The sequence below is a fragment of the Arvicanthis niloticus genome, chromosome 6 (genome assembly GCF_011762505.2).
Source record: "Arvicanthis niloticus isolate mArvNil1 chromosome 6, mArvNil1.pat.X, whole genome shotgun sequence".
Taxonomy (NCBI): Eukaryota; Metazoa; Chordata; class Mammalia; order Rodentia; family Muridae; genus Arvicanthis; species Arvicanthis niloticus.
This window is the reverse complement of record NC_047663.1, coordinates 90,094,723-90,156,016: the sequence shown is the minus strand read 5'-3', so window position 1 is coordinate 90,156,016 and position 61,294 is coordinate 90,094,723. Positions and strand designations below refer to the sequence as shown.

At 52.4% G+C, this 61,294-nt stretch overlaps 2 protein-coding genes and 1 long non-coding RNA gene across 3 annotated transcripts; 2 read left to right on the top strand and 1 right to left on the bottom strand.

The window, feature by feature from the left end:
* The first annotated feature begins 4,123 nt into the window (after positions 1–4,123).
* Tekt4 (tektin 4) lies at positions 4,124–9,106 on the top strand. Its single transcript, XM_034507425.2, has 6 exons — positions 4,124–4,811; positions 6,203–6,273; positions 6,601–6,744; positions 7,105–7,327; positions 8,033–8,187; positions 8,831–9,106. Exons 1-6 carry the CDS (start codon positions 4,278–4,280, stop codon positions 9,045–9,047), a joined length of 1,344 nt encoding a protein of 447 aa, XP_034363316.1. The 5' UTR covers positions 4,124–4,277; the 3' UTR covers positions 9,048–9,106.
* Positions 9,107–23,682: 14,576 nt separating this feature from the next.
* Sstr5 (somatostatin receptor 5) lies at positions 23,683–31,056 on the bottom strand. Its single transcript, XM_034507460.2, has 2 exons — positions 30,942–31,056; positions 23,683–26,124 (listed from the first exon to the last, which is right to left on the bottom strand). The coding sequence occupies exon 2, from the start codon at positions 26,083–26,085 to the stop codon at positions 24,997–24,999; it is 1,089 nt and encodes a 362-aa protein (XP_034363351.1). The 5' UTR covers positions 26,086–26,124; positions 30,942–31,056; the 3' UTR covers positions 23,683–24,996.
* Positions 31,057–42,073: 11,017 nt separating this feature from the next.
* On the top strand, positions 42,074–50,770 carry LOC143442545 (uncharacterized). The gene is made up of 2 exons (XR_013110794.1): positions 42,074–42,293; positions 48,869–50,770. It is a non-coding gene; the product is annotated as an uncharacterized LOC143442545 (long non-coding RNA).
* The last annotated feature ends 10,524 nt before the right edge of the window (positions 50,771–61,294 follow it).

Sequence of the window (61,294 nt, the reverse complement as noted above, 5' to 3'; positions counted from 1 at the left end):
TTTTCTGAGACAGCCTCTTACTGAACCTGGAGCTTGGTGATTGGCTAAGCTAGCTGTCCAGCAAACCCCAGGAGTCTCCCAGCACCCATCTTCCTAGTTCTGGAATTAGAGATATGTGTAGCCCCACCCGGCTCTTTTCAAAGGTGCTGAAAACTCAGACTTGGGTCCTTGTGTTCGTGTGGCAAGCACTTGACCGACTGAGCCAGTCTTAGGGACATTTAAAGAAATGCTTGTTTTCATACAGCCTGGGTGTTATGGCTGGGAAGGAAGCCTCTCACACAAAAGTGCATTCATGAGGTGGGGACACTGTGGGTGCCAGGCTGAGTAGCTCTGGGTCCTTGAGGTGGACACAGCTGTCTGGACAACTACACACAGCTAACCATCTTCAGGCAGGTAGCCTGAATCACACGTGCCTCATCTCAGAGTTCCCTGTCTGAATCTTGCCTCTCTCTTGCCCAGGGAGGCAGAGTCCCTTGTGTTCACTGCATACGGAAAGGCAAGAATCAAGTGGGAGTGAGTCATTGATCCATCAGCCTCCTGATCCTGCCTTGCCAAGTGGAGAGGCTCATGCCCAGTGCCTATCTCTGAGGCCAGACCACTGGACTCAGCCCTCTGCCAGCATGTGTCCATGCCACATCTTCTTGCTCTGCCTTGTCCTCTAGGGCCTGATGACTGACGAGAAGCAGGGCTTTCACAATAGCCCGGGGAGTTATCAGAGGAGGGGTACACCCCCAATATTCTGCACAGCTCTTTCCTACCTCCTTCCAAACTGCTCTTTGAAGCTTGGACTCCAGGATTCTTCTTCCCGGAAGTCCTTGGCTGGTTCCTCCTTTCTGCTTGATGCCCACTGCAGCGCTGGCTCGGGGATGCCAAAGAGCTTTGGATCCTTCTGTAATTAAAATGTCCCACTGGCCTGGGGAGAGATGTGGCTGTGCCTTCCCCATCCACCCCCTGCTCCTGCTAATGGGTCTGCGCCAGCCAGGATGGCTCCTTGGGTTGTCATTTCACACAGTGACAAGTAGGGATTCTGGCTAGGGTAGGAGGTGGCCAGATGGCAGTCTCTCCTTTGTTGGTCCTATCCTGTCAGCATGACCTTGGGCCCTTCTCCGTCTGGGGCTTGCAGTCTGTGCCTGTCCTGGGTAGAGTCTATGAGGCTATATGGCTTCTCTCCCATTTAGAACCTTGCATGTTGGGGATAGAGCTAGGGAATGTCCTCTGGCCTTGGGGAGCTGCTGGCTAGACTCAAAAGAAAGGGACCCTTTTGCCCATATCCATCCCATTAAGGATGTCTAGAGTTTGTAAAGAAATTTGTGCAGGGGACAGCTGTGCTCTTGGTCAGTCCTGCTGCCTTTCTGTTTCCTAGGCATCCTGCAGGGCTGTCCAGTGTGGAGGGACACAGGCAATGTGTCATGGAGCTGACCCTCCAGCCCTACCATAGCTGTGCTATGGGAGCTTTCAGATGCCCCCAGACTCAATTCCCCCACTGTACCTGCAATGTGGGAAGCAGGCCAACATGAGAGAGGACCCCCCACTTCTGCTCCATTACAGTCTTGCAGTGCACCACCACTGCGTCCGCACGCCCCATTCAGTCTGTCTGTGCTCACTGTGGCTTTGCCTACCTGTTCCCCACGTAGCCCCAGCTTTGAGTAGACTTGTGATGGCCTCATCAGCCCCATGGAAATCTTGTGCAATAACTGGTGTTGCTCCCCCAGAGGGTTGGGGTTGGGGAGAGGCTGGCACACTGTCACCTTCAGAAGACAAATGCCTCTTTCTCTGGACCAAAGGTCAGACTAGAGGCTGTGGATGTTGGGGACAAAGGCTCAACCCATCCCTGAGGGTGTCTGGTGAGTCTTGACCCTTCAAGCTGGGGACTAAGGCCGAAGCTCTACCTTGGAGTCTATCCCAACACAGGGGAGCCTACATTGAGACATAGAAGCAACACCTACCTGCCGTGCCCAGTACTTGAATACTGCAGGTGAAGATCGAGTAGAGTCACTGGGCCCAGGCTAGGTTTCTTCCTTTGCAGTCCCTGGCTCTGTATGTCAGGGATGAATCTAAGGAGAAACCATGGTTGTGCTCTGGGTGGCTCTGCACATGCTACCATGTGGGGAAACTGAGGTACAGAGGAGATAGAGGTCCACACTGACCCCCAAAGGTGGCTTCTAGCTCTTGCGGAACAATGGGAACTCTTGCTTGGTCTGGTTATGAATTCTCAGGCTTCTGCCCACAAAATATACATGTTTCACACACACACATCTACTGGTGGACATGCCAGGGTCCACTGTCAGATTGACAGGGAGCATGGAGTCAGGGGCTAACTGCTCGGGGATCAGCTCCAGGGAGGGTGTCAGGAATGCATAGCCTGGGCAGAAGCAAGGGGATGAAACCAAGCTTGTGTGCCAAACAGAGAGCCTGAGGTTCTTGAGGCCAGAAATGGGATAGGACAACGGTGAGGGAAGAGGCTGAGGGGCTGCGGCTGTAGACGCTGTGCTGGCTAAGGGTGTGGATTTCTTTCAGAGAGGACCCTGTTTGTGGGGAGCCTCCAGGGAAGCCCAGGTGGGAGGGGAGTTAGGTAGGTCACTCGGACCAGAACAGTTGGGAAATAGGTGTCTGGCACATTTTGCAGTCAATATCGCCCTCTGTTGGTCACATTGACAATCAGTTTAGACTGGGGTTTCTTATGGGTTGGATGGCAGGGTTTCCTGTCCACTTAGCGTCCGGGGAACAACTGCCTAGAGAGAACGTGTCTCCTCTTTCTTGAGCAGAGCAGGACACTTGACTCCAGATACATCCAGTGGGTGAATCCCCTCAGGACACTGGATCAAATCCCCTGGAGGCTCTGTGTCTACATCCATCTATGGGATACAGGAAGAAGAAGACGGGGTGGCCCTGACACCGTGGCCCTGGGAACAGATGAGGTCAGGATCCCTGTGGATATTCCTGTAGGTTCAGCTCCCAAAGTGAGTCCTGGTGGCTGAGGTAGGGTGGATGTTTGTTCCTCTGGGCCTGTATGAGGGGTTCAGACCACATGTGCAATGGGACCAAGTTGTGGGATCATGGGGTGGCTTGGTATGGTGCTGGTAGCATTGAGAACGAGAGGCACTTCTCAGGCTGAGGAATCTGCTCATGGCCGTCTGCTTCCCGCAGCTCACCAAGGGGTCTTTAAGTAGGCAGAGCCTCTTCCATCCTGCTCCAGCAGAGCAAAGCCAAAGTTCAGGACCAGGCCATGGAGGAAAATCTCAGGAAAGGAGCGGAGGAGCCAGGGAGGACAGGGTGTCAGGGACTTAAGGACCCTTCGCTACCCCAGCCCTGGGGTCCAAGGGTCCTCTAGTGAGTGAGTCCTGAGCCTCTGAGGCTTGGGCCACAGTGTGGTGAAGAGCTGAGAGTTGAGGATTGCCTGGCCCCTGTGTGTGTGCTTGTGTGTGCGTGCACATGCACGTTTGCATGCGTGTGTCTGTGCATGTGCATGTGTGTGCATGTGTGTGTGTGTGTGCATGTGCGTGTGTGTGTGTGTGCACGTGCGTGGACATTCATGTGTGTGTGTACACGCGTGCCCGTGTGTGTGCATATGGGTGTATGGGTATTTGTGTGCATATGGAGGCCAGAGGAAACCTTAGGGGACATTTCTCAAGCACTATCCATCTCAGGATCTTGTCTGTTTTTGTTGTTGTTGGGTGTTTTGTTTGAGATGGGGGTCCCACTGTCTAGCTCAGACCAGGCTGGAACTCACTATGTAGACCAGGCTATCCTTGAAATCAGAGAACTCTACTTGTCTCTGCCTCCTGAGTGCTGGGATTAGAAGTATTTGACACTATGCCTGGCCAATCTTATTTTCTGAGACAAGGTCTTTCACTCATCAAACACGGTTGGCCTGGTTGGCCTGTGAACTCCACAAATGAACTGTTTTTGCCTTCCCAGTGCAGGGATTACAAGCATGTGCCAACACACACACACACACACACACACACACACACACACACACACACACACGTTTTGGGAATCAAACTCAGGTTCTTGTAAGGCAAACACTTTTACCCATTTAAGCTTATCTTCCCAACCACTGCTTGGCCCTTTAAGAGGGCAGTTCTGCTCCTCCCCCTTGAGCGACCCTGTTGCTCAGCAACAGGAGGCAGTTAGTGTATACAATGTTCCTTAGGCAACCAGGAACCTTGCTTGGGACAGAGTGACCAGTACTGCTCCACTGATCGTGCCTGGACGATTGCCCAGTGACCCTCTTCATTCCGCCTCCCTTCCTGCTCAGCTAGGCAGTGGGCATCATGGCACAAACCGAGGTGCTCCTGACCAAGGAGCCAGCCCCGCAGTCAATAGATGTCTGTGAGCTGCCCCGCAAAGAATATGATGTGGCTTGCAATACAGGTGCCTACACGTCCTCGGGTCTGGCCACTGCTGGCTTCCGCACAGCCAAATACCTGATGGACGAGTGGTTTCAGAACTCTTACGCCCGCTACCACCAGGCCTTTGCAGACCGGGACTACTCTGAGCGGCAGCGACATGAGAGCAGGCAGCTGGCAGCCGAGACTGGGGCACTGGCCCAGCGCACGCAACTTGACTCCACACGAAAGGTGGGAGAGCGCCTGGAGGACATGCATTGCTGGAAGTCAGAACTGCAGAGAGAGATAGACGAGCTGTCTTCTGAGACGGACCTGATGATAGCCCAGAAGCTGCGGCTACAGCGCGCCTTGGATGCCACCTCCGTGCCCTTCTCCATTGCTACTGACAATCTACAGTGCCGAGAACGCCGGCAGCACCCAGATCTTGTCCGGGACTACGTGGAGGTGGAGCTACTGAAGGTGCAGCTGGTGGCGCAGAGTGGGAGGCCGGCTCTTGCAGGCATATAGATAACACAGGGCCTCAGGGATCACACAGTGCTGTGCCCCTTTGCCCATACAGGACCCCTGATCCTTCAGACACGTAGGGTTTTTATCACGTCTAAGTAACCTTCTCTCTTTTGGGGTTCCTTCCAGCCCACAAAATTTCAAAGATTAACATGTTTGTTTGTTTTCCAAGACAGAGTTTCTTTGTGTAACTCTGGCTGTCCTGGAACTTACGCTGTAGACCAAAGCAGGCCTCAAACTAGGAGATCCATCTGCCTCTGCCTCTCAAGTGCTGGGATTAAAGGTGTGAGCCACAGTCTTCTGACTGAGGTTGTTTCATTTTGTTTTTGGCTAAGCCAAAGGTTCCCCCTATTCCACCACGCATGCCCCTTGCTGCTCCATTGGCATTCGGGGTAGAAAACCAGGCCAGCCAGTACTGCAGGTATGGAGGCCAAGACATCTGCTCTTTCTCCCCAGAGCCCCAGCTTCAGTTTTCTTCCTAGTATTCACTTATAATCCCAGCACTGGGGAAACTGAGGAAGGAGGACCATGAGTTCCAGGCCAGCCTGGACTGCATGTGAGACTCTTAAACACCAAAACCCAAACCAAACCCAAACCAAACCCTACTACCTCCTCCTCCCTTCATTAGATACCTTTCCCTCGAACCCCAGCATAGTCTGCTTTGGGGGTACCTTGTGTGATTATGGGGTTATTCGGCCTGGGTGCCACACAACTGGGAATCCTTCAGAGCTGGAGCCTCCTGTGGTGGGTTTAGGTTTATGAACAATGATGAATGATGGGGCTGGGGCCTCAGGGAACTCCTGCCCCACCCCCAGGGCCTTGCCCACTGCTGCCAGTGGGTGCAGAGATGGGAGAGGGACCAAGGACACCAGACACTGGAGATCATGGCCCATGTGGGCTTGCACATGGAAGAATTTCTGGCACCCAGAAAATGTTGGGGTCAGAGGAAACTTAGAGTTTCCTACCTATTCTTGGTGGGAAGTGGGCAGTAGACAGAGGGCATCTTATGGGCTTGAGTTCCTCAGAGGCGGTCTAGGGCCTGATATAAGGCTCCCCAGTATACCGTGGGAGTGTTGGGGATGACCCCAGAGTGTGGACAGCTGTCTTAGGTAACCCAACAGCCTTAGACACCCTTAGAGGAAACATCCACTTACAACATGCTAAAACTATCCAGAATGAACCTCGCACCCGAGGGCTGAGCTTACACTCCTTTTCTGGGGTTGGGGGTGAGGGATTAAGGCAAAAGTCAATGGTGGTGAGGCCCAGGCCTTGGCTCTTGCTGAGTCCCTAAGTTCCTCTCCAGGAGAGGGGCAGGGTTGTTCAGAGAGGACCGGTCTCATCTCCAGGAAACTGAACTTATCAGGAACATCCAGGAACTCCTGAAGAGGACGATGGGACAAGCCGTGGGACAGATACGGTGCGTCACAGCAGCCCTTGAGGGACCTGAGAGGTGGACATCCCTGAACTCTGCCCCCAAGGCTGGTCTGAGGCGGGAGGCAGGACAGATAGGGACCTGATGCTGTCTGTGGCTCAGATGTCAGAAGGCTTCTGAATCTCAGCCAGATGAACGCAGGGACGGCTCGGCTGGGCATAAACAACTATCTGCACTTTTGCTCTGAAACCTGGGCACTGCTGGCCATGGAAAGCTGTTGGAGCACAAACTGGAGAGCCCTGAAGCTGGAACGGGGCCTGCTTCCTAGTGCTCCCTGCCACATAGTGAACCTCAAACCTCTTCTTCCCCCAGGCTGAACCGGGAACATAAGGAGTCATGTGAGATGAACTGGTCAGACAAAGTAGAAGTCTACAACATTGATGATATGTGCTCCCGATACACCAATGAGAGCACCCAGGTGCAGTTCTATCCGCATTCCAGCAAGTTCGAGGAGAGGTAGGTTTCTAGGCACTGTACTGTTTGCCCCTGCTGCTCTCTTGGCTCAACTTCCAAAATCTGAGGAAGGACTCTTGCCCCTCGAGGACCTAGCCCAGCTCTCCTGGGGAAGCTCTGTCTGCCACTGGGGTGGACTAACTGGAAGCCCCTTACTTAAGTGCCTGGCACCCACAATTCACACAGGCCTGGTGCCTTGTGTGGAGCTTGGAAAGCGTTTCTGGTCGCAGCCAGCAGAGGGCAAGCAACCTCCACTAGAGGCCTGGGAGAACCTCCGGATATCTGTGTGAGGGGGAAATACGGGGTACACTGGGGATCGCCGACAGTGCTACACCCTGACCAAGCCTCAACTTCCACCCTCAGTGCCTCCACACCCGAGACGTGGGCCAAGTTCACTCAGGACATCCTGCTTCGAGCCGAGCGCGAGCGGCTAGCCTCGGTTAACCTGCGGAAGTTAATTGACTGCATCCTGCGGGATACCGCTGAGGACTTGCGGTTGCAGTGCGATGCAGTGAACACGGCTTTCTCAAGCCGCTGTGAAGAGCTGGACGACGCGCGCCAAAAGTTGCAGTACCACCTGCAAAAGGTGGGACCACAGTGCTCACCCGCTTTTGGACACGCCCACCTGTTTGAGTACGCCCAGGACATGCCTACCATGCTTAGGGCACACCTACTCACATCTGTGCTCATCTCCTTCCCTTCCTGCCCTCGCCCTCGGAACGCGGAACACGGAACGCGCACTGGGGCCCCGTTCAAGCCACACCCATCCCTTGCCTAGAACTTGGGTTCCTTTAACCACAGGGACCAGGGTTGCTATCCACCCGATGCTCAAGTCATGACCTTGCTTCAAGGGTCCTTTTATGACCAGCTCACCTGGAAGCAGACATCCATACACGTCTGTAGAATCCCTGATTTGATGTAAAAGCAGTTTTGGGGAGTGGTCTGCTGGCACAGCCACTGCAGAAGGCTGACCAGCAGGAGCTGCGTGCTGTGGGGGTATGGGGCATAGAGTGGCTATGGGGTCCTGCTTCTAAGCTCCCATTGTGACCATCTAGCCTTTAAGACCTGCCTTTTGTGACCAGCATTAGAGAACAAACAGACTGCCCTGACTCATGAGACCCCCTGAGAGCCTTCTACAGGGCTGCCCCTGGACACAGGCCAAGGACTCAGTCAAGGCTGGGAGATGAGGGAGCAACTGGTTTTGCCCTTCTCACATGCTGGGTTAGGACAGGCAGGTGTCCTGTTTGCTCCAGGCTTGCGTCCGCCTCAGGCTCACACACTGCCCTTACAGATCCTGAGGGAGATCACGGACCAGGAACACCAGATTGCAGCCTTGAAGCAGGCCATCAAGGACAAGGAGGCCCCTCTACGTGTGGCCCAGACTCGCCTTTACCAGAGGTCATACCGGCCCAATGTTGAGTTGTGCCGCGACAATGCCCAGTTCAGGTACTGCTTGCTGTTTGAGCAGCCCTGGGTGTCTGGGGTCCTCCTCGAGACCCTTTAGTCTTCCTCAGCACTTGAGGCTACCATGAGCCCCTCCCACAGGATCAGTCCTACATATGAGCAGACAACAGGGCTTGTGGGGAGGACACTGGAAGGGTTTTGAGTGTCAGGAACAATACAGGATCCTGTGACACTCTGGCATGCTATGCCTTCCTGGAAGGAGCTTAGAGTCTGGAAACCTAGATTTCTGAGACCACAGGACAGGGAGGCCAGGCAGGGCCACCACCCACTTCTTAACTCTGATGTAATCCTGTGTTCTGTGTACCTCCTATAGGCATAATGAGTTATGCCTTTTACTTTTCTGATCTATCCAGTTTCAGTATGCCCGTCTAAGCATAAGTGTCTGTCTTCCTCCTCCTTCCTCGACTGTAATTTTATTCTAGAAATCAAAGTTTCAAGGGTTAGCTACAGTTCAGGATGTCATTGCTTATTTTCGCCACAAGGTGGCAGCTTGGTGTCAGGTGTCTTTTTAATTCATGCAAGTTCCCAGGAATTTTTGCAACACTAGCCACTTTGGGGTTGTCCTCTGTAGTGTCACCGCCCTTTCCTTTGTCTTCCCCCTAGCTTACCATTCCTTCCCCTGCAGGTTGCTGAGCGAGGTGGAGGAGCTGAACATGTCCCTTAAAGCGCTAAAGGAGAAGCTTCAGGATGCGGAGCAGGCGCTGCGGAATTTGGAGGACTCACGCATGAGTCTGGAGAAGGACATCGCAGTCAAGACCAACAGCCTCTTCATCGACCGCCAGAAGTGTATGACCCATCGCAACCGCTACCCCAGTGTCCTCCAGCTGGCTGGCTACCAGTGACTGGGGCTGGCACCTGGCCTCACTGCCTCATTCAAATAAAGAGCGCTTCTTTAGTTTTCTACCTAGAGTGGCGTGGTGTAGGGTGAAGAGGCAGGTGGCTGTTTGTTGTCCACCAGCCTATCATCCTCCACACTTCAGGGGAAATTGTCTGTCCAGGTTGGGCCAGGTACTTCCCCCACAGCCCCTCTTAGAGCCCCACCAAGCCTGGTTTCTCCTATCTCACCAGCAGTTTGAGGGACTTGTGTATGTTAGGGATAGTGCATTGCTCTCTCTCTCCCTCTTATCTTCCAGGCCTGAGGCTTGGCTCATATTCTTTTGATTAGGCCATTTGCTCCCCACAATGATCCTCCTGCAGTCAGCCCCACTCAGAGAAATTATCCCCACCCCAGTCACACCCAATTCCCCCCCCAACTCAGCACCTCTCACAGGCCAATGCTCCCAGGATGGAGCCAGGAGGGGCGTTTAAATCCTGTGACTGGGGCCAGGGGTAGAGGGTTCTTGTTTCTTGTCCTGGACTGTTGGGGGAAGAGAGGAGAGTTACATGCCACCACCACAAGCTACCCACACATAGACAGACACCTGACCCCCATTCTGGCCCCTGCTCCCCACATCTGTTGATACCTGCTCCAGGAGAAATTGCCACACATCCCCCATGCTCCCTGCGGATCAACATCTGGAGAGAGGAGGTTTTGCAGACATCAGAGTGTTCCTGGAAATCCAAGCCTGGAGAGGGACATGGGACAGCTGTATGGGGGCAGCTGAGGACAGGCAGGGCTTCCTGGAGGTAGTAGCTTGGATTTCACAGTAGAGATCACGGCACTAGTCCTGGACCAGGGGTGAATGTAGCCATATTGGGCTGATGGGGCCAGGTGGTTTCTCATCTACTCTGGAGTTTACCTGGACCAGGCTCCTCAATTTCCTGAACACGTTGTCCTTGGTTCCCTCTGGGAAGATGCGTGTGCAATGGGGTCTTATCAGGGAGGGCTTCCTGGGGAGGTGCACATTCCCTGAGAGGGGCCCAGGTCAGACAGAAAGCTCAGCCTATGACCCTGCCACCAGCACCCACCTGACAGACAACCTTAGTCCTGGGCCTTGCTACCATAGCCTTTATCCTTTCTCTTCAGCCCCTGCAGTCAGGGGTTGGTGAGACATCAGGTCCTCCCTGCATTGCACTATTCAGAGGACATGTCACCACGGAAACCATGCCACTTGTCACAGTTGGTCACCACAGCGACAGCCAGAAAGCTGCTCATGCTCTCTGGGGTGCCATTAAAAATGTGCCCTGGGTATTGCCACCATAGGGCCCGGCAATACCCAGGACACCTGTGGAACCTGCACCCCGATACCTTATAAATGAGAGGCTAGGAGCAGAGGCTGAAGGGTACTCAAGCTGCCCAGGGGCTCCAGAGCTGGGGTGTGGTGGGTGGGGGCCTCAGAACCCTGACTCCTTGCCTTGGAGTGGTATAGTGGGTTCTGTCCCAGGTCTGGGTAGAAGTGCTTCCCAGCCAGCCTGGGGAACAGTAGCCAGGAGCTTCCCTGCAGCTGTGGGTGGTGGTGAGGCCTCCTTGCTGTGCCCACTTGTGCACTCTCTTTCCCTTTCCCCATCCTCAGCAGCCACTTGCCCCCAGGCCTCTCCCAGGGAAGTGGAAACCATCTAGGAAGAGGACCAATCTAGGAGCTTCCTGGGCGAGCTTCCCTCTCAGTCTCCATTGAGGCCTTTCTGTTTCCTCCAGCCCATCAGCAGAGCAGGCCTCCTCTGACTTCCCAAGGATGGAGGTCAAATGGTAGAATGGTGCACAGGCTAGGGTCAGGGCAGCTGGGGGCTCTTTTAAGTATGCAGTGTGTTTAAGTGTTGCCCCACCATGGTGAGCCCTGCCATTTTATAACTGGAGAAAGCAACACGAGGAGGGCCCATGGCCCCTCATTTTCACACCCCAAATAGCTAGGAGATAGTCCCCCAACCCATGGCCTCAGACACCTGGGCCCTGGCAGGTGAGCCTTGCCCCCCCAGGGCCTAATTTCTTCAGGTGAAGCTGGTAACCATAAGGTCATGAGGAAGCTTCTGCCTCCTTAAGACCATCCAGACACAAGCAGTCATTTCGTTACTGGAGAACCCTGTAGCTTGCTCCAGGAGAATCCCCCTGACTCCATGTCCCAGGCAGAGATGACAGAGCAAGGATTTAAGCTACTGCAGCAAGCAGGAGGGTCAGTGGCTGCCCTGGGATGTCCTCTGGACCTTCTGCCACATGACCTTTCATGCGGATACTCTGGACACTCCAGAGGTGCAGGCACTGACAGACCAAAGAGAGAGGGATCTGGCCAAGTCCAGCTTAGTGAGCCAGTGAATTTATTGGGTTACTTATGGGTGCCTGTGGATACCCTAAGGCAGCTATACCATCTGCAGTTTCCTTGGGCAGCGTATGGGCAGCAGCACCACTAAAGAGTCGCACCAGCAGCATGGATGACTCACAAAATCTAAAGACCCCCCAATAGCACTCCAGGCAACCTCTATCTCCTCCCGAGGATGTAAAGGCTCCATGATGATCTCTGAGACTTCCCCCTCTGGAGAGTGAGTCCATAGGCTGGATCTCAAGAGTCTCAGGCTGAGTGATCACAGCTACTCTGATTCAAGATGGCAGTGGTCATGTCCAACCTAGGAGACTGACATGTAATACCCTCTGCTAACTCTGGGCCAATGGATTAAAGTTGAAAGAGGAAACAGAGAGACAAATGTGGTAATCTTGTTTGAACTTTTCCTGGGGGTACAGAGGACAAACACTGTCTCCCCCCCAACCCCTGCTCTGCTGCGCCACCCCCAAAGGGCACAAACAACAGACCAAAGTACGATTCCACCCAGTTCTATCATGTCCAGGCAGTGAGTCTATAAAATAGCTTTACCAACAGAACATGGATGAGGGGTTAGTTACAGACACCTGGGCATACCATTACCCCAACAGCTGCATCACTGAGCCATCTCATCCCAGCACGAATGCCGCCTCACACCACCCCATCCCTGAGGTGACCCTGACATTTTATATACTCTAACTTCTGAGCCATGGAGACTGCACGAAGTTGGCATGGAGGGGTAGGAAGGAAGGGCTGAGGTCATTGGTGAGGAGTGTGGAACCCTCCCCCCTTTCCTTTGATGAGAGAAGGTCAGCAGTCAGCAGCTCTGACCATGAAGGTCATACACAAGTGCTCACGGCTTCTCTGTTGACAATGCTAAGAACTGTTATGGCTGGGGAGAGGATTCCATAGCAGGCAGGCACTGATCCATTGGAGAAGAAGTAGAAAAGGGGGGCCATGGTCAGCTTCCCTGGCCCCATGCTATCACCAAGGTACCCCAGTGTCTCAGAGTCAACCCTTTGCTGAGCCTGGATACCGGCTGCTCCGGCTTACCTAGATTGCCCTTCAAACTTCCCTCCACCCACCTAGGTCTCCTTGCCTTTTGAGCCGCCTGTCTGGATCACATGGTCACTTTCTTGGAGACCAAGAATTGATCCTACAACCATAACTATGGATCTATTAACCATTCTTCCTTGAATTGGCTGGCCTTGACTGGCTGCATGTGGCCTCAGACCCCTCCACCTGTCTCCTATCCTACACGAAGTCTGTGCCCTGAACTGGGGGCCTGGATAATAGAGCCCTAAACTTCTGATGCTCACCAAGTTATCTCTGCTAAGTTACCCCAGCACTTCTTGGACTGCTGATCACCTCTTGGGGGGGGGAGGGGAGAGGTATGGAAAAGGGAAAAAGGGAAGAGAGGAGAAGGGGAAGGGGAAGGCGGAGGGGGAGGGTATGACTCATAGAGTGTTAGGTTGCTGAGTCCCCAGTGCCTGGGCACCTCAGCTGCCCCCTCTGGCACCAGCTTCCCAGTGCTGCACTGTAGAGAACATGACTTTGCAGGCTTCTGGGGCTAGGGACAGCAAAGGGTGTACATAGTTTTTTCATGGCACAGCAGGACACCTACCACTGGGGGCCATGACACCCTGTCGTCACGGTGATGCTGGTGGCTGCTCTCAGCCGGAGCTATTTCTGGCCTGAGACTTGCTGTCCTGTCCACTGAGTCACCCTGAATGCTGACCCCTCTGCTCAGCAGCCACAGACACATAAATCTGCCTGGCCAGTCTCCTGGCCAGAGAGACAGCCCTGCCCCCCGCCCCCAACCCCAACCCCAGCAGATAGAGACTGCTCCCTGGCTTTCACTCCTGGAAAGGCCCTTCTCCCACACACCTTACTCACTGGGAGAGTCCCAGGTTACCCCATCAGAGGGCGTATCTTCTTTAGGGATCACTGAGAGTGTCAGACAGAGACTCTAGGGGCTAGCCCTTGCTGGAACCAGTAGTACCCCTCACTAATGTCACTGTCTTTTCTGCTATAGGGGCTGTACTTGGTCCTGCTGAGCTGCCATGAAAGACCATTTATTTCAGAGACCAATGCTCAGACCTAGGATGCCATCTTTCCTAGGAGACCACAGAGAGGCCCCATATGGCACTAGCTACTTACTTCTTTCAAGGAGAATGCTCTACTGTCTTCATGAGCCAGGTTAAGCAGAGATGCTCCGGGGGTGGGGGGGAGGGTTGAAAGAAGGTGATTCAGTCACTATGCGTCTGTCTTCACACCTCCCCCCCACTGAGTCACCATAGCCGATAATGGGTGACAGCAGCTGCCCCCAGAGGGGCCTCTGTGTCCACTGGGTGCAGAGCTGGTGTGAACTGTCATCAGTAGCCAGAAGCCATGGCTGCCCTTAGTCTTCCATCCGTGCTCACCTGCAGCTAGCACTCAAGAGTGCTCAAAGATGCACATTCTGGGTCTCTTCCTCACTTCCAGCTCTCCTTTCCTGGCCAGCAGAGTGGATGGTCTAAAGAGGAGCTGGGAATGTGGCTAGACTCCAGCTGTACCAAGCTACAGCAGGAGACTAGGCTAACCCTGCACACTAGCTATGTGCCTCCCCCAACACACAGCCTGGCTCAGGAACATTCAGCCCTTGGGATAATGTGTGCTCTGTTCAGGGACTGAGCAGGAATAAGGGGGTCCTGTGTGGGTTGACCTTGGATCACCAGGGATTGTTGGAAGACACCCATAAGTCACTCCTAATAGGGGTAGCTCAGGGGTTCAAACCTCCGCCTAGATGATTGGGGTATCATTATGGGGGATATCACACAAGAAAAAGGATATCACACAGAAAGACTGGATGTTACTCTGCAGACCTCCTTCTGCCCACAGCGAGACACTGTGACCAGTGAGTCAGTGGCCCAGCTTGTTGGGTGCAGCATGGATCCCCTATGCCAGCTTTCTCACCAAGCTCTATCTTGTGGGACTCACTATCCAAGACAAGTAGCAAGCTCAATTTCCTGTAGCAGAGGGTATAGCAGGAGGTACTCGACACAGTGCAGAGGAGAACCCCAGAGCCCTTGTCAGGCTGTGAGGAGCCTGATGCAGGTGGCGTATGGCAGGCTGGGTGGTGGCTGGAGCACCTCTTGCTGTATTCTGCCCAGCTCTGTGGAGCCAGCCTCAACCTATTGATCTTGGATAGACCCAGGAAGCCACAGACACCAGGCAGCATGAAAGGTAATGGGGAAAGAGCCATATCCAGAGCTGACCTGAAAGCAGCATTACTCTGAGAGAGTAACAGGAAGTGGTAGGTGATCTGGGGAGGGGGTGTCTTCATGCCACCTTGGGCAAGTTGGTTCAGGCTCCTCTCTGCCTGGCAGTGAGTTGATTCTGCCAGAAATATCTGTTGTGTGGGACCCAGTACAGCGACACCAGAGATTCGGAGCTCCAAACTGCACACCTCACCTACTGCACTGTACAGAGGTGTCCCCAGCTCCTGCAGCAGCCACCTGCACTGTGGCTCACAACGAACCCCATTCCATACCTGGCATTCCAGAGTCAGTATGTGAATGCCAGCTCTCAGTAGTGTATGAGTCAGGTCTATTCTTGTGGGGACAGTGGCAGATGAATGTAAGTAGTACAAAGAGCTGTGGCACTGGGCGTGTGGCTGGTGGCTGAAAGGCCTCTCAGTACTGCTGTGGATGGCTGTGCCCTGGGAATGACACTGCTAGAGCCCACTCGAGTGCTCAGGAGCTGTACTCCTCCCTCAGGATTATAGGGAGTTAACTGTTTCTGAAAAGGGGTGGGCAATAAAGTCCTGCTCTTTCTTCAAGATTGCAGATAGGTACTGGGGGTCAGGACTTATAAAGCTCCACCCTTCCTCTTAAATTTTTTGGGCAGTTAACAATTAGTAGTGGTACTCAGAGGCCCTGCCTCTCCCTAAGGATACAAGACATTTGTCAACTGCTAGAGAGACATTTTCTTGAGTGATGTAGCTGCCCATGAGTTGCCCGTGTGTCAGTGAATAACTCCAGTTAAACCCTTTGGTTTAGCAAGCTAGACTTTAGTAGAATTATTTATTTGGTTTGTGATTGATGCCCTACCTGGGGCACAAAAAGATATTTTTTTTCATCTCTCTAGGAGAAGTTCATATGACAGGAATGTGGGGATGCCCTGTGCCACCTAGGAGAGGAGCTCGGCTCTGCCTATGATGGGCTGTGCCAGGACCCGTTGTGCAGCCCACATTCCTGTTCAAGGCATGGACTGGGCTGGGCAAGTGAGGGGGGGTCAAAGGACTCTTGGGGGGGGGACCCAGAGGCTGACTGTGGAAAGTTGAGGAGACAGGAGGTGGCAAGGGTAGTGGGGGGATTTGGCATGAGGCAGTGGCAACCTCATGTTAATCTTGGGGTGAACCCAGAGCTGAGAAATGAGAGGTTGGAGGGGGCTCATGAAGTCTCCCATCTGGAAAGGGGTGGGTATGGAGGAAGATTTGGACATAGGGCCCAGAACTTGAGGTTAGACTCCAAGGAGTCACTTTGCCCTTAGACATGTGAAAGTCACCTTGTCTGTACCCCTCTTCCTTTGTGTAAAACCTATGTGGCTGTGGCAAGATGTGTCTCAAGCTCCATCTGCCCTCAGGTTGGAGTGACTGAGGCTGTCCATCTCCTATACCTGTCCTTAGCCAACCCCAGCCGGCCCCTGTGACCTGTGTCTTCTCTCACACTCTGGCCTCCTCCTAGGGCATCTCTAGGAGTTTCATTTGGCACTCCAAGGCTAGCCAAGTTGGCTGGGATCCAGGAAGCCTACACCGCTGCAGTCAGGGATACGGAAGCATGGCAGAAGGTGTCAACTGGTGGTCCAAGGGCTCTTCTCTCCCTGTTGTGCAGGGTTATTGGTGCTGGACAGTCATGGGGCTCCAGGTGCCTAAAGTCCCTCAGGCTTTGCCTAGGAGGCCATTGGCCTATGATCCCTAACTCTATTCCTTCTTGCATCCCCAGTGACCAATAGGCAAGTGTCACCATGATCCCTCAGGATTACCATGATGAGCCAAGGTTGAAAGCCATGCCAGGAGATATCTTCACCTGCCCGCCTAAATAAAATGACAGACAGGTCCTGGGATGAGTGACAGGTGAGATATAATGAACACTATATCATCAGTAAATTGTCACCTGCAGTAAGAGCTCACCAAGAAGCTGACTGCGGAAGCTGAGTGGCCTCTCAGTTCAGACTCATGTTTGTGTCTCAAAGTGTCCTCCAAGTCCTCTGGTCTGGGGATGAGCTGTGACAGGAAAGATCGCAGAGCAAAGAAGTCCCAGAGTAAAAACACAGTCCTTGAGAAGGTAACCATCTTTGACAGCTCTTTCTTTTTTCTTTTTTGTTTTTTCAAGACAGGTTTTCTCTGTGTAGCCCTAGCTGTTCTGGAACTCACTCTGTAGACCAGGCTGCCCTTGAACTCAGAAATCCACCTGCCTCTGCCTCCCAAGTGCTGGGAAAGGCGTGCGCCACCACCACCCGGCTAACTCTGACAGCTCTTACTGGTGTTTGTGCTAAGACATAATGGTGAGAACTGGAAGGCAGAAGTTCAGCCAAGGGAAGATCATCCACAGAGACAGAGCTCAATTCCAGTTGACTGTTTAAACTTGCCCACTTGGTTGTGATTACATGCTTGTATGCTCCTGGCTTGATAATGCTATCTCTATTTTTTCTCTTATTTGGAAGCCTCATTGAGGGAACAGGCACTCTGGTCTGCTAGGATATTCTCTATTGGGAACTCCAGCTGGCTTCTTAAACAACTCAATTTCTGCTGAATGTTTTAAGCACCCAAGTTGATGATGTTTTGCTACCATCTATATCTGTCTTTTCTAGCTATTCTTATTTTTTTCTTTTTGCTTTATTTGAGACATCATTTCTCTGTGTAGCCCTGGCTGTCCTGGAACTCATTCTGTAGACCAGGGTGGCCTCGAACTCAGAGATTTGCCTGCCTCTGCCTCCTGAGTGTTGTGATTAAAGGCGTGCGCCACCACTGCCCAGCTAGTTTTTCTTCTACTTGGCTTGCTATGTACTCTATAAACTAACTAATTCAAAATGGCAAATGTGGCTATTGTAGATTAGTCTCTGGATCATATGAAACTCAGAGCTGGCCAGCTGAGGGATCAGAGGAAGGGAGGGACAATGCACCAGTGGACATGACTCTATTCCATGGCTTCACACAATACCAGTCTCTCCTGACCATCTCCCTTACATAGTCCCACAGCTGCCCCAGCCTAACTCTTGAGAATTTCCCATTTCCTTACTCAGAGATGTCCATTCCAAGTGGACATAGGGTATCCTTGCCCAGCTCCTGAAAAGAAAGATGACCCTAACTTAGGAGGTCACCAAGACCAAGACAGGCCTGCAAGCGCTTAAGCATAAAGGTCCAGAAAGATTTACAGTGGATGGGGCAGGTGTCCAGACTGTCCTCATCTCGGGAACCCAGCCCCACTCAGGATGCTGAGGCTGATGAAGCTGGAGTTATACTTTGACCCTTGGTTTGTGTATACTCAAGCTAGACTAGGCAGACACACCCAGGGTGCTGGGCAACGAGGAGGTATGTCAGGAACTGCCGTCAAGTGCTGGTGGGGAATGCAGTACAGGAAGGGTTCCCTGTAGAGATAAAGGTACCCACACAGGAAGGAGAATGCCCAATGGGGAGTCCTCCCAGGTCCTGGCATCCTCTCCTCTCCCCAGATGCTGAGGTCCACCCTGGGTAGCAGAGAAGCCTGAGGCAGGTACCTGACTGCATCCAGGATGAATGATTAGCACTGGCAGGAGCCTGCTGGACTCCAGTGCTGGGCACAGTGCTCTCTACCTTGTTCTGAGGTATGAGGTTCATCCCAGCTGCATCCATACAGAGCTGCTTTCTGTCCGGTTCACATGTGCAGTGGGGTACAAAGAGCCCCTGTTGGGGCCTCTACAATCAGGCCTGTTCTGTAGATCCAGGGAGCCCCATTACCTTTTGACAGTCTTAAAGTGAACTTCAAGGCTGGTACTTCAAGGCTGTCAGGAAGCCTGGGCCAGAGGCTTTCAGGTGACTCAGAAGGGCAGAGGGGTTGGCACCTGTCCTTGGTGCAGGCCTTGGCCTCTTGCCATTGAGATGAAGGATTATGTGGGAAGAGTAGCCAGGGTCTATGGAGTGGTGACAAAGGCCAGAGGATGCGTGTTGTCCTAGGATGCTGTCTTTGCAGCCTTTGCAAGAGACTCCCAGACAACAGTACCCCCACTCAGCCATGAACTGGCACGTCAGATCTACAGAGCAGATGCTCTCATTTGCAGATGGATGCAGGAAAGACTCCTCTACCCAAGGAGCCCAGGCTGGAGAGACAAGAAAGCCACAGCCAGGCCTGTTTCTAGGTGGCCTATTTGAGGGACAGAACTGGGCTCAGAGAGAGGCTGCGTCACCCTGATACAAATCCTGCCCTAACGTGGGCAGGACTGAACAGGAGAAGAGGAAGGCCTCAGCTCTTAGAAGGCAACAAAAGATGACTGATAAACTCTAGTGTATGTGGGAGCCAGGTTCTCAGGGTAACACAGGACTAAGTGTTGGCTCAAACTGTTGGGGATGTACCTGCACCTCCCCCCCCCCCTTACATAGTGTCTTCCTCTCCATCCCAGCCCATTTATCTTGTAAAGATGCCCAGAGCTAGAAGGGGATGTAAGGTGTAAGGAGAGTCAGGATTCGATTTTCTGCACAGTGATAAAAGACTGTGGGACACAGCCGACCCTGGCAGAGTGATAAGCACACCCTGTGAAAGAGTCCAAAATGGAAAATCAATGGCACCCTGGCCGGTGCCCTGAGCAATTAGAGATTACAGTTAGAGGGAATTTATGGCAGCAGCCCGGACCGCCAGCTGTGCAGATCCAGAGTTAATCAGGAACATGTTGGCTCCACTCCATGTGACAAAACTAATAAAAAAAATATAGACGGGCTGGTAGGGCTGTTCAGTGGTTAAGGGTGCATGCTGCTCTTTCAGACTTTGGCTCTCAAAGCCCACGGTTGGTAGCCCACACCCACCTGTAATTCCACTCCGGAGGATCTGGCGGCATCTCTGGCCTCCATGGGCACCTGCAACTCCTATGCATTTATCCACATGCATACTCATATGCCTACACAGAATTAAAAATAAGCAAAAATCAATCTTCTAAGAAGAGAAATAGTCAGGTGTGCCGGTGAACATCTTTAAAGCCAGCATTTGGGAGGCAGACAGATCTCTGTGAGTTTGAGGCCAGCCAGGGAGGGAGGAAGGAAGAGAATCCAGGTGCACAGACATTCTGGTGATGTTCCTGCCAAGGAAGCTTTGTCTTGTGTTTGACTTCAAGCTGAGTGGATTCCCATCAAAAACAAAATCCTGAATCATTAGCTGAAACTCACACATGACAGTTCCTACTTGGTGGCAATCATCTGAGAAGCGTTTAACACGCAACTTGGAAAGCCTCTGCCTCCATTCAGTCCCTCAAGGAGTCTGTGTTTATGGGTGGCCACCCAGTCCCCTCCTGAGCCCTGGTTGTAGGACTCCATTCTTGACCTCATGGCTATGCTTCTCCTGGGCATCTAGAGCGAGTGGGACCACAAAGCATCATCCTATCTCCACTTCCTCTCCCTCCTCCTTTTGCCCCTCCATTTCATCTTTCCTTTTTGAGATAGCATCTCTTTCTGTATCTGAGATTGGCCTCAAAATTGTGATTCTCAAGGCTAGGGAGATGACTTAGTGGTTAGGTGAGCTTGCTGTTCTTGCACAAGACCTGAGTTCTGTTCCCAAAGCCCATGTCAGGGGCCTGCACCACCTGCAGCTCCAGGTCCAGTTTGGATGCTCTCTTGCATCCACTGGCATCTGCACACATGTGGTGTGTGCCAGTGCATGAGTGCGTGAGACCACATTTACCAACAATGACACACACACACACACACACACACACACACACACACACGGAGGTGGAAAGGGAGAGGGAGAGCAAGACAGAGAGAGGGACAGGCACAGGGATAGAGAGACAGATGGGCAAATAATACAATTAAAAATTAATTAAATTGTTTTGATTCTCCTGCCTCAGCCTCCCATGTGCTGGAATTACAGGATGAGTCACCCTGCCTGGTTAGACCACCATGTTTCTAAGCTTCACCCTCATCGTCAGGGGCATCAAAGTTTCTTTTCTTTTTATGACTGAGGAATATTCTGCCGTATGGGTAGAATTCATCTGTTCATTTGAGGGATATCTAGCTGCTGGATATAATGAGAAATACTGTTACAAATATTGGGTAAAAAATACATTTTTTTTAACTGTGTAAAAATAGCATTGATGGGGAAGAATGAACAGACTAGAAGATTTTGGAGGTAGCTTTCTGATATTTATATATATATATATGCATATATATGCATGTTTTTCTGATATATAGTATATATGTATATGTACATATATATACAGAGAGAGACAGAGAGACAGAGAGACAGAGAGACAGACAGACAGACAGACAGACAGACAGACAGACAGAGAGAAGGTCTCATGTAACCCAGACTGGCTTTGAATACACCATGTAGTTGAGGCTGGCCTTGAACACACCATATGCTTGAGGCTGGCCTTGAGCTCCTGGCTCCTGCTTCTCCTTCTACTATCACCCAATTGCTAGGATTATAGGTCTATGCAAGCACATCTGGTTTATAAATGATGACACAGCCCACATGCCCACCAAGCTTGAAGCATGCCTCAGATGCAGTAGAACACTCTTGAGGATGTGCTGACACCTGTCATGGATGAACCTTGGGGACATTATGCTAGTGTGATAAGCTGGAGATGGAACAATGATTGCATGTACATAAGGTTCTTGGTGAAGGGGCCATGGAGGGAGTACAGCTGGACAGGCAGGAGGAGCACCCCTGACATGTTCTAGGAAACTTGGTGTAACTACTTGGGGCTAAATTAGGAGCACAGACACAGACTTCCGAGGTAATAGGCCTGGCAATTGGCTTCTTCCCAGAAACTTTAGGCTGTGTGTGTGTGTGTGTGTGTGTGTGTGTGTGTGTGTGTGTGTGAGAGAGAGAGAGAGAGAGAGAGAGAGAGAGAGAGAGAGAGAGAGAGAGATCTAGATGGTGATGGACTCTTTTAGCTCTGCCTGACTGTGGAGAGCGGGGATCAGGAAGTAGAGAGGGTGGAGGCCACCGTCCCTGGCTGCTCCTGCATGGGACTTCTCTCTTGTATTCTCTTCTGGATCTGATGATTCTGTCCCTGTCTTCTGTCTCAGCAAACACAAGCTCCCATTGTTTCCAGAAACATTACGTGTCCTTCCATGAAACCTTCCTGTTGTCACTCCCATGGAGAGGCCCATTTCCCACCACAGAGGACAGGATCCCAGGAAACATGGAAGATAGACCCTGATGGAGGGGGAGCAGAACTGAATGGTCATCACCAGCCCTCCTCCCTTGAGAACTTTCAGTGCCTCCTAATTAGTAGGAGACAATGGTGTCTCCAGGCACCTGGGCCAGCGGCAGCCTGGCATCTTTACTCACTGACAGTCCTTCCCCAGGACACCTGACAGTGCTGCCTAATGGAAACAGCCGTCCTCATGTCCAGAATCCGCCCTGGGAACCCTGACATTACTCCTGCTGACAGGTTGTGGGGAGAGGAGCCGCTGTGACATGGTTCTACTAAGGGGACTGTTTCATTGTTAGCACCCATTTCCAGCCTGCACCCCACCCAGCCAGGCAAACAGACATCTCCTGTCCCCCTCGCCATCCTCAGCCCTGCCCCACAGGCTGGATTTCCTGGCCAAGGTCGCTCTGCCACTAGAACCTAGTGTCCAATAAAACCCACAGATGCAGACAGAGCCATAAAGTAGATCAGCAGATCGCCACAGTGGCCCCAGGATGTTTGCTTTGTGCCATCCTTACAACTCTCTGTGGCTCCAGTGAAGGACATCTCAGCTCTCATAGTGTCCAGGGCCCATGGCTCTCCTGGACACCCTTCAGACGTTTAATACAGGTGCCTCTGGGTCCTGTCTCCTGCTGGGGCCTGGTCTCCTCTGACCATCCATACCAGCCAAGTTTGGGCTGCATAGAACCTTCCAGAATAGTCCACATATTTCTCAATCCTGGGTCTTTCCATACCTTGCTCCCAAGTCAGGAACCAGTCTGGTGTTACTACCCCAGCCCTTACTAGGCACCATCTTGGAAGCTCCATCTCCCTCACCCAGCTTGCCCACGTCACATCCTGCCTTGTTCCTGGTAGCCTAGCATCTGTACACTATGCACACCCTGGCTCTTGCCTCCTGTTGTGTCACTGAAGCTCATCCTCACTTGGTCCATGATGAGACCTTTGAGGCAGAGTTGGGGTTGCACGTATTCCTCTTTCCTGCCACAACCTGTCTCTGACACCCCTGCCTATTCTGGCAGAGGGTGAGCTTGCCTGTGCTTCTTGATTTCTGAGACCTCACACTTCTGGTTCTTGCTGCCAGAACACACTTTCAGCCTCCCTGGAGGGAGCAGATGACTGACTGAGCTGGCCCATGGGTCAGTATGGCAGAGACACCAAGGAGGCTTGAGAAGGGGAGTTGTGTACCAATAGTTTCGGTCTGGGGGCACGGATAGTATGCACTTAACCAGGACAGGGGAATGAGAAAAGGTCACTGCAGCCCTGTTGGGGTGTGAGGATGGAGTGGAGGGCAGGCTTTCTTTAGGCTGGATTCTGGATGTTGCTGCCTGCCATCTGGGGCTTCAGGCTGGCAAGATGGAGAACACTTGTATAGAGGTATAAGGGAAGCTTTTAGCACCAAGGATAATCTAAGAAGCACCCTCCATTCATCCCTAGCTCCAACTTCATGGGACATGTTGGTCCCTTAGCTCCCTGCAGGAGGGTGATGGCTGACTGCCACATCTGTACCCCTGAGGGCACTCTTGCCTGGTTAGGGACACCCTTTGTCAAAACTATTGGCAGAGATCTGAGCCCTCTGCTAATTCTCCTGGGCCATTTGGTATGGGTTCTCTTTGCAACATGATCCCAGGAGGCCTGATGGTGGGCAGAGGTTGGGTGTTAAAGTGGCTTCAGTTTCCTCTGGACACACTCCTCTTCAGGATGCCGACATGGTAGGTAGGGTGGATTTTGTCATCAGCTCCTGAGAACTGAGGACAGAACCACCAGCTAGAATTGCCCTTCACCTGCTTCACCTGGGGTCAGTTCTCTGGGAGCTGGTGACATTGTACCTTGTGGGTACCTTGTGGAGGCTCTCTGTTTTAAGCTGGCTTCACTTGGTTCCATGGACAATATTTGCTTTGGAAAAAACCTGACAGTTTATTTTCTAATTTATTCAGAGGCAGGTTGTTGAACACAAGTGCCCTCACTATGAGGGATGAGCTTACAGGGTTGGCATCTGCCTGGGGAGGGGTCACATTTGAGACACAGCAGCTCCTACAGCCTTCTCTCTGCCCGGTCCTGCTGGCCTGGCCTCTGCACCCTCCCAGGGAGCCAGGCATGTCAGGCAGAAGAATAGTGGGATTAACTTCTTTCCCTAGCCCTGGGGACACCATGGAGAAACGTGGACATGGGGGCTGTGAGCACATTCTGGGTCTGGAGTAGAGAGCTGTTGGAAGTGGCTGAGGCGGGATCACAGATTCCCCGGGGACTTGGGCCTCTCTGGCCTTGGCATTTGCACTCTCTCACACGGTACATCTTTCCAGGCTCTGCTGTTTGTGCTGGGAGCAGTTCCTGCCTGCTACCTGCTCGCCCTGCTCCCTCTCCAGGGACAGAGCCCCAGCAACCTGCCTTAAAGAAATGGAGGGCTGTTAAGTCCCCTGTTCGTCCTCATAGTCTCTAACCCTCAGGGGAGCCTCAGGAGAACCCAGGCCTTTTCCCAGGGCCATCCTAACTGGACCACTCTGAAGAGACGGGATCCTGTGTGTCCATTTCTTTTCCCACTCTTCACCATGTGTCTGCCCCCCCACCCACTCCCACTGTAAAGGCCAAGGCCTCAGTTTCCTTGTGCTGGAGAAAGATGGGGAGCAACCAGAATTGGGCCCCAGAGTTTCATCTCTGCTGTCCCAGAGCCAGTGCAGCCTTTGTTACAACTGTTGCCTCAAAGTACGTGCAGCTGCAGGATCACAGAGGTTGGGGCTGGACACACATGGATATCTTGCATTTGTTTCCCATGCTGACCAGAACAGGAACGGTGGCTGGGGGCCAGCAGGCCAACACAGCTTCAGGGTGGGTAGTCACCAGCACACACCAATAGTCTACAAGAGAATCACCTCTTGGCTCCCTCCTGGAAAACTGCTTCTCGGCCCGAGAGGCTGACAAAAATTATGCCGCAGTAGTGGTGAAGGTGCCTGAATATTTCCAGGGGCAAAATCCAGCCCTTCCTCCCTGCCAAGCCTGTCACGTGGTCTCAGAGCCTGGACTGGCAGAACGTTTTGGTGAGAGATGGTCAGTCATCACAGGACACCGGCTGTGCTGTGTCTATCCATGGCTTAGCCACAGAAGCTGTCTTCACACTGACACCAAGAGGAGTCCAACTTGTAGGCTTGGGGGCGAGTGCATCTCAGCAAGCTCTCACATCCCAGAAGACCTGGCAGGACCCCTGGGGGTGTTACTAGGGCACTCAAAGCCTGCTGGTCTGCATGAGCCCGTTGGCCTCACAGCTGCGTGTGGGCAGCGTGACCTGTGGCCGCCCACCCTTGTCTGGCCGTGGCTCTACGACATCTGCATCCTCCATACCGTATCCCCTACGTAGGCACAGAACCTTCCGGAAGCTCTGGCGGAAGTTATCAGAGAGAAAGCCATAGAGAAGGGGGTTGGCGCAGCTGTTGGCATAAGACAGGACCACCACAAAGAAGTAGAGGCCGGCAGATGTGGGTTCCTCAGGCAGCGTGAAGGCCAGGTTGATGATGTTGACAATGAAGAAAGGTAGCCAGCAGCCCACAAACACCAGCACCACTACCACCACCATGCGAGTCACTTTGCGTTCCGAGCGCCTCCGCCGCGAGGAGCCCACGCGCATGCCTGCCGCCTTCACCTTCACCACAATGAGCAGGTAGCACAAGCAGATGACCAGCAGGGGCCCAAAGAAGCCCAGCACGGACGTGTAGGTGATGAAAGCTGCCCCCCACAGTCCCACAGGCTCCGGCCAGCTCAGGTTGCAGGTGCCCCAGCCCTCCTGAACATCCGCGAAGACCAAGAGTGGCAGAGACATGAGCAACGAGAAGACCCAGACGGCAGCACTGGCCAGCTTGGCTACCCGTGGGCGACGCCACCGGGCAGAGCGCAGAGGGTGGACCACAGCCAGGTAGCGGTCAACACTCATGACCATCAGGCAGAAGATACTGGTGAACTGGTTGATGCCATCCAGCGTCATGACCAGGCGGCACAAGAAGGAGCCAAAGGGCCAGTAGGAGACAGCATTCTGCGTAGCCAGGAAGGGAAGCCCCAACATAAACAACACGTCAGCCACGGCCAGGTTCAGGATATACACATTCGTAACTGTCTTCATCTTGGCGTGCCGCAGCACCACATAGATGACCAGTGTATTTCCACCCAGTCCCACGGTGCACACCAGCAAGTAGAGCACAGGTACCAACACTGCCCGGGCTCCCATTGGTGATACAGGGCCCACCAGCGACCAGTTATGGTTACTGCTGGAAGCAGCTGAGGCATTCCAGCTAGGTGTGGCAGCCAGAGAGAGGGGCTCCATGCTGTCAGTTTCAGGCCAAGTTCCAGACCACGTGTGTCTCTGCAAGAGAAGAGAGTGTCACTAGTGGGCACATTCAGGCATTCCTTCCTCTAGCCGTCCCCAGCCCACCTGCTCGACGGTGATGGGTAAACACCATTAGTCACGTTCAACTTGGCCGGGAATCACATTAAGCAAATTGTTTGGAAAACAAACTAGACAGGAAGAAGAAGCCACTGCGGGGACAAGAGGGTAGGTGGCTTGGTGAGCCACGAGGGGCATTATCTGTCGATACAGATCCTACAGTGGCTGCCCGATGACCCACAACCCACGACTTCCCTGGCTTGGCCTCTGCTCTGGTATCTAGCACTCTCTCTAAAACCTCTCAGAGTCCTGAGGGCAGCATTTCAGGAGTGAGCTCAGAAGGTATCACCTCCCCAGGGGTCTCCAGACTATGAGAAGTAGCTGACAGAGAAGGATGGAGAGGAAGAGATACCATGGCCTTGGTAAGCCCACCATATTCAACACATGTAGCATCCCAGACCTGTTCTGCCAGTAAGTCCAAGGCTGGACTCTCTCTTGGGGGGGGGGCTTCCCTTTAAGAGAGTCTAGGGAATGCTGTCCCCAGTAGACAGTTTCTACCCCCTACAGAGCCTGAGGCTCTCAGAAGCAGCAATGACTCCAGAGATCCCTGTGTGACATAGTGGCTGGCCCACTTTTCACCCCTGAGGATACTGGTTGATGCGTACTGCCTGCCCAGGGCGAAGGTCTGTCTCCTGCTCAGTAGTCGCAGCTATCCTTAAACCCCAGGCTTAGTGCACAGTGCTCAACTGGAAGGTGCCTAAAGCAAGGGGGTAAACACATGGAACAGACTTAGCAACCAGTGGGAAGACACCAGGCTGTGGCATAGCACAGGAGGGGGCACACAGCCCACCACGTGGCAGAGCTGGGGGCAGCGGACTGAGTCCTGGGAAAAAGAGTGCAGATGCAGGGCGGGTGCATGGGCTTTGCAGAGGAGGTAGAGAGGCAGGCGTGGAAGGACAGCCTGACAGATGAGTGGCAGGTGCCCACACTCGCTCACATGCTTTGTGTTTCTTTGCGCTTGAAATCTTTCATAAAAACAAAGATGCCCAAGAAAAAATAAGTGCCTCCATCACTTGGGAAGGAGATGGGCAGGATGGGTGCCTATGGTTGAGCAGTCATCATGGAACTGAAGGACACAGGCTGTGGATAGGCCGTGGAGAGGCAGGTGTCCTCAGCCTGAGGCAGGCTGCACTCAGGAACCCAGGCCTGATCTGCAGTGGCCTGAGCCATAGCAGACATGGGACATTCTAATAGCTGTCAGGGAAGGACCTAGTCCTGGGTGACCAGGATCATGCAGAAACAATTACAGCTTGATGAACAAGGAAAGGCTGGCCAGAAGACGGATCCTAGAGTGAACCGCAGCATTGAGGAAATGAAAAGGTCTCTCCCCCGAGAAAGCCAACGCACCAGAGTTTCCAAGCTCTCAAGGTTCATGGATGCTAAGGAATATGACCTGGAAAGCCAAGGGGAAAGGGACAGGCAGTGGATTGGCCAGAAATCGGTGAAATAAAATAAGTTGACTTAACTAGTGTTTCTTGGACATGTTCCAGCAAGCGCAAGATCTTTGAGTAAAGCACGGATAAAATATTATGAGGAGTGAAGGGTAGACAGAGCAGCCCCTGTCCCACCCACACACAAACCTTTTAAGTCACAGACCTCGGGCATGAAAAGTACAGTCATTCAGTGCCGGGAGAGGTGGCTCATCTGGTAAGAGTGCAGACTGTTCTTGCAGAGGACCCAATTTTGACCCAGCACTTATGTTAGGCAGCTCACAACTGCCTGTGACCCCAGCTCCAGGGGATCTGATACCTCTGGCCGCCATGAACATCTGTATTTACATGTACACAACCACACACAATCAAAAATAAAACAAAAAATTTTTTTAAAAAGGGAAAATAGAGTCATTTAAATAAACAACTAAGAAAAAAAAAAGAAGCCCACAAAACCCACGAGTAATTCTAATCTAGATACCTAGGTAGTGTTGAGAGATTTGGTGGAATAGAATATTTGGAGGGATACTGAGAAGATGCATACATGGAAGAGACAGGAAGACCAAGCAGGGACCACAAGGATAATGGGGAAGGATGAGTCCTCAAGTCGCAGAGAGGATGCTAGGTGTCTCCTCCTGGCCTATCATGTCTCTAGTGGGACTAAATCACAATATACCAACCAGTATCACCCCTGAGCTGCAGAGCACCATATAAAGAAAAAAAATCCTGAAAAATAGCAGCAGGACGTATCATGGAAACACTACAAACAGTGAAAATAACAGTACTATTCCATCAGCAGATAAGAGGTGTATGATAACCCTTATTTAATAAAAAGGCTGAGGATAGGGATGTAGAGTGATTGCCTAGCATGCATGATTACCTGGGTTCAATTCCCAGCAGTGTATAAAACAGATGTGCTAGCATAGGCCTGCCATTCCAGCACCTGAGAGAGGCCGAGGCAGAGGATCGGAAGCTCAAGGTCATTTCTGACTACATACTAAGTTTGAGGCCAGCCTGGGATACATGAGACCTGGTATTAAGAAAGGGAAGGGCTGAAGAGATGGCTCAGTGTTTGAGAGGCACTGGCTGCCCTTCCAGAGGAACCCAGGTTCGATTCCCAGCATTTAGATGACAGCTCACAGCTGTCCCAGGGGATTGAGCCCTTTTCTGGCCTCTACATTCAAAGCAGGCATGCATGTGGTAGAGAGATATGCATGAAGGCAAAATACCCATACACATACAAATAAATAACTCAAAAAGACACTGTTAGAGGAGCTTCCTTGGAGGATCAGGAGGTGGAACTACTGATTGGCTCACAGAGGCTGGCTCACAGAGGCTGGTCTCAGGAAGTATCTTTAATGGCACTTTAAAGGTAATGCTCAAAGGTACCATGGACAGCTGTGGAGACCTCGCCTAAAAAAAGACCATGGTTTAGAGCCAGTCAGTACTGAAATGCCTATTCACGAGACCAGTGTGCATGGAACTGCTGCAGAGACTTGTGGGTCACCTCTCCTGGAAAGACCAACCAAGGGACCGGAAATGCAGTTGATGAAGACAATAGCTCAGCCCCTGAGGATGGGCTGTCCACTGTTGGGGGGGGGGAAGGGCTGATGGGCTCAGGGCCTCCTGAAGAGGCTCTGGCTTGGGGTAGCAGTTCTTGAACACATGTCTGACCTCGTAGTTTCTGTGGGCTCCTCTGAGGCTACTCTCTGGCCCACACCCTCCTCACTGCTCGCTACCCAGAGCCCAGGAGTGGCTTAGCAGGCCACCAGCCCTTGCTGTCTGTGCAAACACTACAATTTTCAACCAGTCTCAGAGCTCCAAAGAACAAAACAGGCCCTAGAGCTGTGCCTGTCTCTTGGAATATAATTCTGCAAGACCGTTTTTAAAAGAACAAATTTTTTTTTATTCACAAGAATTACTTGTTCAGGGGGAAATTGCCCCTCAGGCCATTTCAAGTGTGGGAGGGAGAGGTGAAGGAGGGGGTTTCACATCAGAGTCCAACCAGAGACCTGCTTAGCCAACCCCCATTGATGTCACTTCCCCAGCAGGTGCTGGCCCTGCCCACCTCACCTTAGGTGTTCTACCTGACCCCGACTCATCTAAAAATGTGTCAGATCGCCCATCCTGTAGGCTTCTGCCCCTCTCCTGCTTTGCTGAGGGTGGAACTGGAGCCACATACCCCCACCCCACCCCATCCCTGCCCACAGCAATTAATGACCCCTCTCCTGCTGCCTTTTCCCAAATACACTCTACCTCTGAATACTTCTGGAGGCAGCCTGGGCCAAGGCAGAGGGGAAGTTAGGGAGGTAGGCCTGCAGGGTGGACAACAGGAAGGCTAGGATTCCACAAACCCCTCGAAGGGGGTTAGGGGGGCCTCTCTGCCCTGAAGAAGACTATTTTCATTTCCAACCCATTTCCTCAGAAATCTGAGCCTTTACTTTATGGAGAACCCAATGCTAGCTCATGGTTGGCCATTGGTGCTACTGGAGGCTCTGGTGCATCCCACCTGACCCTGCGGACACATTCTGTTGCTCAGCAACAGTTCCAACATCTGACTTGGAGCACCTGGGTTCTGGCTCTCATAACCCTAAGTCACGCAACTGGTGGCAGGGACGGGAAGGTCCTTGAGCATCAGAGAAAGTTCCAGGACATTCTCCATTCCACGTAGGGGGCGTTATGACTAGAGGACCCGGGGGACTCGGAGACACAAGTGCCCCATCATGGCCAACTCGATTCCCAGAGGGAAGGTGTGTACCCAGATTTCTTGCTCAGGCACAAACAATCCCGGGACCTCAGATACCGTGCCAGGCCACAGCCCCATGGTTGACACTACTCTGCCGGCTCTCCGCGGACCTATGTGCGTACGCCAGTGCTCCTCCCCGACCGTCCCCCACCCTCGGCGTCCAGCTGCAGACCTCCTAGCCTGCTTAATGTTCCCGCTGCGCCCTCCCACCTTCCCTCCGAGATCCTGGCTCCTGAGGCCTCTGCGCTCACCCAGTTGGCAACCCTCCCTAGCATTGGGCGCGCGCGCCATGGAGAGACCAGGGGCGCATAAGCAGAGGGAGACGTCGGGGTCCCTTGTGGTTTCTGACCTGACCCAGGCGCAACGGGAGGCCTCCGAGTCTCCGGGACAGAGGCAAAGAGATGCAGCTCCGAGGTTGGGGAGCGGACGCGATAGGGGCTGGGGCAGAGGCAGGTGAGCCCCGCAGATACCCAGAGGAGCTTGGGAGCTGCAGGCAGGGGCCGAATGGCGGGACCCCAGACCTGGGCTGCGCGCAGAGACAGCGGGAAGAAGCGACAGACCTGTGCAGGACAGGGTGCCCACTCCGGGGAGGGCACGCGGCAGCACTTCGCAGTTAGGCAGCACCCTTGGGCTCAAAGAGCAGAGCGCTCACTCGATTGCTGTATGAAGTCGGCGCCCGCCCTCAGGCTAGAGGGAGGGAGAGGGTGGAGAAGATAGAGGGGGCGGGGCGAAGTCGGGCGGGGCGAAAGCCTCCGATGGGGTGGGTTGGTGAGGCAGGGTAGACAGGGCAAGCTCCCATGGGCAGGTAGAGAAAGGGGGTTTCCGGGAGGATTGGAGGATTGGGGCAGTGGTGCCGGGTTGCCTGGGTGGACTCATGTCTAGCTGATGCCCTAAGTTACCAAAGTCTACCAGTCTCTGAGACCTTTGTGCAGCCATTGTAGGGTTGACAATGACTTAGACCACGCCCCCGTCCCATCCTTCTTTTCAACAACCAGTTTGGGCTGTAACTGGAAGCTTAAGGCCGAAGGGAGTCCCTCTAGTGCCCAGAGAGTCTGAGTCCTCACTCCAAGAGAAGTCTGGTGGCCTATGGAGATGTCTGAGGTGAGGTTCCAAGAACAGAGGAGAGGCAGTGGGAAGCCTTAAGGCAGAGTCTGATCCCTGAGCAGGCAGGGGTGAGCCTGGGAATCTGTACTTCCCACCAGGCCCCAGGCTTTGGGAAGCTGCTCACCGAAGAGTTGCTGGCTCTAACAAGAGTTGAGGGCCTTCCTCCTCTGGAACTAGGCACAGAGGCGATCCCAGCAGCATGCTGGCCCAGAGCTAGTACACAATTTAGTTCTTTAACCTGATCTGAAATTCTGCGGTACCACTCAGAACGGTTGACACTCATCCAGTTGACATCAGGACCTGCCCAAAGGATGTGGAAGTCAGCTACATACTGCTTGTCCTCAAGTGGAGATGCTTCAGCTGACCAGGTAGGTGGTGCCTGAGCGCTCTCTCTCTCTCTCTCTCTCTCTCTCTCTCTCTCTCTCTCTCTCTCTCTGTCTGTCTCTCTGCCATTCTGTGGTTTTTTCCTAGGAACTTGTATTAGGTTGGAGGTTGGAGAGAGCTCAACCGCTTAGCAATGGCCAGTGCTCCAGCCCCTCATGGAACTCATCCCCAGCCAGACTTGGACTCTGCATTTAGGAAGAGCTCAGTCTTTCCTTAGTTCTGGGTTCCATCTCCTAAGTGACTGTCAGTTTCCTGAGGAGGCTGTCCAGATCCTGGCACAAGGATACCTCCACTGTTCTGCAGACCGAGGGGCCCCTTTCCTGGCTTTGGATGGCAGCTGCTAGCTCATTACCTCAAGGATCTGATGGCTGCCTTCTCTGGTGCCTTACAGGCTACATCAAGGCAGATTGAGCCACCCTAGATACTCAGGGTCTCTGCTAGAAACACATACGCGCTCAGCATGAGTGGAGAACCAGATGTTCAAGGTGGTGTGGGGGGCGCGGGGGGTTCTGGTAACTGTGTGGGATGAGGAGACGGGCTGAGGTGCAGTGAAGTCCAGAGCCCTCTGGCTAGGGAGTTAATCTGGGCACTCATCACCAGGCCATCTGAACCCTCTCTGTGTTTAGGTGGGAGACCATTTCTGAGCACTCCCAGTGAGGTAGACACCCTGGGGACACAAACAGTGTCTGTCCCACTAGCTCAGTGTGTAGCAGAGAGTAATAAACAATAACAAAAATTTAATATAGAAAATTCTAGGGACTGGAGAGACGGCTCAGCAGTTAAGAGCACTGACTGCAAGATTCCATCCCCAGCACCCACATGGTAGCTCAAACAGTTTCAGGGAATTCGGTGTCCTCTTCTGACCTCTGGGGGCACCAGGCACACATGTAGTACAGAGTCACACACTCAGGTACAACGCTATATACATAAATAAAATAATAAAAATTAGAAGTGTTGAGATTGTAATAGACAAGCAGGAGGCTGGGAACCGTCTCCAATGCAGTGTGGCCTACTGAGGAAGAGACTTAGGCAGAAATCAGCGGATTGAAGGCCGCGGGGCAGAGAGAAGCTCTGTGGCTGAGCGAGGGAGTCATACATGGATGCTGGTCCTGATGTGACTCCTTGTTCTGTTTCACAATTCTGTCTTCACTCCATTTCAGCCACTGTCCCCACTCATGCTTCTCTTCCTAACTGCTGCCACCAGCACACTCATTCACCCACACAGTTTAGTGTGACCATGTCCAAGATTGGGAGTAGTTGAGCCTGGCCAGAGACCAGCAAAGGAGGCCTTAAGAGGCTGCTACAAGATAGCACGTCTGCCTAGGTTCATCTACCCTAGACTCCTCCGACTGGGACAACCGAGAAGCTGCACACCTTGCTCCAGAACCCATTCCTTCCATCAGCCCAGATCTCCAACAGAACCCCATTCAGGCCGATCCCCACCTGACCAGACTTTATCACCAATAGAGTGTGCTTAGTGGTGGGCAGTGTCCCATGTCTCCAATTCCCTGGTCTCTGAGCTGGCAAAGACTGAAGCTACCCACACCTGAAACGGCAGCCCACACACCCTCATGACCTTGCTTGGGCACACCGAGGTTGGCTCTTTCTCAGAGAATTTTCCTATTGTGAGGCATGGGATGAGGGGTGACAGGAGCTGGCCTCTGGCTGCCGTCTGAACCAGAGATGCTGCAGGCTGAGCATAGGGTTGCCTTTGGCCATAGAGCCACCCTAGGGATGGCACCAGTGGGACACAGGCTGAGCCAGAGTGGACCTCACTCTCAGAGTCTCATATGTAGACTACTCTGTAGGCTGGCCACTGAGGGGTGGGTGGCCAGACTCACTCCTCCTCTTGTGGAATTCAGGTCAGCTCCTCACTTGGGTCCGGTGGCAGCAGGCTGGGGGGAAACCACTGTTCCTTCCCTAGGGCAGGGCAGTTCTCACAGGTCTGTCATATTGGCCCAGAGGCAAGTTCTTCCCTATCTTGATGGCCTGAGACAATCAGGTCCCTCTCCACCAGACACAGAGCCAGGTTGCTGGACATCTGTGGGCTACTTGTCCATATGGGGTCTTAATACAGGGGCCCAAGGCAGGAGGCAAGGGGTGTCCAGAGGGATGGGTAAAAGGATGGGGCCCTGGGCCCCAGTGGGTCTCCTTAAAGGGATGTGATGTCCAGATATGATCAGCAAAAGAACCCCACCTGAGAGCCTAGGTTTCATTTTCAACTCTCTGTTGTGTCTGCCATACACAAAGAGCTCGGCGCCTCTTGGTCTTCACTAACTTGAGGGTCTGGTTCCCAGATCTGCCTGTTGACTCTGCTTTGTGTGATGTCTTTCTTGGCTGCCTGGCCTTGTCCAGCACTCTGCAGAGCCTCCTGTGCAGGTGCTAACGACTGCCATCATCCATTCCACAGGCCAGGCCAAGCATGTGAAGCACATGAGCAGCAGGGGTCCCAGGAGCGAGATGGAGTTAAAAAAAACAACCTTTCTCAGCAATGGTAAGGACCCCGGCACACATAACTTGGGCTCTCTGCCCTCTGTACACAGTAAATAGAGGGGGAGATACGGTGCCCAGAAATGCTTCTGGCCAGCCTCCCTGCCGAGCAGCTGGAGAAACTGAGGCCTGGGCAAGGAGCCACATTGGCTGAGGTTCCCAATAAGCTGCCTTCTCCTCTGCTGGAAGCTTGTGCTAGGGTCAAGCCTGTTGGTAGAACAGTCTGAACTGACTATCCTAAGGTTCTCTGTCACTGGGCACCCCTAGGACTCCTGGACCCCCAGGCTGCAGATACAAAGTAGTCTTATTGACAGGGCAAGTCTCAAAGATCCCAGCCACCCACTCCTCACATCCCATGGAGAAACTTTTGTCTACCTTCCTAGGCTGGGTTCCTGGTCGGGGTCCTTCTGCACCTGCCCTGCTCCCGTAAGTCTTCACCTCTGTGGAGACACGTGGGTTCCACTGTGCCTGTGAGGAACCAATTTCACCAAAGTGGATGCTCTAAGCCCTGACATCTGCTGCCTCTGCTCTCCAGTCTCCTTTCCTCCTTCCTCAGCTCTGATCCCTGCCCCTTACCTGCCACTTTAAGCTTTGACAGATCAGAGCACTGTCATGTCCCCACTTCCCCCAACAGGCTCTGGGACTCTCCTGTTAGGAGTGGTTGTCAACAGAAGAAGACAGCTCCTGAATCAGCCGGGATGCTGAGGCTATCTAGGTCCTCCTGGAGTCTATGATAACATGGTGGCCTGCTACTGCCACCTTGGTGACCTTTGCTCTGGTCAGGAACACCTTACCTCAAGCCTCTCTGTCAAGGAGGATCAAATAAGGTGAGGCCCGCTTGGGGACACTGCTGAGAGGTCCAGCCCAGGAGGAGGATTAACAGCTGCCTGGAGCCATGGCAACGGGACAGTGGCCTCATGGTCTCCCCAGAGATGGTCTCAAGCACCATTTGTGGGGACCTCTACTTCTTCTGAGGCCCACACCTATGAAACCTTGTCAGAGGCTGCTCAGTGGCTGCCAGGTACAAAGCCCTTTCCCGCAACCCCTGACTAGGAGAGGCTTGGATGCCATGAGGCTCTGGTTATTCAAGAGCAATGGAGGCTAACTCTAGCCAGACACTCTGGGTCTCTCTTGCTACCTCTGATTGCCAAGATTCAACTCAGCTGTACCCCATGCCTAATGCACCCAACTTTTCTTTCAAATAAATTCCTTATTAGTATCAGTGGGTCTTCCTTTGGGAAAACTCAGCTGCCCCACACTATCCTGGCTTCTCTGCTTATGTCTAGAGGTCTGGTACCCAGCAGTAGCCCAATAAACATTAGCTAGCTCTCTTCCTGGCCTCTGCTGCTGGGGCGGGCAGTGAGGCCCATGCCGGGGGAGAAGATCAGCTTCCTGTGGGGCCAGCACAGTGGGGTGCCACCCACTCAGGCTCTGGGACATTGCCTGCCAGGCTCCCAGCTGGAGCTGATGGTCACATGGGTGCAGCGGTGGACTGTCTCATCAGAGCTGCAAGAACATCTCAGTAAGAGGATGTCGATGTGTCACCAGATATGGAGGGCATCATATATAGTCTACAGATTCTAATGGGGAGACTGGTCAGCAGATGGTCTCAGTGAAGATGTATAAGGTAAGGAAGGTCCAGGCAGACAAAGTAGAATGTGACAACCACCCAAGGACTTGAAGAGACAAGGTCCGTGGATTGTTCTAAGCCCAATTCCTGGGAATCCATAGCCAGGAAGGGACAGCTAAGCCCCTCCTGGCTGCGGCCACAGACTCTGTTAAAAATGCAGACTCCCAGGTCTTCAAAATGGGAGGTAAGGGTAAGTCGCAAGGCAGGTTCCATCCCACCCATAGCTTTTGAAGAGGTACCACCCACACTCCTCCCAAGCCCTGCCTGCTGTCCCATTTGCCTCTCCAGGTCTCAGTTTTCTAGTCTTGGGCTGAAGGACCAGTAAAGGGACTACTGGAGGGGAGAAGTCCACACCAGATGATGTTAGTGGAACCCCTGAACAAAGTATAATGCGTGAGCCAGAACCCTAACCTCCCTGACAACTGCTACCAGAGCAGGGCCTGGGTTAGCCCTGGTGGCCTGGCAGGCAGCCAGATCTTCTTAGGATCATCTGTCCACTGATAGTCAGGAGATTGTCCAGCAGGGCCTGGCTGTGGCAGCCCATTTCCTACCCAGACCACAAACTGCTTGTCTGTGCATGACTCAGAGATTGGTGATACACAGGGAGCTACTGAGAATGTTCTGTTACAAGGTGCAGACAGCATCCTACAGGGAGGCCATGCCCCTCTCTTTTTAACCTGTCACCCAGGACAACAGGATCTGCTTTGTCCAAGGATGGCCTTTTCTAGGGGATTAGGGACTTGGACCCTATCCCTGACAAACATATGGCCCTGTTCCTAATTGAAGTGCTATCCACAAAGTCACTTCCCTCTCCAGAGAGGTGGAATGAAGGCTGGTCAGTGTAGGTCTATGGCCAGAGAAGAGCAATAGTTGCCCAAAGTGAGCAGGAGGGGCTGGTTCACATCTGCAAACCCATGCTTACTGAGACTCCAGTCTTCCTTTGGAGAACTTGAGGGATGTGGCCAGATGTTCTTATGCCCAGGCCAGGTCTTCCATGGCTTTCAGCTTCTTAGGCTGTACTCTCTAGGACAAAAAAGGTGCTCCTTGACTTCCTTCTTCTCCCTCCTGACAGCAGAATCCTTTGAAGCCTCGCATTTCGTGTCCAAGGCACATTTAGATGTTGACTCACTCAAAGCTTGTTTAACTCACTAATTTATGAGTCCCAGACAGATCAGGCAAGCATGTTTCCCTTGATTTGTTCACATCAATCAACTACCAAATCAATTTTTAAAGGTCCATTTCATTTACCGGATGCAAGCAGGCCTCCGTCTTTTCTAATACATTAGAATCCAGCAATTCATCAACTTACTTAATTTCATTTCAATCTGAAAGCCTAATAACACTGGGGACAGAGTTCTTCATCAGAGAACAAGTCATCAAACAGGACATGGTTGTGCAGGACATAGTGCTAGCTCCTCGGCTTCATGAGCTACAGGGGCAGCGGCCTCTGGAAAAGCAGAGGGCATCACCTATGCCAGGACCAGCTGCCCCCAAGTCTATACCTACCTGACCAGTTCTCTTTATTGCAAGTTGGTTTTTGTTATCATTGTTCATTATTTTGGTTGGTATACAGAATAGTGGCTTTAATGGTCACATTTTATTTTATTACCTCCCCTGCATGTATATACACATCTCTTGCATGCCTGATGCCCTCTGAGGCCAGAAGAGGGTGTCAGATTCCCTAGCATTTAAATTAGAGATGGCTGTGTATTGCTGTGTGGGTGCTGGGAATCGAACCTAGGTCCTCTGGAAAGGTAGCCAGTGCTCTTGATCACTGAGCCAATGTTCCAGCCCCTAATCTTCACATTTTCATATACATATATCATTGAACATAGTTCCTAACTGCTACACCACTGGCCTCCCTCTCCTTCTTCTCATTCTTGCTGTCTCTTTCTCCCTCCAAATAGTTCTCTCTCTCTCTCTCTCTCTCTCTCTCTCTCTCTCTCTCTCTCTCTTCTTTTTTAAACAAACTATTTTATGTTTAAAACTATGTGTATGAGGGGGATGGAGGTTGTGCACATGAGTGCAGTTTCTGGAGGAGGCCAGAAGAGGGTGCTGGATCTCCTGGAGCTGGAGTTGCGGGAGGTTATGTGCCAGCTAACTCAGGTACTGGGAACTGGGAACTGAACTCTGGTCCTGTTGCTCATTCTCTCTCTCTCTCTCTCTCTCTCTCTCTCTCTCTCTCTCTCTCTCACTCACACACACACACAGAATCATCTCTGGCTTGTTTTATTTAACATAATATCTTCAGTTCTACCCACTTTTTTTTTTTTTAACAGATGTCACCACCTCATTTTTTATGGGCAAATCAATTCCTTTATGCATATGAACTGCATGTTCTTCATCTGTGGATGGACATCTAGGCTGGCTATGTTTTCTGCATGTTGTGAACAGTGTAGCAGTCAACATGGTTGTACAGGTATCTCTGGGCTATTCCTCTGCTTTTTGCCACTTTACATGTAGGACATATAAATATCCTAACACAGTCATTTGCAGAAACTGTTTCCTAACATGGTCGTGCTGGCAGGTTTTAGGGTTCAGATTTTAGCTTAACCTGGAGAGTAGGAAACAGTTCAACCTACATACAGGCCTTCAAGTCTTGGTGGTTCTATTTGCCTCTGGCCTTGGTGGCCATGGCCTATCCCACTCACAGATATCCCTCTTTAGGCGTCTGTCCAAGTCTCACATATTTCGTGCCATGGCCCTGAGATGAGGTAGAACCAGTAGCTGATTCTAGTAGAGACAGATTCTGGGAGGAACGATGTTCATCCTCCCTGTGGGATTTCTGGACCTCTGGGGAGGCTGTCTGGGGACTCCCAAGAGGAACACTCCTTTGAGACTCTCTGTTGTCCTTCATTTGGTTCACACCAAATCTTGTGTCTGAACTTGACATGTGGATTTGATCTTGTGGAGTGGGGCTTAAATCCAGGCAGGAAGTGTTTGGTTATTCCCTAACACCCATGCTGCTTTGTCACTGTGGGCATACCGTACAGGTCAACTATTAGTATACCTCACAAGGGTAAGACTAATAGCTATTTTTCTCCTCTGGTAGAATGCATCACACCTTCCAGTTCTATGAACGCTGGCCAGTAAAGAACTTCCAGACAGAGAGCGGCTCAATTCCTCTATGTTCTGCGACTCAAGTGTGTGTTGTCTTCAGCAATAATGTCTCACCATCAAGTTCTGGCTGGCAACCCAGAGCAGTGGCAACTGCCTGTAATGTATGGGCATCTGTGGGACCCACTGGCAAACAACTCTGAAAGAGGTAACCAGTTTCTGGTGCTAGGCTTTTTATTTGCTATCCTGACATTTCTAGGAGGGACGCTGCCCCTTTTGAGAGGTGACTCCATTTAAACTCTTGTTATATGTGTTTATGTATATATTTTAGGAAGCGTCCACACAAGTAGGTTTCCATATGAGTTTTTAAAGGATTTTAGTGTTAGCTTCACTCCCTTCCATGCCTCAGCCCATCTAGTCCTTCCTGCTGTTAGATGGTTTCCCTCCCCTCATGGCTCACATCCACCTCTCTGCCTGGTAAGCTACCTTCATCCTATGGTTCCTCACTACTCTCCTGGCCTCTACAGGTATTCTAAATGAATCACTCCTGTCTAAAGGTTCAAAGCTAGTGTCCACACGTAAGAGAAACCCTGTGACATTTGTGTTTCGGAGTCTCAGTTACTTCACTCAGCGTGATTGCTTCTCGCTCTGCCCGTTTACCTGCAGACTTCATAACTTAACTCTTCTTAACCACTGAAGAATATTCCATTGTGTAAACGTACCTTGTTTCCTTATCTGTTCATCAGATGATGGACATCTAGCTCTCTCTATTTCCTGACTATTGTGACTAAAGCAGTGATGAGCACAATGAACAAGTGTCTCTGTAGTAGGATACAAAGCCCTTTGGGTATTTGCCTGAGTGGTATAGCTTTAACTTGTGGTAGGTCTACTTTTAGCTTTGTGAGGAACCTCCACACTGATTTCCATAGTGGCTACACTCCCACTGGCAGTGAGTAACTGAATTACATCTCTCTCTCTCTCTCTCTCTCTCTCTCTCTCTCTCTCTCTCTCTCTCTGTGTGTGTGTGTCTGTCTGTCTGTCTGTCTGTCTGTCTATCTGTCTCTCTGTCTCGCCTTTGTCTGTCTCTGTCTGTCTGTCTCTCCCTCTGCTATCTATATCATGCCCCTGTCCCAAGGCTCAGGGATCATAGAGGACTATGAAGCTGCCGTATTGTAAGAAGCAGAGGAGGTGAGTGAACAAAGAAAACAGTGTTGCCCGCACACAACCAGGCATGGCACATGTGAACTCACAGGGCCCTGACAGCACACATATGCAGGACCCCCACAAGCTCAAGCCAGACTAAATCTCAGTGTGAAGGGGGAATGTGGGCATGAAGCTCCATTCGCCGCTGAGGAGTCATTGGCCTTTGATAGATCCTAAGAGAGGAAAAGTGAGTTTCCCTTAATAGTAGGCCCCTTTGTGGGTCAGGGGATGGCCACAGGCCCCAGAGCATTGGGCTGCACACAAAATTGGACTTGAAGGGTTAAAATTGAAGGGTCAAAAATGAAGTTGGGTAGGTAGGGAGGTGGGGTGGATCTGGGAGGAGTTGGGGGGATGAATATGACAAAAATAATCTAAATAATATCCTCAAATAATAAAATATTTTTAAAAAGAGCTGTCATTGGGGCCTGTGAAGATGACTCACCAGGTAAAAGGACTCGCCACACAGGAAGTAGAAATGGCGTCTACAGAGCAAGCTGGCTGGCTAGGCTAAGCAGCCAAATTAGCAAGCTCTAGGTGCGAGTGAGAGACCCTGCCTCTGTATAGAAGGTAGAACGTAGCTAAGGAAAACACCGGATGCCAGTTTCTGGTCTCCACACACGTGTGCATCCATGCCTACGTGAGTATGTATATAAACACACACCACATACATGCACACATGCAACAAAGAGAAAAAAAGAGAAGAAAAGCTGCCCTAGGTGACCAGTGTGTGTGTGTGTGTCTGTGTGTGTGTGTCTGTGTGTGTGTAGTGTCCTGGACCAGATGCAGTATGGGCATTTTCCTGAGGATTCACTGCCCACTGTACAAGGTGGTTTTCATTACAGGCTAGGGTAAGCTTCTGTACACACACACACACACACACACACACACACACACACACACAGAGAGAGAGAGAGAGAGAGAGAGAGAGAGAGAATTTACCATAATGCTCAACCCTTTTCTGTTTCAGGAGCTCACAAGGGAAGATCACTTGGGACATCTGGCTGGGACTTTGTACTGAGAAAGGGTGCTAATGGGGACCCTTTCTCATCTCCTGTGCCCCAAGCAACATCAACTGGCTTCCTATAGGAAGCTGAGGTTTAGTTGTTATGCATCCTTGCCAATAATGTATCTGCTTGTCCGAAGGCCTGGACCCCAGCCAGCCTGGCCTGAGCAGTGATCCATGGCCATCAGCCAAAAGGTGTGACCTTTAAAACCAGATGCCAGGACCTGACCTTTGACGTCTACTCCCACTTCATCTGAACCCGCCATCTCAAGCCCATTCAGGGCTGCAGGCTCAAGTAACAGTGACAAAGAAGAGAACAAGATTTGTGGCAAGCTGTCCACTGGATCCTTTGCAAACCATCCCACTTCAGCACCTGTGAGGAGGGGGTGACATCGCAGGTGACTGGACATAGTAGGTACAATTCAATCCAGATCTTCAGCCACATACCTGAGAGCACTGGGTTTGGAGTTCTGGTGGGGTTGCTGGGACCTGGGCCTATACCTGGGAGTCCATCACCTTTTGAGTGAGGGACACTGATAAAGGTCTGCAAACTGTGTGATTACATATAGGTTCTGGTTTCAGGACATAGAGGCTAACAACCCTGTAAATGTGACACCCTATAGAAAAGCACTCTATAGAACAGGGCTCCATGGAAGTGACCCCGATGAGCTCACAGAGAGTGGAGTGACTGCAGACACAGGAACGTGTCAGCTACAGTGATAATAGCAGAAGACTCTCAGCAGAGGAGGATGATTGCAGGGGTAATCGTGGAGAGAGAAACCAACACGTGGAGAGAGAAACCAACACCGTCACATACAAAAAAGCCCAACAGATGTGAAAACCCAGCAGGCGAAACCTTTACGACAGGAGCATAGTTCAAAGCTCTGTCTAAATAGCCTGTGGGCGTGGCCAGAGAATAAGGGTGTTGGGCAATAGGTCATTTGGCAGATGGCACAGGGCACGGTTGGAGAGAGACAGAGGCTGAGCTACTAGAGTGTTTCCGCTGGTGACATTTGCTAACCTGGGCCTAGGGTGACAAGGGTGAGTGAAGAATTCAACACAGAGAGGGTTGGTGGCATCTGATATCCTGGCTCTGAGCTGCCAGACTCTCTTGTTTTATGAAATGCAGAAAGGGGATCCCAGGTCCTTCAGGGAGACATGGGCTTGAGGCTCCCAGTGAGGACCCCCTGAAGCTATGGAAACAGGGACAGGGCCAACTGTCCCAGAAGTAGGAATCAGAAAGAGGAGCTCTGAATGACTGGGGGTGGGTGGGGTAAGGGGAAAGGAGGACAGGCACACTTCTACTTTTTAAGACTGAGGCTTGATCTCTGCTCCCTTTAAACAAAGCAGGTAAAGGGGAAGTGTTTGAAGCTCCGAGAGCTCTGGGGCCTGTGCGCAGATTCTCACTGAGACCTATGTCAGGTTGACATTGTGATAATCATCTGAAAAGACAAATTATAACATCAGACAAGGACAAATTACAGGCTCCCCAGGCTTGAGAGAGGGAGGATACAGGCTCTTTATCAGTCTCACCTGCCAGAGTCTCTGCTCACCCTTCCCCAATTCTCTCTGATTTTTATTGTTTCCTTCCTTTTCTTCTTTTCTTTCTGCTTTTCTTTCTTTCTCTCTCTCTCTCTCTCTCTCTTTCTTTCTTTCTTTCTTTCTGAGATAGAGTCTCATGTGCTTTAGGCTGGCCTTGAACTCACTATGCAACTAAAGCTGGCCTTGACTTTGGATCTTCTGTGTCCACCTTCTGAGTACTGAGCTTATCGGCGTGTACCAGTACACCCGGTTTATCCAAGCCCTCCCTTCAGGTTCTTTTGCTGGGACTCCCGTTTGCCCTAGACCCCAGACTGGGTAATACCAGAGTTTCTATCCTTCCAGCCCTGACCTCTTTTTAGACCCTGCCTGGGCAGCAAAGCCTGTGATCTTGGAGAAAAGTAGGTGGAAGAGAGGGCCTCGGCCAAAGTATAGAACCTGCTGCATCTAAGACTACAGTCCTTTCCGCCTTCATTTAGAGAAATGAGCTTGTACTGAATGCTGCACCCTGACTCACAAAGCTTCCCACTGGCTCCCTCAGCTGTATCTGTCCCCCAGAGGTCAAGAGGAAAGAAGCCTTGGCTGCAATGAAAGACCAAAGTCTAGCCCTCAACCTGGCCCACAGGGTTCTAGCCCAGAAGCCCCCACCAGCTGGCCTTTGGTGCCATCTTGTGGTCCTAGTGGCCAATGCATGCATCTGTAGGGACAATTCAGGGCCAGTTGCTGGTAGAAGACTCAGAGTTATGGACTGGGTGAGCCAGATTACTTCCATTCCGGTTCTTTCCTGAGCCAGTTCAAGGGCACCAGCTTCCAGGCCAGTGACCCATACCCACAGGATAGGGAGTTGCTTCCAGAAGCTCTTGCTGTGCAGTCTTGTCTGGTCACTCAGCACACAGACAACCCTCTCACGTGGTCTAAGCCTTGGTGTCCTCAATCATACCTAACTCTTTCAGAAGGTCCCAGGGGCAATGCCACAGGGCCTAGTTAGATCTCTTCAGTTCTTCAGTGTGCCCTGAGAAGCCCCATGGCTCTCCCTGGCAGGCCTGCACCTGAGACCAGCATTGTCAGCCTTGGCTCCTCTGTGCTCCTGGCAGGAGAGGGAGGCCTGAGGCCGGTGAGGGCTCCTCTGCACTCTCCTCGAGGACTCATCCTAGTGGTGCCTCCCCACATTGGCTTTGTGGGAAAGGCTAGCCCTTGGACCTTGTCTGAACTTAGCTTCACAAGCAGCCTGGGTTCCTGAGCTGCCTGAGGGGTCTATTTCTACTCCTGTAGAATCAGCCCATCCCAGAAACCTCCTCCCTCAGTTTCCCTTTACTCTGACATCACCTTGCAAGGCCATAGTCCCACCCCAGCCCTCGTTCTCATTGCCTTTGCTACTTCTGGCATGGTAGGGCAACCTGGAGCGATGAGAGGACCCGTCTGACTTAGGGTGTATTGGTCAGCCCCCAGAGCAAAGCCTGGCTTAAACTCAGGGGTGTGACGCCACACGCTTTGTCCTTGTGAGGGCGTCCTTGGGATGCTCTGCTTACGGTCATAGAGTTGAACATGGTGTTCCAGACCTGCTTAGCATGTATGCCTAGCTAGGTTCCCAAAGTGGCCTTCACAGCCTTCTCTGACCTACTTCTGGGGGCCCTACTCCAAGCAGCCTTCTCTATGCCCTGGTACACCTAAGCCCCCCTAAACCTCTTACCCAGTGAAGGGATGTTCAGAGCTACCTCTAGCATTCCTGTGCACCTATCTCCCCCAGGCTGCTGCTTTCCTAGATGAACACCTAGGGTATGTCTGCTAATTGAGAACAGGCCAACATTGGCCAGTGGGGGGCGCTCACACAGTTCATAAAAGCACCTTGTACAGCAGCACGCGTTGCTGCTCAGTCATTCAGTCATCTCATCAGCCCCCAAGATGAGGAGTGGGGTCCTCATCCTGATGTCTACTGCCTTATAGTTAGGATTTCCCATGCTGTGCTTGAGATCCTCACCTTCAGGCCTAGTCCCAGATCCCTACAGAGACCTTGGCCTTGCTGACAGGCTGCCCACAGTGCCCGTTTGGGCATCTGAACCATACCAGGCAGGGGACCGAGATCTCCTGCCTCTCTGTGTTCCATCCTCTCTCTTCTGGCTCTGCTGTCCCAGGCAAGTGGCCAGACCAGCAAACCCAGCTCCTCCCACCCCCAGCAGCTGGCTGGCCACCCTCCAGGCAGCCCATGGACTCTGCTAGTCAGACTGACCACACCTGCCACAGCAGATGGTTCAAAATCCCCAAATCCCGGCAAACCAGCACTTGGTCCTTCACTAGCCAGGCCAATATGTCCTTGGCTCAAGAGTTGGGCCTGTCCCTCACTGTAACGGCTGTCAGGGACCATAGCCAGGTGGGCAAGCAGATAGCATCCGGGATCCTGGGATGTTAGGGATGCCTGCTCCAACCCCTTGTGGGGCTTTAGACAGGGTCTGTTGGGAAGGAGGAGACATTTACAGTATTGAGTAACATCTGGAAAGGCTGGGTCATCTACTCCCAGCTTGTCCATTCTAAAACCTTGGGGCCCTATGTGAAGTGTGATTTGGGGGTGGGGGGGGGGGAGGTACCTTCAGTGTCTGGAATGGTGGGGCTGTATCTTAGTGGGAGCCACTTGGCCAGAACCCAGCACTTGGACTGCTGAGTTTGCTATTTCATGCTTCTGCTGCTGCTGGCCTGGGTCTGGCCCTGCTTCTTGCTTTGCTAGATGCCAGGGAGTCAGAGCCAGAGGACAACGAGGTGATGCCCACTACCCTCCCAGGGCCCCAGAAGAGTGAGACTCCAGCTCCTTCCCCTGCCTCATAATGCAAAGATAACACTGCCTGGTAATCCCTTTACCATGCTGATATTCCTTCATTCCCAAAGCATTTACTGAGTGCCTACTGTGTGTTAGTATATCTTTGTCTCTGGGATGGACCCACCAAGGGGTCCACAAATAACAGCATAGTGCACACTAGGATATCCCTGAATGCTCACCCACCGTGAAGTCTCTTCCCCCTCTGTCCTGCACACACCTGCTGGGCAATAGGCATCGCTCAGTTGGGAAAACAGCAGCTGCCATTGCATGTTGCCCAGAGGCTAGAGAAGGGACTTCCTAAGCAGGCCAGCATGCCATGGCTTCAGTGTATAATTGGGGTGTTGTCTCATAGAAGACAGCCCCAAAGGAGCTATGACTGGGACCTCTGGGTCACATGGATTGTGGGAGGTAGGGAGCCTGGTGTGAAGAGGGTAGTCTGGGGGAAGCCTGCAGTCTCTCTGTTTCTTCCCTCCTCACCTCCCCCAGCATCTGCAGCCACTGTAACCGATCCCCCGTGGGGGCTGCCTGGACTCTGGACTCTCCTGGCTCCCAAGCCTCCGGCCCAGCTGTTGCAGCGGAGGCCTTGTCTGTCCTCTAGGCCAACAGCTGCAGGTCCGGAAGAGCCCCCCTCATCCAGACCCAGAGCAGGTGTGCCCCCTACCCCAGTCCAGCCAGCCAAAGATGGATCCCAAGGGTGCAGAGCCGTGAACGTTATCCACTCGGCTCAGGGAGTCCCTGGGCCAGCATGGGCTTAGGGCCTCAGGCCTGAGGGGGAACAGAGTACCTGTGAAATAGCATCTGCCGGGGCCACAGGGATGAATACCAACAGCCAAAGGCTCACATGGCTCCAATGTGTGGCTGAATACAAGAGGATGTACCCAATAGGGCCCTGTCCCCACCAAAGCCCTGATGCTTGAGGTCACTGTCCTCACTGGCCGTCCAGCCTGTGGTTATAGTTCACTTCACATACCCAACTATGACCAGGTGAAGGACCATTCACACCACCTGTGAACGTTTCTCATCAAAAACGTTTCTCCCTCTGCTCCCTGTCGTGTTCCCAGCAACCCATCCTGCCCTTGGGATGGCTAAACCTGTGTCCAGCCCTGGCTGGCCTTAGCCCACACAATATGATTGTCCATTTCCCTGGTCCAAGGCTCCAACTTGGGACCTATTCCAAGTCTCACCTCCATGCCCAGCTCTGAGCAATGATACCCTCCCCTGGCCTCTCCTTCCTCTCCCCTCCCCTCCTCCTTAGCCTCTTGACCTCCTGATCCTTGCCCTGCCCCATGAGCCTTTCCTACCTGCTTGACCTACTCACCATGCTGCTGTCCTCTCTGACCTCTGACCTCCCAGTTCCTGCCAGGCTCTGTCATCATTGCCTAACACAATACTTCTAAAAATGGAAACAGCCCTCTTGTTGGATCTGGGCATGCTCCAATGGGAGTGGAGGGGCCAGACAGGGTTATAGATGGAGACCCCTGTACAGAGAAGCTGAGAGTCCTGGCATGCTGCCCTCCTACTTCTGGTACTTGCACTAAGGTAAAGTACGCCTTAAATTCAGCTCCATTGGAACTATTAATTGGAAATGGGGGACTGGAGAGATGGGTCAGTGGTTAAGAGCACTGACTGCTCTTCCAGAGGTCCTCAGTTCAATTTCCAGCAACCACATGGTGGCTCACAACCATCTGTAATGGGATCCAATGCCCTCTTCTGGTGTGCCTGAAGACAGTGACAGTGTACTCTTAAAAAAAAAAAAAAAAAAAATGGAAATAGGATTTTTGCAGTTGTTACAGCTGAGCTGAGGTCATGTAGGACCAGATGGTTTCAAATCCAGTTATAAACTTCCCTAAGGACAACAAAAGGAGAGACTGGAGCAACATGGCCACAGGTCATACACAGAGATTCTGGGACACTCCTTTCCAGGCTGGCGGGGGTCAGCTCCATTGAAGCTTGGGTTTGGGCGAGTGCCCTTCAGACCTGGGAGGGACATGCTCCTTCTATTGTGCTGCTCAAGCAAGGCAGCCCCAGGACCCTTGCACAGGTTGTGCCAGCATAGGGTAAGGCAGAGTTCTGGGGCAGCTGTGTCCTCCATGGGCTCACAGTGCCCAGGACCTGGCAAGCCCACTTCAGATGTTCTGTCAGCCACCTTTCCGTAGTGGCTTATGGCCTCAGCCTATTCCCTATGACCTTCCCTCTGGGAATGGCTTTTGGTGGCCATCTTGACTCCTGAGGCTCTGCCTAAACAGAAGCTTCCACTGTCCTTGAGCCAGGAAAGTCATAGCCTAGCGAGGGATGGGCCTTAGCCGTGTCATGCTTCTTTGCTCTGTATGCAAAAGTCTGACAGACTTGGCCTTAGCACTGCTAACATCCAAACCCACAATGAGAACCAATGGGTGGGGGCACTGTGGCACTGTGGGGCACTTGTGGACACAGCAGAGTTGGGTTAGGGTAAAAGCACCGGAAGCGGATGTAGGATGGGGGTCAGAAGTGCTAGGGGAGAAGACAGGCCTTATCTTCTGAGCTGAGGCTCCTGTTGGCTAGTCTGGGCTCAGACAGGTGTGTGAGCGCATGTTGCTGCATGTGGGTGAGTGAATGCAGCTGTGTGTAAGTGCTCGGGCATGTGTGTAGTGTTGTTCGAGTCAGAGCGTAGAATACCATGCTGTTCAGGGGGAGGGGCTGCAGGTTGTGAGTGTACAGGCCTTGATGAATGATGCCTGCCTCAGAGGAATTCAGGAGTGTGGCTCAGCTGGCTGACGGGGAGAAAGAACCAGGTGACATAAGATTCTTCTACCCAGCCAGAGAACAGAGTCCTGGGACACCCAGAGATTTGCAAGTGAGTTGCCCAGTGGCTTAGACCCAAGATCTTGGGGCTCCTTAGGTGTGACCTTGAAGGAAAAAGAAAAGCCAGTTAGGTGGACCACACTTGTAGTTCTAGCCCCTGAGTGACTGAGGCAGGAGGATCAAACATATGAGACCAGTCCGAAATGCAGTCTCAGAATGAAGAGAGGGAGGCAGAGAGGGAAGCAGGAAGGAAGGAGGAGGGGAGACATCGTCAGCTCCCATGGCCTGGTCCTATTTGGACCCACATGATGGAGGCCCGGGCCAGACATAGTCCCTAGGTCACTGTCTGCTCCCTCCAGGCAGCTTCAGCCCCAGAGCCACCAGTACCTTCTACTCCAGGGGTAGACAGACACCTTGCTGAACTTCTCCTGGCTGAGAGGGGGTCAGGGCTGCAGGCAGGTGACCTTCTCGGTTATTTCTTCCTCAGGATCTTCCAACATCTGAGGGTGTGATTTGGGCCTTGACTGAGTCTGGATTTCTCATCACAGGAGGAGCCTTTGCTTCTGAGACACACGCTTGGGTGGATGTTTATCTTATCCCTTCCCCGGGGGCAGAAGTTTAATATCTCAGCAGCAGGTTCTCGGCAGCTCCTGAGGTCGTTGGTCCTTGGGGCGTCTCTTTTCCAGACCCTTGTGTGTCTGTTCTGGGCTGGCTATGGATCATGTTTTCTCTCGAAATAAGTGGTTTTGCCATTAAGACCTTCATTTCAGCTCAATCGGTCTACCATGCCTCTCCACTGACCCCGGCTGCCTGTGGCGGCAGCTACACGGCACTCCATTGGCTCATCGTGGGTTTGCCTGAAAATGACTTCAGGGCCTTAGCAAAGGGTCTGTACACAAGCCAGGGCCATCCCAGAGAAAAGTTTGAGCCCTACACAGGTCTTGGATCCCACACACGCCCAGAGGAAGACCCACCTCTCAGGATACCAGCTAAGACTCCCAAGAGGGATAAAGCACATATTTGGCACTAATTATATGTCACCAACAGAATACAGTTAAACCTGAGCTTGATACCTTCCCACCATGGTAGGAGGAGGTACTAGGAGATAGCTTCTAGTACATCTTGCCCCTTCTCCTCAGCTAGCCTCCTGCTCCCACACCTGATATCCTAGCCTTCCTCTATCAGAAGGATCTCAGGCTAAGTAACCAAGCACCTGGCCAAAGGCTCACAGCTGGTGTTGGCATCAAGAACTGGCCTTACAGTCAGGGACCAGCTTCACAGTACCGAGTCATCTCCGAATCCAGCGATGGCAGTGACGTCACCCACAGACGACGGGGACCCAAGCATCTGTTGCCGTCGTAATCGCCATACATTCCCAGCTTCCACCTGGTTTACCTCCCACCTTTACCTGCAAGCAGTTATGTCACAGTCCAGATAAACGGTAGACCCTCCTGACCCTTTCATAGAACTTCCTGGCACAGAGTAGAGCCTGCTGTTCACTTTCTATCTCGCCTCCTGCATGCCCTACAACCTGGCTACCTTTCCAGATGGAATCTGAGACCTCTGGTGTGGACCTCTGCTATAAAACATGTTCATCTGTAGGCTTAGATATTTTCAAAACCTACTTTAATAAGGGTTCTCAAATTCTTCGACCCCCACCCCCTTCTAGCCCATCCTCCAAAGGTAGAACAAAAATGGTAGATAGGACAGGGGGATGTGGACCTGTTTAGAAGAAGTTCTTTGGGGGTGATTCCAATCTTCGTTTGTCAGGACACCAGCAGTCCAGTTTAGTAGTGTCAGGATACCAACAGTCCAGTTCAAAAGTGTCCAAACATGAATCAGCAATGGCAGCACGATCCAGCAGAAACCGCCAGGCCTCTGCTGAATCTACACGAGTCACCAGAAGCGACTAGGACCAGCTGGAATGCCAGGAGTTCTCTGCTGTGCCTCTCTCAATGAAGTTAAGATCAGCAAAGACAGGAGACCAACGGAGAGTTGCTATGCAAGCACCCTGTCACTGTCTATTGAATCCTACTTATACCCGCTCCAGAAATTATGTGTCCTCTCATGGGTCTTGCCTCAGCAAAATATCATGTGAGTCTGTATCACATGACACAACCAGAATTTCTATTTTGTCATCTGAGCAAAAACAGTCACCATGTTCATGAGATCAGTTCTGCCTATTTGTAGGAGATCTTCAAAAATAGGTATGTTAACGGTTAAGGCCTCTCAGAGCAAGAGGAAAGTGAGAAAGGTCACTGGACCCTCACCTGAGATTCCTGCCACTCCTCCAAGCCATTGTGTGCAAGTCTGTCCTAGTTGATCATGAGGTCTTGGGAGGGGCTATACAGACTGGGGAAGTATCATTAAAGAATTTGTTATCTATGTAGCCATGAGAAATCTATCATCCATACTGGGTGGAAACTTCTCACTGGGGAGCTTTGGGGTCCCCAAATGTTGTAGGTAACCTTCTATAAGCAAGCCCAACAAACTTGTTGGTTCGTCAGTGTCTTAGTGGGAATGTGGTAAGATGAACGGGTTTGTCATTGGGACCTTATGAGGAGGGGGGTGACATTGATTATGTCTTCCCAGGGAAGGGATCCTCACAATCTCAGGGAGCCCAACCCTTTGGGCCGGGCAGGCTAGAGGCACACATGGGCTGCGGTGTGAGGCTTAGGGCCACAAAGGAGTCCCACTCCCAGTATCCTGGAGTTGGTGTGATAGGCTAGGCAAAGCTATGAGGTCCTTCGTCCTCTACCTCAGCACTCTGGGGTAGAAGGCACCACCCACTTCTTGCTACTGCAAGCCATCTTAGCCTTGGTAGGCAGGTGACTTGAGCCCATGTCCCATCCTCTACCTATAGCTCTTCTGTCTGACCTTTGAGGCTGGACCAGGCTCAGTCCCTTCAGGTCCAGTGGAGTTGCCCATTGGGCTGGGTGTACAGGGCAGGCAGGGTGGCTTTCTTGATGGTCAGGGCCAGATGAGAGCACCCCCTCTCTTGTGTAGCTGTGCTCCAGGTCCACTTGATCACAAAAGCCTAGATAGCACTGTTCTCCCCACCCAGACCTCCCGATGAGGACCCCCTAAGTTAATGAACTCTCAGTGACCCTACTGCCATGTCTCAATCATCCCGGACACTGTGATGATCCGTGAGGACACATGATAGCTCACTCTTTCCAGTCCTGCCCACCTCCCAAGGCTGCCCAGCCTCTCTGTCCCCAGAACCCACAGAGCTGACAGGTTCTGAGAGGCTGGGCAGAGCAGCTGGTAAGGTTGGCAGGAGCCAGATGTCCATAGCACCATCATCCCATCCAGGTGCATCTGACTCTTGTCTCTATACCATTCCCCTCTCTTCAAGGCATCTGCAAGATGCCTGCACAGTGGGCTGCCCTGCACCCTTGCATGCACAGGAGGCTGCCCAGCACTGTTAGCCAGTTGACCACAGCTGCTGTAGCCCATCTCGGACACTCAGACAATGCTAAGCCCTACAGAACTTTGTGCCCGGGAGGAAGGCTGGGGCTGATGACCACTGTCAGGGACAGGCTCCTAGCTCTTCAGTTTCAAGTTGCCGCTAGATACCAGTTCCGACTCCTAACCCTGTGTGCAGGTTGGCTTTTTTATCAACTTGATACAAACATAGACCTATCTGGGAAGAGAAAATCTTACTGAGAAAATGCATGCACAAGATTGGCTTGTAGAAAAATCTGTAGGGCATTTACTTAGTTAATAATAGATGTGGGAAGGTCTAGCCCATTGGGGGCAGTACTACCCCTTGGCAGATTGTCCTGGATGGCTTAAGGAAGCAGGCTCAACAAGCCATAGGCAACAGGCCAGTAAGCAGCACGTCTCTGTGGTCTCCCCTTCTGTTACTGTCTTGAATTTCTGCTCTGACCTCCCTCAGGGATGGGCTGTGACCTGAGAGTTGTGCACTGAGATAAAGCCTTTCTTCCCCACATTGCCTTTGTCATGGTACCTCATCCTAGCAATAGAAACTCTAAAACTCCATGTGTCCAGGACCCAGTGAAGAATCAGAAAGTGCAGTGCAAAGTGCCCTTCTCCTCCAGACAGAGAACATCCCCACACTCTAGAGACACAATGGCCTTCCTGTCCCCTGGGGAAGTGTCACCCTCTAGCCTGACTCCTGGTGACAGACCATGCCTTGAACTACCACTACAACCACCCAGTATGGCATAGCAGCTGCCTTCTGCAACCATTACCAGTTCCCTCCAACCAGCGCCCCCTCCCCCACACATGTGAGCACAGCTGTGTCCCCAGGATCCTGAGGAAATCCTCAGCTTTGCACAAGCCCAGGGGACCCCGAGCTTGCGCCTGCAACAGCCGGGCTGGAGCATGCCTGTGGGGAACAGTTCTTCCTCCCAGGGCAGGATGGAGCAGAGGCAGTTTCTGAGGTGGGGGCAGAGGAGGAGAAGAGACCTCTGTTAGGGGCCAGCCCTTCTAAGTTTGGGGATCTGACCTACACAACTGAGAAGATAGGAGACTAGGCTTCATACCCCAGGTAGGGGCTGTGGTTCTCCACAGAGCAGCTCTAGGTGAGGAGCTGAGCTGTGCCTCTTTCCAGGCCATGAAGTTAGGCCATTCCTCTTTACATGTCTTCCTCTTGCTCAAAGAAACAGCTCAAAGATTAAACCCTAGGAATTCTCACCAGAGTAGACAGAGAGGCAGGGCTTTGGTCCTGGAGCCCTCTCATTGAATTCAAAGCCATAGCCACAGCTTTCCAGAAGATGTGTGGGCTCCAGGGTTAGTGCCCATGTGCAGGCCAAGGCTGACAAGCATAGAGCCCTGCTCAGAGACTCCTGCAGCCTGGCAGAGCAAGCCTATTCCAAAGTCCTGACAGCCTCCACTCTGTCTCCTGACACTGTCTGTAGGTCCTGTGGGCAAAGGGATGCTTGGATGCTCGCACAACCAGGTTAAGGAGCTTTCCATGGCTGCTGCGTTAAGGAAAGTGAGGATGCCCTCAAGTCCCACACCCCCAGCTTCAGTTACTAATCCAGGTTCTGCAAAAGGATAATGCTGAGGCCCCTGAGCTGTCCCTGAGTACTCTCTGCCCTACTCAGGGTCTACTTCAAACCCTGAAGTCCCCTGAGGCAGACAATAGAAATGGTAGCATCCCAGACTTCAGTAATTGGCTCAAGGTTATGAGGGAGGGACCGCTGTTAGGCTTGGCTGGTTCCAGGCTCTGAGCTCTTCTACCCAGCCATCTCCTCAGCTCAGCTTCTCTGGGTCTCCTACATGCACTGTCTTGTCTCTCTTTTGTCCAGCTCAGGGATAGCTCTTGTTGACCAGTGGGGCCATAAGACACATCCCATGGGTTGGGGGAGAGGGACATTGTGGTAACATTTCCTCACATACCATAAAGCATGGTTCGTTCCCTCCCACTACACGCTGAGTTTGAGCATCCAAGAGTCGGATGCTAGGAAGCAGAGCCTGTCTGTCAACTGCTGACCCAACCGGCTTGTTGCACCTGCTCCGTGGGATGACTGTTTGGTTTTTTGTTTGTTTGTTTGTTTCCTGAGAGTTTTGCCCAAGACCTGTATAACCCCTTTTATGGATTCCTGAACCACACGGAGGACTGGAGACACTCAGACCTCCTCATGGCAACACAGGGACACTTCCATCACTCCTATGTCTGATGGCTTCCCCTTGAGTGGTACCTTGTAGGGCTCCCCTTGTCCAACAGAGTGAGTCTCATTGTCTGGGGTGGCTTCATTATCTGCTACTTGTTTCCAGCCAGGCTCTGAGGAGGCAGAATTTTAGGGCATAGGTAATGCTAGTGTGGATAGTCCAGCATCCCCCAGATCCTGGCTTTTGGAGACCCCTGAGGGTCAGCCTATGGTACAGTCCTCTCAGGCAGACCACCAGGAGACAGTCGGGACCAATAGAGTACTAGGAAGAGGCAGAACACTGTGGTCCAGGATGGGTAGGGCCAGCCTGGCTGGATCCCTGCCGCCTGTCCAGGGCAGCCGCCCCACACAACAGGGCTCTGAGCCTGGGGTGGGCTGGGAGGCACTGCCCGCTGCCCGTTACTCACAAGGGCTTCATTGTGTGGCTGCGGCTGTGGGCAGCAGGTGGCTGCCCGATCCCACACGGGGAGGCCCTGCCGCCAGCCGCGCGAGCGGAGGAGGGCACGACGGGCCCAGCAGGGTGGGGGCATGGGTAAGCTGGGCCAGGTCAGGGCACAGCCAACACACAGCCAGGCATGCAGAGCAAAGATGTATGTGTTTCTGCCCCAGCTCCTGCTCTACTGTGCTGAGATAGCACGTGTGAAGAAGTCCAAGGCTAGCCCTAGCTGTACCCAGGTTGTGGGCACCAGAACAGTGGTCTGAGGAACAGGGGCCAGTTCTGGTGGAGGGGTTTAAGCAGGTTCTTAGAGGTGGCAAACCACTGCAGGTCATGGAATGCTGGTTAGGACAAGAGACAGGATGCTCCAGACTAACACTCCTTACCACGGGGCCACCTATACCTATCTACGCCTTTTATAGTCCTTTCTAGAGCAAAACAGAATGCTCTTGTGGCAGGAGCCAGCCTATGGCAAGTCAGGCTTTATCCTTAGAGTCAGTGTCAACTTGTCTGAAAAGTGTCCCCACTGTCCCCTGCCTGCTCTTACTTTCTACTCCACCCTCTCTAAGGTGTCCTCTCCTTGAGAGCTCACAACCCATCTTCCAGCAATTGACAGAGACGAGCTTGAAGAAGGGCTACTCTCCACAGAGCCTGTGGGCTAGCCTACTACCCTAATGAAGGTGAAGACCCCAGTTTGGCTCCTCTGAGCTGCCCCACCCTGTTGGCAGAGACACATGTGTAATGTCAACTCTCCTCACCTGAGTATAGGTGGGACAACTGGAGGCAGACTACTGGGGTTGAACTGCTAGATGCTAAGCCTTTGCCAGCTGGGCCATTTCACAGCTGCCTTTGGGTGCTGGGATCAGATCACCCTGTCACTAACCCTGGCAGTAGGAGAGCACTCCTCAAGCTGGCCAATTTTGTAGTACTGGAGCCTAGCTTGATTGTTCCTCAGTCAAGGGGTCTAGGTCACTGGCCATTTACACACGGAATGCACTGAGGATGATCACAACCCCCTGGCTCCACAGCAAGACTTGTGACCAAATTCAGCTTGTTCTGACTTGATGCTCCCTGGGACTGGAGAGGGGCATGGATGTTAATGCTAGCTGGCAGCCCAGAGCTGCCCCCAAACACAAAACAACGGGATGGGAGGGTGAGTCCTGGGTCCTCAGAGGCCCCACGGCAGGTGGCTAGTGTCCACAGGCAGCGTCCCCCAGCCCCAGGGGGGGGGCTCCACACAATGGCCTTGCAGGCTGAGCAGAGCCCAGCTGGCTGCTTTAGCAGCCAAGAAAACTGGATCTCAGAACACACTGATGCCTGGGGGCCTGTGTGTCTAGTCCTGGACCAGACTCTCGGCCTATCCTTTCTGAGGCTCCGCCTGTATGCCGCCTTTGATGCCATTGGGGCAGGCTTGCTTGAGACACTGTGAACCCAGTCTTTGGAAGCCAAACCCACTGGGTGCTTTCCCTCCCTGGCACTGTGGATGGGCCTTTCCACAGCCCTCTGCCTGACTCTGCCTGTTCTTGGGCCTGAGCCCAACCAAGGAGGCCACTCTGGGCGTGGTAGCTCTGGAAGGGAGTTCCATATTGGAATATTGGAATATTAGAAGGCCATTCTAGGTGATGAAGAACATGAGCCCAGGGCAGTACCCCAGAGAATGGGGAGATGGCTCATTTACTGAAAACATTTGGGCTCCTGTGCCCATGAGGTCTCCTTCCTTCAGACCCAGTTCAGGGCTGCCCACTCAGCAGGGATGGTGGCAACCTCTGCAGCTCACCTCCTGCCACCTCCCTTGGGAAGTTTACCTGTTCGCTTTCAAATCTCCCTGTCCCCAGCCATGAGGAACAAAATAGGTGACTGAGGCCTGGAGCTCCTCGAAACCAGTGTTGCCGACTTCTGTTCTTCATGGTAGGATACAGATTCCTGACCATACCCTGGGTCTGCGATACTGCTCTGTGTGAACATCCCTATTTTGTGTATGCTTAGGACCAGGGTTCTGCAGGTCTGGGTCCTGGATCTATTAGGCAGTCAGTAGACAGGATAAATCCCCACCCCCACACAATGAATATCGCCCAGGAGACCCCTAAGATCCTGCCTCTGGCAAGTGAGTGTGGCCCAATGGGGCATCCCAACTTCCACCCAGGCGCCTGGCAGGCAGGCCAGGGGTACGTGGGGTAGGGGAAGAAAGGGGGGTTCTGAGTCTTGGAGCCAGAGAATCCCAGGGGGAAGAATGGGGCTGGGCCAGGGCTCCACACCACAGTCGCCTGGCGTCTGTCAGGAGGGACGTGCTTGTATAACATGGCACCAATCAATTCTCCCCCAATTTCTTCCTGGGCCAATCTGGAGCCGGATCAGAGGAGGAATTCCACAGCCGGCTGAGTGGAGCCAGGCTTAATGCTGAGGGAGCCACCTCCCCCACAGCGCTCCCCCTGCAGCCCCCACGGCTGTGCCCAAATCACAGCCAGAGACCAATTACCAGTCTCCCAGCAAGCCCGGGGAGGGGGGTGTCCTCGGAAGGGCAGCTGCAGGGCCCAAACACCTCTACCCTGCATGGGCCCAGCCAAGTAGCGGGAGTCTATCCTCCCACCCTGGATAGGTGGGATCTGGGCCCACGGACACCCCCACCATCTCTAAAGGCTGAGTTCCGCCCATCCCTTCACCATCTCCCTGCCTGGCCACAGAAGCTGGACCAAGGTTGTGTCTGTTTTGTGTCTATTCATAATGACCATCCAACCTGTGATATTTTCCTGTGTGTGATTTGGTAAACTGAGTCATGAGGCATCTTGCCTTAAAAACTAAGAATGTCCTGGGAGTTTGATGGGCTCACAGTTACCCACACACAACTCCCCCCACCCCTTTTTTTTTCCTACAAAGCAGAGTCTGGTTTTCTGGGCAGGAAGTCAGGTGGGGTTTAGTAGGATGGGAGTGCAGCACAGAAAAGCATACAATCCTGTGGGTAAAAACTGAGTAGGGGGACCCGCGGCTGGGCAGCAAGGGTTGAGATGACTGGGGAATGGGCTGGAAGCTGCTGAAGCCTGCTGGGAGGCAGAGGCCGCAGCAAGGCTGACCTGGATGTGGTAGACAGAAGGCTGGCCCTTGACTCAGCCCGCTTCCTACCCTGGCCTTGGATGAATGTCCAGTGCACTGAGTTGTACAGAAGACCCATGTTGCTTTTAAAGTTTCTGCTTCAGGACCCAGCCACCGCCCAGAAGCCTTGTAACAGCTCCATTGACGATGTCCAGAGGACACTGGTTCTACCACAGAATCTTTCCTTCCACTACCTTGAATTTCTCCACTTTGAATGCTCTAAGACGTCTCTGACCCAGACCAAAACAACAAAACAGTCGCATGTGCCCACACCCTGACATTTCTTTCATGACATGTGTCCCTTCCAGAAGTGACCTGGCGAGTGCACTTGCCTCTGTTCGTGCCTGACTTCAAGAAGATACAAACCGTAAGTGCCATTCACTGCTGACCCCATAACCCAGTCCAGTGCCTGACACCCAGAAGTCAAAGGATACAGATTTGCTGGGTGAGTCAGTGGACAAACGGTCATCGAAATCCTTGGCGAAAACTGAAAATAGAGAAACAACCCTCGGGTTACATGATCCCCCAACATCTGGTACACGATTCTTTTCAGTGAATTAACCAGCTGTTTTGGAGTCATGCATAACCAGGCTGATTATATTCATTTCTGTAGGTTGACTGGAGTCGGTGGAAGAGAGCAGAGTCTGGTACGAGACCATGCGTGTATAGAGGGCGGGAGGAAGGGCTCCCCGGGAACTAGCGTACCGAGGATGAGCTGAAGGATGTGTAAGATGGTTGGATCCCTATCTCACACTACTCACAAAAACATAGTCCAGGTGGAGGGATGGCTTTGCAGAGAACATGCGGACCTAACTGCAAAGAAAACGAAACATGATATTTTAATAAAACTATGTTGGGGAAATTTTTTCCCAACATGACTCTAATACCAGAAATCATAAAGGTGTACCGAGTTCTTAAATAGATTAAATTTCTCAGAGTTCTAGGCTGCAACATGGCCAAGAATGGTAAGACCAAGTCAGGAAGGAAGGCCTTCCCTTGGGAGAAGTTTGAGGGTGGTAGTCCTTGGAGGTTGGTCACCTGTTGAAATGAAAAAGAACTGGATATCTTTTTAGGAGTACTGGGGATGAAACCCAGGGCCTTGCAATGCTAGCTAAATACTCTGCCACTGAGCTATTTACCGGTCTTTAAAAAAAACAACAAACTTTTTACTTTGAGACAGAGTCTTATTAAATCGCCCAGGCTAGCTTTGAACTTTCCATCCTTCTGCCTCATCCTTCTGCACAGTTAGGATGACAGGCCTATGCCTCCCTCTTAACTGCCTCTGTTTTCCAGGGGTGTGGGGAGCCCAGCACTATGGATCCTACACTTTGAGATGAACGACTGCTACTCAGGCAACTTGGAGTCTGTCGCCTGCCTTGTGGCAGGGAGAGACAGGGGCCTTGAGTGCTCTTAGTGGCAACAGCAATCTACTAAATGCCACCAACATTCTGCTGATAGCAGAGCTCAGGTTAGTGCTGTTAGAGCCCTGAGTCTCTGGCTTCCTAAATGCATATGCAAAAGTGCAAAGACTATGGGAGGCTATGAAAAACCACACTGAGGCAGGAAGCGGATTCTGCTGTGCCCCTTCAGTGAACTCTGTCTCCTTTCCCATGCCCCACCTAGGTTTCTCAAGCTCTCCACTGTGTGTGCCTTGTGGCAACCTGTAGATAAGAAAACCTTCCCTTAAAAGCTCTCAGAGACCTTCTCTGGCTCTTGGGGAGCCTGGCTTTGCTTTGCAGGCCTTGGTAGCTGGACCTTAACAATGACAACCTATACTTCCATTGCTGCTGAAGATACTTTGGGTATGCTGGCTTTTGAGTAACTGTGTTCAATGCCCTCAGGTCCCTCAGATTCTTTTGGACTTCTTGGATATGACTTATCGCTCATGGAGATTACCCCAAGCCTTGACTCTCTCCAGACACAATGTAGAGGAGGTGAGAAAGTTTGAGACCAGATGTCTGCATTGAGTCAGGTATGCCATGGAAAGAGTTGCCAGGCTCTGAGACAAGTGGCCTTGGACAGAGACCCTCTGTTCTTGTATATACCTGCTGGGTCAGCTCTGGCTGTCTTGGTAACCCTTTGGGTGCCTGCAGTGGTTTCCAGCTGTCCTAGGCTCAATGCAGTGAAAGTTTTGATGTATGTACCAGCACCTGTTTGATACAAGGTCAACAAAGAATCTAGATATAGCTGCCCCAAAGTTGGAGGTAGCCAGGAGACAGGCCCATGAAGATGTCCCTAGGTAGGTTTTCTTCAGCCACTTTGTCCTGATTGCTCTCCAACATGTGTATGTGGACCCAGCCCAGGCCCCCCTGTGACCCTCCAATGCAGGGATTCAGGTGCTGTCCCTCCCTCTGGCTGAGACTCTTTGCAGTCACAGGCTGGTAACTGGCAATTACCAAAGAAAACCCACAAACCACTGTACATAATTGCCCCAAATCCCCAAAGCAGAGACCACATCAGCCACTCTGGGAGAGGAGGAGGGCCACACTGAGGCTGGCTCCAGGGGCAGATCTCATCTCTCAGCCACATGATCTTAGTGGGCCCCCTCCGGCTCAGGAGGATTCCTGGGGTGGGGAACCACTCCTCCCACCAATGCCTGTGTTCCTGTTTGTTGTTCACAGCTCCCTCCTCATTTGGGGCAACTCTGGGATTCCATGCTCCCCTTCAGGAAGCTGGCTTTGGGCTCCGTTTCCCAGCCTGGGAGGTGGCAGGCATGTCTCTCTCTCGGAAGTCGTGGCTGGAGCCTGAGGTTGGTGCAGGGAGGGAAGAGAAAGCCTTTCTAATTATAAGGCTGGGCCTAGGAAATGGGGGGGGGGATTACATGCTGGCGGAGCTGGCAAATGCGGTGCACCAAGCAATGTGAAGTGAGTTAGGCCACAGGAGAGACCTCCCTTTGAAGAGCTTCTCACCGCTGGGGTCTTTCTGGTGGTCTGACTTCCCGTGGGGAGAGCTGTCAGGCTCCAGGAGAGATGATGCTTCCCCCCGCTCCCCGTGGGTCATAGTGTCATCTAGCTTCTCCATGGGGAGATAGACAAGTCTTCCTGACATTCAGCTTGTTTCTGGGTACCAGATTGCCAAGGCAAGGCCAGCATGATCATACCAAGACAGTGAAGGCAGAGCTTCCTGACGGTATCTTGTGCCTTACAGGTAGACTGACCCAAGGACAAGGGACAGAGGAATATAGACAGTACAGACTATGAAGGAAATAGAGTATCCTGTGCAAGAGGTCTGTGGCTCTGATATTTCCTCAGGGCCCCACAGATAGAAATCAGTATAGGAACAGGGGTGGGCAAATCCAGGGTCAAATTCCTACTTTCCCTTCAAAGGTCTACATGCCCCGAGGGAGGAAAGCAGGGTCTTTCAGGCCCCTTCCAGTCCCAAGGTCCTGCGACTAATGGACATGGATGAACCCCATGACATGTGCATCCACAGCACACTTGGCTGTTGTGTGCACAGGGCATAGGTGTCCCTACCCAGAGAGTGATTCCAAGCAAGCGCCCAGGTGCTAGGATCCAGTTGAGTCAGAAGGGACTTTACAGCCTACAGGGTGAGTGGGACATACACAGATCTAAATACCCCTTCCCAGAGTCCTGCAATGACACATTCTAGTCACAGGAGCAGGGTAGAATGGCGCTAGGGGACTGGACTGTGCCCCATGGGAGCCTACCCTTGAGCCTCTGCAAACCTGTGCAGGCTCTACGTTCTGTCAGCAGTTTGTCACTGTGACAAGGCAGGAAACAAAACTAAA

Bases quoted from the DNA above. Each gene is read 5' to 3' on its own strand.
- Tekt4 (XM_034507425.2), top strand. From the start codon at position 4,278: ATGGCACAAACCGAGGTGCTCCTGACCAAGGAGCCAGCCCCGCAGTCA. The intron at 7,328-8,032 runs GTGGGACCACAG...CTGCCCTTACAG, and splicing joins TGCAGTACCACCTGCAAAAG to ATCCTGAGGGAGATCACGGA. The intron at 8,188-8,830 runs GTACTGCTTGCT...CTTCCCCTGCAG, and splicing joins CGCGACAATGCCCAGTTCAG to GTTGCTGAGCGAGGTGGAGG.
- Sstr5 (XM_034507460.2), bottom strand. From the start codon at position 26,085: ATGGAGCCCCTCTCTCTGGCTGCCACACCTAGCTGGAATGCCTCAGCT.